Genomic DNA, 72,089 nt, shown 5'->3' with positions numbered 1-72,089 from the left:
GAGTCTGATTTACTAGAATTTATGCCTGATAGTGGCCTAGACTATAGCTCCAATACAAGTGTAGATATGAAGAAAAAGAGGGGGTATGTTTATCACAAGGCGTGCGTCATAAATTTGGAGCATCTTCAGCGCGGATCTATTTAAAACTGGTATACGGAATACAAAAATTTGTAAATTTCACCCATATCATAAACTTCCATGCATGAAATACTTGAATGGTCAAATAAACCTAGTGTTTGTAAGAAATATGGGCTTTATTGACTTTTACAACTTTTTTTTTTTTTTTTTTTTTAAACTTTCCTTGAACTTTTATTATTACGATTCTGAATCTGCTTTCACAAATTTCACCGGAGGCTTAAAAAGGTTTTTCATTGTTTCACCAGGAACAGATCTTCCATTGTCACCCTTACAACCTTTTAGGAACACAAAAGTAGACAATGTTAGAAGTGTGGTTATATTGAAAAAAAAGGTTTTAACATTATTAAATATATATTAAACATTAAAAATTGTGCTGACAATTTTACATTTTATTTCTGAAAGTAGGACAAAGTCTCAGAATTCTCAAGTAAATAAGTAAATATGGAAAGAAGGAGCATTCTTACTGATTTCTTTAGTATCTAAGGCAATTATATAAAACTAGATGGTGGCCTGATTCTAACGCATCGGGTATTCTAGAATATGTATGCGGCAGACCGGGCGCAATCAGCAGAGCAATGTTTAAATTTGGCGCCAAAATCGCTGATTGGTCGCGGCCGGCAACCGCAACCAATCAGCAAAGCGGTGTTGAAATTTGGCGACTATCGCTGATTGGTCACAGCCGGCGGTCGCGACCAATCAGCAGAGCGGGGTTTAAATTTTGCGCCAATAATGGTGATTGGTCACAGCCGCGACCATTCAGCAGAGCGGTGTTTAAATTTGGCGGCAATAATGCTGATTAGTCGCGGCCGGCAATTTGGCGCCAACAATGCTGATTAGTCACGGCCGGCAACTGCGACCAATCAGCAGAGCGGTGTTTAAATTTGGCGCCAATACTGCTGATTGGACGCGGACGGCGACCGCGATCAATCAGAGCGGTGTTTAAATTTGGCGCCAATAATGCTGATTAGTCACGGCCGGCATCCGCGACCAATTAGCAGAGCGGGGTTTAAATTTGGCGCCAAAATCGCTGATTTGACGTGTCTGGCCACTGCGACCAATCAGCAAAGCGGGGTTTAAATTTGGCGCCAAAATCGCTGATTGGTCACGACCGCCGGCCGCCACCAATCAGCAGAACGGGGTTTAAATTTGGCGCCAATAATGCTGATTGGTCGCAATCGCCGGCCGCGACCAATCAGCAGAGCGGTGTTTAAATTTGGCGCCAATACTGCTGATTGGTCGCGGACGCCAGACGCGACCAATCAGCACAGCAGTGTTTAAATGTGGCGCCCAAATCGGTGATTGGTCGTGGGCAGTGGCCGCGACCAATCAGCAGAGCGGTGTTTAACTTTAGCGCCAAGATCACTGATTGGTCGCGCTCTCCGCACGCGACCAATCAGCGAATCGTATTCGTGAGGACCGGGGAGCGCCGCTGCCTGTGCGGCTACTTCCGCTGCGAGAAGCCGGGAGATGAGCGACTGCTCGCAGCAGAAGTATCCCGACCCGCAGCGCCGCTCCCCGGTCCTCCCTTGACACCCTAGCCGCTGATGTCCCCACAGTATCCGCATGGTGTTACAAAGGTCCGGACATTTGTGTTAAAAATCGCTGATTGGTCGCCGACGCTGGGCGCGACCAATCACCGATTTTGGCGCCACATTTAAATATCGTCCGCGACCAATCATTACAGCCGTGTTTAAATGTGGAGCCAAGATCGGTGATTGGTCGCGGCCGATATTTAAATTTGGCGCCCAAATCGGTGATTGGTCGTAGGCAGCGTCCGCGACCAGTCAGCACAGTAGTGTTTAACTTTTGCGGCAAGATCAGTGATTGGTCGCGGGCCAAGACCGCGACCAATCACCGATTTGTGCGGCACATTTAAATAGCGGCCACGACCAATTGGATGTCAGCGCTGCTCTCCGGTCCTCCCTTCACACCCTAGCCGCATGGATGTCAGCGCCGCTGCCTGTGCGGATACTTCCGCTCCGAGAAGCCGGGAGATGAGCGACTGCTCGCAGCAGAAGTATCCCGACCCGCAGCGCCGCTCCCCGGTCCTCCCTTCACACCCTAGCCGCTGATGTCCCCACAGTATCCGCATGGTGTTACAAAGGTCCGGACATTTGTGTCCTTCTACTCGGGTACGCAACGAGTATTGCAGGGGCTTGAGCCCCCGACCCGCATGTTTCGTAAACATGTGGGGATTGCCAGCGATACTCGATGCAGGATCGAGTGGTGAGCACGCTCGCTCGTCACTAGTAGTCACCCTTTGTTATCTTTCCATTGACCTTTACACTAACCGGAGGGAGGCAATGCCATTGATCAAATAAACTTTCAGAAATGTAATAAATAATAGATTTTTCTTATCCAATCATTTTCCATCAAAAAGGGGATGCATCAATGTTTCCTAACCAATTATCGGATTGGCCAGCGGCTCTCCCGACTTGAATGTGATCGCATGTATTTCTAAGCAGCTGTCATGCTCGGGTGTGCTGGCATTGCATTGCGATCCCCATCTGAGTTATATGGCCGTCTGACTCTTCCCTAACTTTTATTATATTCATTGACATTCCATTGGGCGGTCGTACACAGTGCTTGACAGCCATCACTTACTAGAACCACCCATTAGACTCAAATGAATACAGATACCATTGATTTCATTCTGTTCAGATGTTGGGTGGTGTGCTGTTTCAGGACCTGCAGCATGGTTGATCCTATGCAGGGTCCATTTAGCTTTCCCTCCTGCCCTGCACGTATCAGATAGATCAATGTCGAGTCGGAAAAGAGAGAAAGAACTGTGCAGCTGCAGTGATCGGGAAGGACACTATGTGAGCGCTCCTCTCCATCCAAGAGCAAATTGCCTCCAACCTACACGATTCCCACATAATTTAGAAAACGTTTTTGTGACGATACAGCGTAAAATCTTAATTATGCCAGACATACTTTCTGATGGCAAGAGCAGTATACCTTTATTTTCATGTTGACTTTTTAACCTGTGTTCTTCTTTAGTTGATTAACACAGACCAGTATTTGTATAACCCTGAATGTTGAATTCTATTCGTTTGGAAACAATCATGTTTACTATGCTAATGACAAATTGTACTAAAAGTCAGCTAGATGTTTATTTACAATAGCCCCTGTGATACCAACTATGTAAATTGATTAGCTCAAACAATGAGACCTGGTGAGCCCTGCACCTTTAAGTCTTACCTGTGACTGATGACCTTACACAGATGTAAATATAAACAGGGACGTCTGTAGTGCTGTAATCAGAATCAAGGAGCATCAGAAAGACTTTACAAGAATGAAAGACATCCTTCAGGAAAGTAGATGGATAGAATGGCATTACCCAAAGAGACACAGATTTGGATTTTTACATGATTCTAGCCTAAGGGTATCTGTCCTGACTGGAAAGATTCGGATCTGCTCCATTGACCATCAGAGAAACATGGATATGTTGTTTGGGGTTGCCAGGAAGCAGGGCCGGCATCAGCACCCGGGCAAATGCCGGGGCCCTGAGCAGGCGGGGGCCCTCACCGTCGGGCACCCCGCGCGCTATGGGACCCATGAGCGGAGGAGAGCGGTGTCCGCGCCCGCCCCCCCACACACACACACTTGCTCAGGGCCCCGCCACCGGGCACAATACTTACCCCACCCCGTACCTCCGCAGCAGCTCCTGCATCATCCGCGGCTGCTGCACTGTGACATCTCAGGTCAGAGGGCGCGGTGAAGTCTTTACACCGCGTTCTCTCCTGAGCAGTCACAGCGCAGAGCAGGATGAGGCCAGCGACGCTGGAGTCCGGAGCAGCGGCAGCAGGTGAGACGTGAGGTGAGTATTTGATTTTTTTTTATTGTATGGAGGCCTGTGGCAGTATAAGGGAGGGGGGTGAGATGGGGGTGTGTGACATCCTGCATGGGGCATTATAAGGCAGGGAGGGGGGGTGTGACATCCTGCATGGGGCATTATAAAGGAGGGGGGGTGACATCCTGCATGGGGCATGATAAGGGAGGGGGGTGTGTGTGACATCCTGCATGGGGCATGATTAGGGAGGGGGGTGTGTGTGTGACATCCTGCATGGAGCATAATAAGGGAGGGGGTGTGTGTGTGTGACATCCTCCACGGGGCATTATAAGGGAGGGGGGGTGTGTGCGACATCCTGCACGGGGCATTATAAGGGAGGGTGTGTGTGTGCGACATCCTGCATGGGGCATTATAAGGGAGGGTGTGTGTGCGACATCCTGCACGGGGCATTATAAGGGAGGGTGTGTGTGTGCGACATCCTGCACGGGGCATTATAAGGGAGGGGGTGTGTGTGCGACATCCTGCACGGGGCATTATAAGGGAGGGTGTGTGTGTGTGCGACATCCTGCATGGGGCAATATAAGGGAGGGAGGGTGTGACATCCTGCATGGGGCATTATAAGGGAGGGGGTGTGTGACATCCTGCATGGGGCATTATAAGGGAGAGGGTGTGTGTGACATCCTGCATGGGGCATTATAAGGGAGGGGGTGTGTGACATCCTGCATGGGGCATTATAAGGGAGAGGGGGTGTGTGACATCCTGCATGGGGCATTATAAGGGAAAGGGGGTGTGTGACATCCTGCATGGGGCATTATAAAGGAGGGGGGGTGACATCCTGCATGGGGCATGATAAGGGAGGGGGGTGTGTGTGACATCCTGCATGGGGCATGATTAGGGAGGGGGGGGTGTGTGTGACATCCTGCATGGGGCATGATAAGGGAGGGGGTGTGTGTGTGTGACATCCTGCACGGGGCATTATAAGGGAGGGGGGGTGTGTGTGACATCCTGCACGGGGCATTATAAGGGAGGGTGTGTGTGTGCGACATCCTGCACGGGGCATTATAAGGGAGGGTGTGTGTGCGACATCCTGCACGGGGCATTATAAGGGAGGGGGTGTGTGTGCGACATCCTGCACGGGGCATTATAAGGGAGGGTGTATGTGTGTGACATCCTGCATGGGGCAATATAAGGGAGGGAGGGTGTGACATCCTGCATGGGGCATTATAAGGGAGGGGGTGTGTGACATCCTGCATGGGGCATTATAAGGGAGAGGGTGTGTGTGACATCCTGCATGGGGCATTATAAGGGAGGGGGTGTGTGACATCCTGCATGGGGCATTATAAGGGAGAGGGGGTGTGTGACATCCTGCATGGGGCATTATAAGGGAAAGGGGGGGTGTGACATCCTGCATGGGGCATTATAAGGGAGGGTGTGTGTGCGATATCCTGCATGGGGCATTATAAGGGAGGGGGGGTGACATCCTGCATGGGGCATTATAAGGGAGAGGGGGGGAGACATCCTGCATGGTGCATTATAAGGGAGAGGGGGGGAGACATCCTGCATGGTGCATTATAAGGGAGGGGGGGTGTCATCCTGCATGGGGCATTATAAGGGAGGGGGGGGGTGTCATCCTGCATGGGGCATTATAAGGGAGGGGGGTGTGTGTCATCCTGCATGGGGCATTATAAGGGGGGTGACATCCTATATGGGGGGGGGACAGCCTGCATGGGGCATTATGTGGGGGGAACAGCCTGCGTGGGGCATTATGTGGGGGAACAGCCTGTGTGGGGCATTATGTGTGGGGAACAGCCTCCATGGAGCGTTATATGGGGGCCAGTATCCTGCATGGAGCGTTATATGGGGGCCAGTATTCCGTATGGAGCGTTATATGAGGGCCAGTATCCTGTATGAAGTGTTATATGGGGGCCAGTATCCTGCATGGAGCGTTATATGGGGGCCAGTATCCTGCATGGAGCGTTATATGGGGGCCAGTATCCTGCATGGAGCGCTATATGGGGGCCAGTATCCTGTATGGAGCGTTATATGGGGGCCAGTATTCCGTATGGAGCGTTATATGGGGGCCAGTATCCTGTATGGAGCGTTATATGGGGACCAGTATCCTGTATGGAGCATTTTATGGGGGCCAGTATTCTGTATGGAGCATTTTATGGTGGCTAGTCTCCTGTATGGAGCATTTTATGGGGGCCAGTATCCTGTATGGAGCGTTATATGGGGACCAGTATCCTGTATGGAGCATTTTATGGGGGCCAGTATACTGTGTGGAGCGATTCGCTGGTTTCTGAGCTATTGTGGATTTTACAATAGATATCGCTCATGTAATGTAAGAAGTGAAATCTTTGCATTGTACTATATATATATTTCTCTTCGGTATCTGTGCATCATGAATCGTGGTATGTGTTAAAGGGGCACACTGAGACTCTTTCGCCCGGGGCCCAGAAAAACCTGGAGCCGGCCCTGCCAGGAAGGACCCACCGGTCGCCTAGAATCCATGAAGAAATTCAGAGAAGCCAGATTGTGACCTGCCGGTCATCTGGCCCCATGGAAACTCTCAGAGAGGCCAGGGTGAGACCCTCAAGTCTCCTGGCCTTGTACCTCGAAGGACTGCTAGCTTTCTAAGCTAGCCGCTACCTTCTCTCTGTGGGGGTCCAACAAAAGTGGGGGGCCACTGGTTGAGGTAGTTGGCCCTGGAAGTCTCCAAAGTCACAGCTGTTCTATCCCAGGCGGGCGGAGAAGCAAGGGTGAGACTGTGTAATGTTTCACCATCTCGGGTATTTGATGGGACTGTTCTATATGTTTATTGTCCGCTTTGTGGTTCAATAAAGTATAGCCATGCTGTTTTACCCTCACCCTGTCTTGTCTGAGTAGCTTTACACCCACGGAAGACCCCGTGTCTTCACAGTTTTGCTCAATAATAGATACGTTTTATCAAAAAATATGTAAATATTCCCTTTACGCTTACATGTAACTTTTATATGTTTCTGAGAACTTAGGATGTTTTGGCAATCTGGTATCTATTTCCCATTAATGTCATATTAACTCACTGTCACTATAGGAGGAAGGGAACAGCTTATTTGGTCATGGCACACTCTTTATGTGGATTTTAAAGCAGATTTGCTCCAAAGTGTGAACATACCCCTAGAAATATCCAGTGGTCTCACTCCCCTCAAGATCCTGCCGTTACAAGGCGCTGACTGGCAGATTCATTGCTAACTCATTATGCAATCTTTTATATACTGTGAAGAACAGACACTGCAAGAGTCAAAAGGTTCTACATTCTTAATAAAAACTCACTTTAAATTGTTTACATTATTTTGCTGATACTCAAGCATAGAAACACAGGTTAGTATTTACACCAAGTATGTCTGACGCGGCCCTTCTTGACTCAGATGCAGGCCTCATAAAATGAAGGGTTTTTGGGGTCTTATTTTCCTTATAAATTTTTCACCATTCAGATTTGCCAAGGACCTGCGGTGGCAAAACATAAAGCAACTCCATAAAGACCTCAAGCAATTCCTCTATAGGGGGATTTTGACCCAACAGAATTTTTCAAGAATTGTAATGAAAGTAAAAACACTTAAATGTGTTTCAAAGGTGCTCAAAAATCAACATTTGTACAAGGAAAAGCCCTCAAAAATATTCTGACACAATTTCTGCCAAGTATGGCAATACCCTGTATGGATTAGCGCACAGGGAAGAAGTGCCATTTGGCTTTCAGACGTGAAGATTTTGCGGCATTGGTTTTCAAAAGTATTAATTTGGGGAATAGGGGGGTTACAATATTTAAAGGAAACTGTTTGGCAGGTTTTTACACTCCAAAGCAATGCCATCTATGTACAGTCCCTGTAATGTTAATTAAATCCATACCTCATTTTGGAAATATTTGTCTCTGGGTTTTGGAGAGATCCATTGGCGATTTTTTTGCCGCAAGTACAATGTGGTTGGCAATGTACTTACAGCTGTCTCTCTGTATTTCCTGCCCGCAGCCCGATTCCTGGTAGGTCACTCGTTTTCCTTGACTGAGATCCCTGGGGCAGCGCAGGCACAGAGCGATAGTCCGGCTCTCGCATCATCTTCATTAATCTTATCATTCTTTTATTTATGATTTATGATTCAGACAATTTACAGACATTATGGGCTTACAATCTACATTCCCTATCAGTATGTCTTTGGAGTGTGGGAGGAAACTGGAGAACCCGGAGGAAACCCACACAAACACGGGGAGAACATACAAACTCCTTGCAGATGTTGTCCTTGGTGGGATTTGAACCCAGGACCCCAGCACTGCAAGGCTGCAGTGCTAACCACTGAGCCACCGTGCTGCCCATTTAACAGTGCTTGCGACACTCAGGGACTGATGGTGCTGCTCAAAGACAGATGGCGTGGCTCTGGAATTGATGGCGCTGCTCGAAGACTGGTGGTGACGCTCAGGGACTGATGGTGCTGTTGAAATACTGATGGCGCTTCTCAAAGACAAATGGTGCCACTCAGGGACTGATGGCACTGGTCAAAGACTAATAGTGCCGCTCAGGGACTGATGGCACTGGTCAAAGACTGATGGCGCTAGCCTCCCTCCCAACAGATGTGCTTGAATCCCTCTCTTATACCCCCCACCCCATAACGGATCCTGATATACACTCCACTTCTGATCCTGATATACACCCCACACCCCACTTCTGATCCTGATATACACCCCACACCCCACTTCTGATCCTGGTTTGCAAATATTAAAGCCTAAATTACAACCTTGTCCAACTAAAGGAATGTTCACGGCTGGCCTGCACATTGGGGATACTCTTTTTTTATCTTTCTTCTCCACAATAAAACACTTAAAGGGATTGTCTGCACAAAAGGTACAAGTTACCTGGGGATTGGGTTCTGTAAAAATAACGATACTGACAATTACTTTTACAGAAACCAGTTAGTTCCCAGATATCGAGCACAATTACTTGGAAGAATTCCTTGAATGGGGAACAGAATCCGCAAAAAAATAAAGGATTTTGCAATAATGATAATTAGAAACCAACACTGATACCAACAAAAATAACTCAGACAAGCAGGATTCTCTATAATGAGAATGGTGAAGAAGATTTACCTTTTCATGATCAGGGTCAGGATAGTTGCAGATATTCTCTGGGAACAGCGATCTGATCAAAGTCTTGAGATTTCCAGGGTACACATAGGTCGGGAAGGAAGCACATTCAAGTCCTATCCCAGCATCCCACTAAGAGAGGAAACATGAACAATTCATGAAATGTATAGTATCAAAAAATGGAAAAGAGATCAATACTCCTACAAGACGATGATGGATGCACTTGTAATAATTCTTCTAAACACTCAAAATTTTCCATTGGTCTTTAAAGCAATTCTATCATCGGATCTCAGAATACAAACTGCATAGTTCATGAAAAAAAATCTTAGACCTGATGAAGTTTGTATACTTACTATGAAAATTCATCTCACAAAGGTTGTTAATTCTATTCAAATATTTAAACTCACTCTCTGCCATCCTGATTGATAGCTGCTCAGTGTCCCTCCTCCCTGCTGCTGCAGAGGTCTCTCACTGCACAAGGCAAGTTGCAGCTGTTAGTCAGGCTTAAGGGGTGGGAGGTCGGCTGGAGAGACTGAATATACTTGATCCCCTGAGCTCTCTCATACTTAGCTGGACTTGTATTATGGTCATTTTAACCCCTTCGCAACCCTGGGATTTTCCATTTTTGCATTTTCGTTTTTTGCTCCCCTTGTTCCCAGAGCCATAGCGTTTTTATTTTTTAGTCAATATGGCCGTGTGAGGGCTCATTTTTTGCTGGACGAGTTGCACTTTTCAACGCCATTACTAGTTTTACCATATCATGTACGGGAAAACGGGAAAAAAATTCCAAGTGCGGTGAAATCCAAAAAAAGTGCAATACTACAGATGCTTTTTTTTTTTTTTTTAACCACGTTCACTGAATGCTAAAACTGACCTGCCATTCTTATTCTCCAGGTCATTACGAGTTCATAGACACCAAACATGTATAGGTTATTTTTTATTTAAGTAGTGAAAAAAAATTGCAAAGTTTGCTAAAAGAAAAAAAAATGGCGCCATTTTCCAAGACCCGTAGCGTCTCCATTTTTCGTGATCTGGGGCCGGGTGAGGGCTTATTTTTTGTGCGCTGAGCTGAAGTGTTTATTGATACCATTTTTGGGGTAGATCCGATGTTTTGATTGCTCGTTATTGCATTTTATTGCAATGCTGCGGCGACCAAAAAACGTAATTCTGGCGTTTAGAATTTTTTTCTCGTTACGCCGTTTACCGATCGGATTAATTCTTTTTTTACATTGATAGATCGGGCGATTCTGAACGCGGCGATACCAAATATGTGTATGTGTTTTTTTTTTTATTATTATTTTATTTTGAATGGGGTGAAAGGGGGGTGATTTTAACTTTTATATTTTTTTAAAAACATTTTTTTTTCACTTTCTGCTTGCTTCTATAATCTCCATAGGAGACTAGAAGCAGCACTTGTCTGATCGACTCTGCTACATAGAGGTGATCAGCAGATCACCTCTGTGTAAGCAGAAATGGTACTGTGCTATGAGCGCTGACCACTAGGTGGCGCTCATAGCGATCAGCTCATGACAACCACTGGAGTCGGCTGCAGACCCAGGGTTGTCATGCCCACCCATCAGTGACCCGCGATCACGTGACGGGGTCACTGATGGGCGGGGTAAGTGACGCACTTCCGGCGTGGCGATGTTAAATGCCCCTGTCAGAGATTGACAGCGGCATTTAACATGTTAACAGCCGCGGGTGGATCGCGATTCCACCCGCGGCTGTTGCGGGCACATGTCAGCGGTAAGAATCAGCTGACATGTGCCCGGTTCAGTGCGGGCTCACCGCCGGAGCCCTCACTGAACCGGGGGTTACAGCCTTGTGCGTACAAATACGGCACAGGCTGTAAAGGGGTTAATAGCAGGATTATACTGTCATTCATATTATGGTCATTTTAATAGCAGGATTATACGGTCATTCAGATGGGGATTTTCAAAGTAAGTACACCAATCTTATCAGGTCTAAGATTAAAATTAATGTATACAGTTTGTATTGTGAAATTTGGTGACAGATCTGCTTTATCATACTAATTTCCATATAATCCATAATCTTTTGGCTGGTTGATGCAACCATCATCTTCTAGCCATCAAACTGGTAGGACAAATGAACAAAAACCACACACATATCTGCAAGCAATATACAACAAGAAGGGTTACCGCCTGCCATGCAGAGGAGGAACATGCTGCTTGCAAAACACATTTTTGAACTCCGAGGTTTAGACTAACGCACTTTTTACAGATTGGAAGAAATTCCTGGATTAAACAGGAGTTGTCCATTAAAGGAAAACCCCCTTTAAGTAAACTGATTCCGGATCATTATTTTATATCGATTGTTCATGTCAGAAATCTGATCACAGTTTTGCTTTCCAGAAAGAAGGTTCCCTAAAGTGCAAATGTCACCCCACCATGGGCTTACAGAGGACCGACATGTTCTTATTGTAATAGATCATAAATGCAATAAAATGTTGTCTGCTTTTGTTTTTTTTTAATTCCTTGCTTGTCTTTTCTTGAAATCTACTTTTCTGGGAAACTATGAAGTGCCGGAGGCTATACAGATATATAATGTCGTCTATGTAACTGTTAGGGTGAACACTTTGATATGTTCACTAGTTGCCTGCTCCTGGCCTAATGAATATGATCAAGCTCTCCTTGATCAGCTATGGCACAGCTCCAAGTGTCTTTATTCAACCCGAACATAGACTTATATAAACTGTAAATAGGGGCTCGGTTAGCCCAGAATGTGAGTAACCAGATGTATTGATTGGTAAGTCCATGGGCAGATCCATGAGGTCATCAGGGTGGGTTTGGTCCATGACATCATCGGGGGGCGTGATCCATGAGGTCATCAGGGGGTGTGATCCATGAAGTCATCAGGTGGCGTAGTCCATGAGGTCATCAAGGTGGGTTGGTCCATGAGGTGATCAGGAAGCGTGATCCATGTGATGTGTCGCTCTGTGGTTGGTTAGTCCTTCTATAGAATGCAGCTTCCTCCCAGAACAGAGCATGGTGTGATGAAACAGGAAATGGCAGCCATCTTTTGATGTAAACAACCTTATGTAAGGTGAAATAATACACATTGTGGGTCTTTTCTCTCAATCTCCTATGTCTTGAGGTTAATTAAGTATTTGATCCTATGGCTCCTCACCCATCAGTGTTAAGTGTCACTATGACATCAGAGGCTTCATGGCAATATGGATGCTATGGACATCAGAGAATGTGTGACCAATTCTGAGTATTTCAGTATGTATATAGGAGCGCGCTACCCACGTCCTCGGGACTTTCCTACCTGCTTCACCTCAGTTCCCTACCTGGATACCCACAATTTTATCACAACACTAATGGACCTTCTTGTCTCTGGTCCATATTATACCACCAGGGATTCTTTGGTAACATTTCCCTTTATAGATGAACCTAATCACCTTGATAATAGCATAATGGTTTATGCATCGCTGGTCAACATTTCATGCCATATCAGAAGTATATCCAAAGGAAATTAACACAACAAACACAAACTCGCATACACCTACTCTGACTGCCTAGTTGGGGACCGTAAAAGACTGAAGGGGGCCTAGCTGTTCTATATCTGCAGAATAACTAACCTCTTGAGCTAGGAAGGTGGGCACTGATGTTTGTACTCCTTTCTCGATCATCTTCCTTACACAAGGAAGAACACAACAAACAATAATAGCTGCAATAATTAAGACGACAAGGATAACAACGTCTATCTGAGCTAGCCACCTCTGCCAACTATTCATCCACGAAAAGTATTGGTCCCAAGGATCTTCAACACCTGAATTCCTTTTTAATTCTTTTTCTAGAGAATTCAGCTTTTTTATGGCTACTGTAACCTTCCCGGTGGGACCTGTATTATCTGGAATATAGGTACAACATGCAGATTTCACCAGTTTGCAAACACCTCCTTTTTCTGCTAATATCATGTGAAGGGCCATTCTGTTCTGAAACGCCATTATCGATGTAGGGCCTAGTTGGTCTGCTAAACCTTGAAGAGCTTCTCTAGTGTAATTGACAAATCTCTGTTGATTATAATAGATGTAATTGATCCAGTCTACATTTTTATTTATGGTCACTAGGGGTAAGATAAATGATTCAAAACCTGCTTTGACTTGATCTCTGGCTTTAAATTCATCCGGTCCCCCCCCTTGGAACACCTATAGCATCGATATAAATGTGGGGGTCGAAACTGCCTTTTGGTTCCGAAATGGTTTCCCTTTTTGTTCTGTGGAGATCTTCTGAAGTTAGGGCTTCCCTACCTTCTGCTGCTATGTAGAAGGGCATTATGGCTTTGGCTAGTGTATATTCTCCTATCCATTCTCCTTCTAAATGAGTTCTGATCTTCCTGTCTCCACATATCCAGAAAACATCAGAAATAGACTGGGTTTGGTTGATCAGGTCTCCTCTGGTTGCATTACTATATCTGCTGCAATATCCCTTTGTCAAATTACCCAAAAATGTGTTCCCTTCGGTACTGGTATAACAGGTGTATTTTCCCGGGTATATGGTAATGCCTTGACCAGGGTTAGGTGTTTCTGTGACTATGGGGTAGTTCTTTTTCCAGTTTTCGCAATTCATTCCATCAAGGGATTTGTTAGTGAACAGACTCAGAAAACATTTTTCCACATCTGGGGGTAAGTCTAGAGGGAAAGATCCCAAGTGGGGTCTCGCTCCTGCACAGACAAAGCAATTGGATTTATTATATTGATTGGCTGTATATTTCATCCACTTCAACCATAAGTTGGTCTCAGTGTACCCCGCTTCAACGGGAAGAATATCTTTAAATGTGGGATTTGCAACAGCTATCATTTTATTAAATTTTTGGATACGGAACATTATGGAGTTTGAGTGTGTATTATTATCTTTCGTTGACATTTCTTTTATGTCCGCTAATTTGAACATACCCAGCTGGGCACAACTGGCACACACCATATACATGTGTACCCAGCAGATAGGTGCCCTTATCGCCAGGTTGAGGGTTCTCCAGGTTGAGGACTAAAGGATTACATTGGCCGATGGTATCACAAGGCTTAAGAACTTTTGTACGAGAAAGTGTCATCCTAGTGAGTAGGGATTTACCCTGTGGATCTTGTTTACTTAAGGCTGTGTTTGGTCTATACCCCCAATCTTCACCAGTGTTCCACACGACCGCCCTCCATGAACTACAAGTTTGTCCCCATCCATCTCCCGTAACACATATATATTGTTGCCCTGATCTCAGCTGTGCCGGTTGACTCATTGCGGAGGGTGAGGAAACCCATTGAGTATTACACTGTACTACATCACAATAATCAAATTTGAAAGAAGCAACGTGTGCTGTGGTGTTATACCAGAACGTGATCACCCCCCCTTGCTTGGGTGATTGCAACCTGTTGTGCTCCTACAAATGAGTATAGAATGGCACAACACACAAAGTAGAGGATATGCCACATTATGTAGAAGGTTCTGATGGAGGCACGAACTTCTTGCAGTGGGAGGCGTGTATCCACGTCAGTCTTCCTTCAAGTTTGACTGAAGTAGGAGTAGTCAGGAGCACTTGGTAGGGACCCTCAAATCTCAACTCCAGGGATGTCTTTCTGGTGAACTTCTTTACCAGCACGTAGTCACCAGGTTGGAAAGTGTGAGTACTTTCACTAAAATCTGGATCTGGAATGGATGATAAAACTCGTGCATGTGTTACTGACAATTCTTTAGTAAGGGCAATGACATAATTTACAAGAGTATCACTTCCTAAAGCTAGCTGTTGTGGAAAATATTGACCCAACCTTGGAGGCCCCCAAAAAGAATCTCATATGGTGTAAGTTTAGTGGGCCCCCTCGGAGTGTTTCTGACTGAATATAAGGCAATGGGCAAAATGTCTGTCCAAGGAAGTTTGACCTCCTGACTGGCTTTCAGTATTTTGTTTTTCAAGGTGCCATTTAGCCTTTCTACTTTACCACTGCTCTGGGGGTGATACGGAGTATGTAAACCCAAATCGGCCCCTACCAATGTCCATAGTTCCTTAGTCAGTGCCGCAATGAATGCGGGTCCTTGGTCACTCTCAATCACCTCTGGGATTCCATATCTGCACACTACCTCAGTCATCAGTCTCTTAACAGTCACTCTGGCAGTCATGTTGGTTACCGGATAGGCTTCAGGCCATCCCGAGAACATGTCAGTCACTACCAGTACATACTCGTACTTCCCTACTTTTGGCATTTGAATATGATCGATTTGAATTCTTTGAAAGGGATAGAGTGGTTTAGCCAAATGTTTCTGAGTAACTTTCTGAGGCGGTGCTGGATTGCATGTTGCGCACACAAAGCAGGACTAGCAATATTTTTGTGTGACAGTAGAAATTTCCAGGTGCCATATAAGTCTTCCAAATCAAGTCATTCATCTGATTCTAGCCTCTATGGGTGATACCGTGTGCCCATTCTGTCACCGAGGGGTACAGATTACGAGGTAGGGAGATCTTTTTGTTCTTCCTCCAGACTCCATCTTCATCCTTTTTAGCTCCTGCTTCTTGCCACGACTTCTTTTCATCATCCGGTGTCTTGTCTTGATGTAAATGGATAAACTTCATAAGAGGGCTTTGAGGCCCTCCTTCAGTGTCTTGAGACACGTACACCACTGCTTTCTCTTTCCTAAATGAATCCACAGCATAAGTTTTTGCTGTTTTGTCAGCAAAGAAGTTCCCTCTTGCTTCTAGAGAATCCAATCTCCCGTGAGCTTTGATCTTCATCACAGCAACTTCCGAAGGTAGATCTAGAGTGCCCACAAGTTCTTGTATGGCAGCAGCATGCTTTACAGAAGTTCCACTGGAAGTGAGGTATCCTCTGGCTGCCCAGATAATGCCGAAGTCATGAGCCACTCCGAAAACATATCTTGAATCCGTGTAGATGTTGACCACCTTCTCCGCCGCTTCCTGACAGGCCACTGTCAAAGCCTTAAGTTCCGCTTCTTGTGCAGACATGTGTGGTGGTAGAGATCCGGCTGAGACGACCTGGTCATGCGTAACCACGGCATATCCCGTATGGAATCTTCCTGTTTCATCTGCAAATCTGGAACCATCGGTGAAGAACGTCAGGTCAGCATATGGGAGTGGGTCTTACGACACATTTCTCTTGGAGGCAGCTCCTTCCTGCATCTGTTCGAGACAATCATGATCTTCTGAGTGTGTCAAGGCATCTTTACCAAGAGCATCAGTATCAGCATCCACGCCCCCCCTGGAAAGAGGAAGTAGCGTGGACGGGTTGAGGATGGTGCAGTGGACAAGAGTGACATTATCCGGAATCAAGAGGGAACATTGGAGTCTCATATGACGCTGCAGCGACAGATGTTTAGGTTGAGTTTGGTCAACAATAGCTTTTATGTCGTGTGGAGCCATTAAGAGAACCGGATGTCCTAAAATGATATCAGAAGTTTTGTCCAGAAGCACATGTGCAGCATGAATGGCTCTGAGGCAAGTCGGGGAAGCTTGAGACACAGAGTCCAGGCGGGCAGAGTAATAGCCGATGGGTCTTGTTCTTCCCCCATGTTTCTGTGCTAGGACTCCAGAAGCATGTCCTGCTACTTCACTGACAAACAGGTAAAAAGGTAGTTGATAATTTGGGATTCCAAGAGCTGGTGCAGACTGTATGGCCTATTTAAGAGCGTAGAAGGCTTCCACGGATTTGAGACGTAGTGGAAAAGCTGACGTCTTGAGGTCATCGTACAACGGTTGCATCAGCTTTGAGGCATCTGGAATCCATTGGCGACAATATGTGATAAGTCCTAAGAAAGCTTGTAATTGCTTAGGTCCTTTTGGTAGATGAACGGTCTCAATAGCAATTTTACTTTCACCCGTTAGGTGTTTCAGGTTTGGAGAGAGACAGTGGCCTAAAAACACAACTTTCGGCTGACACCACTGGATTTTGTTGAGGGACACCTTGCAGTTTTGTTGTGCAAGATGAAGGAGAAGACTGAGACTCAACTCTTCAGCTGTCTCCTGATCCGGACAACATAGTAGGAGATCATCCACATACTGAAGAAGGACAACTTGATGGTTAGGCTCTCTCCACGGCCGTAAACAAGAGGCAAGGGCCTGAGAGAAATCACTTGGTGAGTTCTGTGCTCCTTGTGGTAAGACCATCCAGGTGTATTGTGATCCTCTGTAAGTGAAGGCAAACAGAGACCAATCTTCTGGATGTAGTGGTACACTGAAGAAAGCATTGGCCAGATCGATGACAGTGAAACGTTTTGCATCTGATGGTATTTCTGACAATGTATGTGGATTGGGCACAATGGGATTTTCTAGTACAGTTGCCGCGTTAAAAGCTCGGAGATCTTGAACCATACGGTACTTCGAGGCTTCTCCCTTTAATGTTTTCTTCTTTACTGGGAACAAGGGCATGTTACAGCGAGAGTTACATTTGACTAGTGCCCCATTTTCCAGGTGAGCCTTTATTTGAGTGCCTCTCAAGACTAAAGACTCTTCCTGGGCAGATTTGAGTGGGTATTGGGGCACCCTAGGGAGTTGAGCTCCAGGTTTAAGAATGACCCGTACCGGACGTACAGCAAGACGTCCAATATCTTTAGGGCCAGTAGACCATAGAGTAGATGGGACCTGTGACATCACTTCTGGCGGAACACGTGAGGTGGTGTTAGTGGCTTCGTCCATCATCATGAGCAGAGGTGTGGCTTGAAGTTGACACTTCACTCGGATTGAGCAGGTCAGTGATGGTGATGGTGAGACCATCTGATGAATAGGCGATGGTCGCTCTTAGCTTTTGAAGAAGGTCTGCTCCCAGAAGGTTAGTAGGACAAGTGGAGGACACCAGAAGACACATAAACACATCTTCGTATGGTCCAACCTGTATTTTGCGGATGAGCTTGTTAGAAGTAGGCTTGCCATCTACTCCCACGCATGTCACGGCTTCAGAGGATATCAAATCGGGAAAAGGCAGGTCCTGTAATCTGATAAAACTTCTGGCAACACAGGTGTCCACAAGGAACGGTAAGGGTTTGCCTTAAACGTTGATAGTTACTTTGGCTATTGGACCAGATATAGAAGCCAAAGTAGTGGACACGGGCTTGCCCTTGTCCTATCAGATATTTAGATCCATCAGAGCAGCGGTGAGATTGGTATCTGGATGTACCCGAGCTTGTGGTGGTCGTTCGTAGTATTGGTCATTGCGTCGAGGATAGTTGAATATGCGATTATCCTCATTGTGGTTTCTGAATCTGCGTCCTTGAAGAGGGGCCCTACAATCCTGTCTTTGGTGACCCGGATTACCACAATTGAAACAGACATCTTTGGTACGAGATAATGGAGGTTTCTGGGTTTGGTGTTGCACATCAGTCTATAGAATATGGGTCTTTTTGTTTGAGGTTGTCATAGATTTCTCAGGGAGTGTTTTTTGGAATCCCTTAGCTATGGTTAAGACATCCTTAGGATCCAATGTAGCATATTCAGGTCTAATTGCTTGAAATTGCTTCCTCAGAGCTTCCCAAAGGCCCTCAACAAAAGAGGAAACGAGCGGTGTCCATTGAACTTTTATTTGGTTACTGAAGCCAAGGTCATTAAACATTTGAGTTAGACGAGCATGATATCTCTCCACCAATTCCCCTGGTTCTTGCGTGACGTCCTTGAAAGATGTTGACTGATCAGCCAATTTATCCGAGGCCCATGTCTTATGTTGTTGGCAGAACTGAACACCAGAGTCCCATGTGGTGTCACTGACAAGTGAGGCATCTGTAATAGTGGGGAAGGACGTAGCCTTCCCTTGGCACTGAGGTAGTTAAAAGAAGTGTTCCCGTAGTTAGACTTCTCTGAACTGTTGGTAGGCCAAGCTAAAGGGTTAGCTTCAGTGGTCCAGACAGTAGAGTAGAGGGGGAACTTAGTGCCCTGATCAAGCCTTGAGTGATATAGAGCTTGTTCCTGGCATAATTCCTTGTGGGCTGCAGTACCTGTAAGCAGCCGCAAGATGCCACTGTCCTGGGTGCAGATGTCAGGTTGAGTCTGCCAGCAGTGTTACAGACAGTGATGGGTTAATACTGAGTGATGACAGCTCACAGAGGGTGGGCACTTTAAGAAAATCCCTGCTTAGTTTCCAGAAGCAGGAGGAGATATTCAGTAAGAGATAGGACAGCGAACTGTGCTGGCAGCCTGACTATATAGTGGCTGCTAGGGTAGACGGGCGCTCCATACCCTCAGACAGTGGGATCACCAGTGTGAAAGTCTCCCTACGCAAGAGCAAGAGTCCTGTTAGCCGGCCAGAGAAACTCATCAGAGGTAGTGAGGACCTGGGGCACTTCTAGTCTGCAGGAAGTAGAGGAAGATAAATAGGACTCCAGGCTAAGACGTGGGGGAGAGATATCGGATCCAGATCACTGTTGGTATTGCAGAAGAGTCTCTTGGGCTAGAGATTAGAGTCACAGAGATGCTTCGCTCAAAGAGGGAACCAGGGCTGAAGATGTTGCCAGCGCCTGTGAGAGAGATAATAACCTGTCGGGCCTTATCCATTATATCTGCCTGTAAATACTGTACATATTCCTCTTCCCCAAGTAAAGTCCAAGTTCTGGTTAAGAACCTCGTGTCCTCTGAATTTATTGCTGCCTTGGTCCCAGAAGAGAAATGCCTGGAGACAGCCGCGATCGGATGGTTTGAAGTAAATGGAGAGCACCACATACACAGCCACACTTCAGAGGGAGGACAAGAATTGTCTGTAGGGTGCCAGAGCGAGAGGGGGCTACAGCTCACCCACGACTACCTCGCTGGGGCACCTTACACATCATTAAATGCAATGTCCATAACAGGCCAATATGCATCGCCTGCCTTAAGATTTGCCAGGCAAATGAGATCTTACCATGTGGCTGAGTAATTCCTTTGGATTTGAAGCATGCTTCTATAGAAAGGCATCGGCTGTTTTCCTGTATCTGGGAGTTGGTTCAGCAGAGTAGCAACTTGCTGGGGTGTAAACTTGACATAAAGGGTGGACTCCTCAGACGTGGGCGTTGGAACGGTTGGTGGTGGCACCTGAGGCGGGAGTAGAGATGGAGCGGAAGTACAGGTGTAATTACTTGTGTATGAGGAGCAGGAGGAGGTAACAGTCCTGGAATGAGGGGCTCTATTTGGGCAGCTTCTATATCATGGGGTGGAGTCCAGGTGATGCAGGCAGTCTAAAAAGCTTTTACAGTCCTGTCCTCATTACTAATTAAACCTGATTTTGGAGAGGCAGCAAATGCTTGGGGGGCTACACTTGTTCATTATAATTCCAACAATCTCCCTTGCACACGCATGAACTGGGAACCCGAAGATGCCAACACCAATGGCAGGAATTGTCAAGGTCTCAATTTGCTCACTAATATTTGCATACTCTAAGATACAAGTTATTGCAGCGCGTAGTTGTCGAGCACTGACATCTGGATGAATAGGGTTAAAATTAGGGATTACAGCATGTATGATCATTCTACAAGGAAGATTACCAGATTTAGTCACCGCTATGTCCCCAACAGCTATCTGACCACGCGACTCAACAATGATTCGACTGTCAGTTTGAATAGTCGCCCCTCCTGCTTCCACTATAGCTCTAGCCACACCTCCGTTGTGCTCTAACCGAGGGTTGGCAGCATTAACAATAGCATCCGTTTCCACTGTCGTTATGTCACCCTTACCCACCACTAAGGGTCCCCTCAGGAAGTTCTTTTTCAAAAATGGGTTGCCAACATTCACTCCCCTTTGTGCTTCCTGTTATGTTGCTCCACCCCCCCCAGATTGAGCCCCTCCTTGATTCAGTGGCCACCGTTCCATACAGATGTGCGCTCGGCTTCGAGATGGGCTGTGAGGTACTGGGAATACAGTTAAGTAGACCGTGAGAGTGCTGTTGTAGCAGAAGTGTTGGGAGGAGAGGTCGCTGCTTGAAGTAGCTCATGTGGACGTGCGGCTGAGTTGCCAGTGGAAGTGACAGTGGAAAGGGTCGGTGCTGGGGATGATCCAGGTGGGAGAATAGCTGGGCTCACGATGGGAGTGTTAGGTGAAAGGGTCTGTGGCCCACTGGACACCGTTGTGACAGGGAACATGGGTAAAGCCTGTTCACTTCCCGAAGGAGTAAGGGGGAGTGGAGACCCCTAGGCAGATCTAATCACCCTATCCTACCGTCCCTATATGGGTTTCGCACCTATCGCCGAACAGGAAACCTAATCTCCACTATAAACTAATCCCCATTATGTCAGTCCCCACTATAAACTAAAGACAACAAGGGAGACAAACAAAGGGGAGCTGAACAAATCTGGAATCAGAGGAAGAGGGTATGGATCACGAATGATAATTTGATTTCATTCCCGGAAATCTAAACAGGGACGTAGATCGCCATCTTTTTTCTTCACAAAGAAGAACCTTGCCACCACGGGCAAAGATGAGGGTCAGATATGTCCCTTCTCCAGACTTTCCACAATGAAATCCTTCATTGCTTGTCCTTCAGGGCCAGAAAGATTATACAGTCTGGACTTTGGTAGTTTAGCTCTGGGGGTCAGGTTAATAGGACAGTCATATGTACGATGAGGAGGCAAATCCTGACAACCCCTCTCAGAAAAAACGTCTTCAAAACCAGACAAAAATGCGGGTAAGGTCTCTAGAGACTGTAGAAAGGGAAAATGAGAATATCACTGGCAACTCCCTGAAGCAGACTGTGAGTTTATAAACACCCCAGACCAGGGTGTGTCAATCAGAGCAGGAGTAAGGTTGCCACTGGATCCAAAAGTAAGAAGGATTAAGAACCTGTCTGCAATGCCAAACATAATGACCTTCTGCAGTCAGATCCAGAGCGACTGTCTGTTACATCTGACACACCCATGACACATGAACACAGATCACCAATGCAAGACATACAGGTGCATCTCACTAAATTAGAATATCATCAAAAAGTTAATTTATTTCAGTTCTTCAATACAAAAAGAGAAACTCATATATTATATAGAGTCATTACAAACAGAGTGATCTATTTCAAGTGTTTATTTCTGTTAATGTTGATGATTATGGCTTACAGCCAATGAAAACACAAAAGTCATTATCTCAGTAAATTAGAATACTTCATAACAACAGCTTGAAAAAGGTTTTTAAAATCCCAAATGTTGGCCTACTGAAATGTATATTCAGTAAATGCACTCAATACTTGGTCGGGGCTCCTTTTGCATCAATTACTGCATAAATGCGGCGTGACATGGAGGCGATCAGCCTGTGGCACTGCTGAGGTGTTATGGGAGGTTGCTTTGATAGCAGCTTTCAGCTCGTCTGCATTGTTGGGTCTGGGGTCTCATCTTCCTCTTGACAATACCCCACAGATTCTCTATGGGGTTATGGTCAGGCGAGTTTGCTGGCCAATCAAGCACAGTGATACTGTTGTGTGTAAACCAGGTATTGGTACTTTTGGCCGTGTGGACAGGAGCCAAGTCCTGCTGGAGAATGACATTTCCATCTCCAAAAAGCTTGTCGGCAGAGGGAAGCATGAAGTGCTCTAAAATTTCCTGGTAGACAGCTGCGCTGACTTTGGTCTTGCTAAAACACAGTGGACCTACACCAGCAGATGACATGGCTCCCCAAACCATCACTGATTGTGGCAACTTCACACTAGACCTCAAGCAGCTTGGATTGTGTGCCTCTCCACTCTTCCTCCAGACTCTGGGACCTTGATTTCCAAATAAAAATTGGGACTCTGGGACCTTGTGGGGTGTGACAATGACTGCCTTCTGGACATCTGTCAAGTCAGCAGTCATCCCCAAGATAGTGGAGCCTACTGAAACAGACTAAGAGACCTTTTTAAATGCTTAGGAAGCCTATTGCAGGCATTTTTTGTTAACTATTTTAATTTACTGAGATAATGACTTTTGTCATTATCATTGCCAAAATTAAAGCAAATTGGACATAATTTCACATAAAACCCCCAAAATTGGCCAGACAAAATTGTTGGCATCCTCAACTTAATATTTGGTTGCACACCCTTTAGAATAAATAACTGCAATTAATCGCTTCCTATAACCGTCAACAAGCTTCTTACACCTCTCAGCTGAGGTCTCTCATATGTGAAGGCGTCTTCTCCCAACAGCAATTTTAAGATCTCTCCACAGGCGATCAATGGGATTTAGATCTGGACTCATTGCTGCCACTTTAGAACTCTCCAGTGCTTTGTTTCCATCCATTTCTCGGTCTTTCTTGAAGTATGTTTGGGGTCATTGTCCTGCTGGAAGACCCATGACCTAGAATGCAAACCCAGCTTTCTGACACTGGGCACTACATTGCCACCCAAAATTCTTTGGTTATTTTCAGATTTCACCATGCCTTGCACACAGTCAAGGTATACCGTGCCAGAGGTAGCAAAACAACCCCAATCATTTTTGACCCTCCACCTTATTTAACTGTAGGTACTGAGTTCTTTTCTTTGTAGACCTCATTCCGTTTCGGTAAACAGTAGAATAGTCACGACTCTTTTGTTGGATATCCCGGGGCCAAGGGCTCCTTTCTTGTCTCTAGCGCTAGGGGGCGCTCTAGTTATCCCTGCTCCCTGGATTACTTCTAATGATAAAGATGCCGGAGCCACATACCTTGCTGAGCTCCTGAATCCGCCCATAGTCTGTTCTCTCCCCCCAAACAGGGAAGAGGGGAGTAGTAGTGTATGAAAATACACCAACCAGACTAACAAGGGAATACATACAGGGATAAAGGAAAAAAACAATCACGCAAATATACAGTACACTCACAAACAACAGAGTGGAACACCAGGGAGTGAAGGAATGGAAAAACAAAAACAGGAGGAGGATTTGCACATAACCAAAACCAAGCAACAGTCTCTAGATAAATACACCAAATACCTTCTCAAACAACAAAACTCTACTAACTCCTGAACCATGCAGCATGAAGCTAACTCTGGCAATGCCTGGTTGCCAGAGTCCAGTATATATATCTATAGATAGCTATAAATATAGATATCTATAGATATATATATCTATATAAATATATATAAAAGAGGGGAGTGGTTAACACTAAACAGCTGAGAGCATTAAAGCAGGAAAGCTTACAGGAGCTCTCAACTGAACAGATTAACCCTTGCACTTCTAGCAGATACATGCACTTTTTAATATGAAGGTGAAGTGCTTCTAAACAGTGCAGGAGTACGAGAAATCAGACAGTGCGATCTACTGGCTCCACTCTGTTGCAGTAAACCTATGACAAGAATGATGTGCTTTACCAAAAAGCTCTATCTTGATTTCATCTATCCACAAGACACTTTCCCAGAAGGATTTGGCTTACTCATGTACATTTTGGCAAACTGCAGTCTTGCTTTTTTTATGGATCTGTGTCAGCAGTGGGGTCCTCCTGGGTCTCTTGCCGTAGCGATTCATTTCATTCAAATGTCGACGGATAGTTCACGCTGAGACTGATGCACCCTGAGCCTGCAGGACAGCTTGAATTTATTTGGAACTTGATTGTGGCTGCTTATCCACCATCCGAACTATCATGCGTTGCAAACTTTCAGCAATTTTTCTCTGCCGCCCATGTCCAAGGAGATTACCTAGAATGCCATGGGTTCTTGATTATGTTGTGCACCGTGGACAAAGAAACATCAAGATCTCTGGAGATGGACTTGTAACCTTGATTGTTGATATTTTTCAACAATTTTATGTTAGAACCCTCCTGTTTGTTTTTTCCATCTTGTGTTTTGCGGTCACGTGACCATCTGCCTTTATATTCCAGCTCCGCCCTTTTGGCTGTGCTGGACTTCAGTGTTTGACTGTTCCTCTAGCCATGTGCTTCTGTGCCTTTCTCTGTCAGTTCGTTTGGTCCTTCTTGGACCTCTAGTACTTTTTTGTCTGTTTGTCTTTTTGTGTTCTGCAACAACTTTTCTGTTTAGGAGGTGTCCCATTTTTGTCCCAGTCCTTAGTTCTTTTAGGTACCCCTCCCCTTATGCTATAGGTCTTTGTTCAGACTAGCCGAGGACTAAGGCACGTCTGTTCGCTAGGAACAGGCAGCCCGCTACATCGTAGGGATTCAGCTTAGTTTTACTGTAGGGACAATTTTCCCTTATCTTTCCATAGTACATGTTGCAGATCATAACAGTAAATCCAGCCCAAATAAAAAAAAAAACTAAAAGGAAAGAAATTCGGGGATCAGTATGGTTTCCGTCCAGGATTTGGCTCAAAGCCTGCAGGGATTGTCTCTGGTGGTGGCCGAGCTCCAGCAACAGATGAGTAGCTGTTCTGAAGCGCATTCTGTGGAACCCAAGGTAGGACTGCCTGCTGTTTTTCATGGTAAACAGCAAGATTTTTTTTTTTCTTTAAAAATGCTCGTTGAGACCAAGGTCCTCTGGGAATGAATCACAGCGCATTGGATTTATTATGTCACTTTTGCGCAAAGAACCACAGGGGTGGGCCTTTTCTCTCCAACCTAATGATCCATGTTTAAGGTCTGTAGAAGAATTTTTTTCTGCTATGGTGCTATTATATGATGATCCTGATCGAATCTCATCGGCTCAGGCAGAACTCAGGCGTTTGAATCAGGGGTCAGGTGATGTTGACAATTATTGCACACACTTCAGAAGACGGGCCTCAGAGGTTAAATGGAATGATCCTGCTCTGAAATGTCTATTTCTTGCTGGTCTGAGTGAAAGGGTTAAGGATTTTCTAATTGCATTCCCCGCACCTGAGACTCTGCAGGATGCCATGCAATTAGCTGTTCGTGTGGATAGGAGACTGAGATTTAGACAGAATGAGGTAAAGACTCTTGTAATGCCAGGTCCTAGTTCCCAGATAATCTGCTCTGACGGCGGAGAACCGATGGAGGTTTGGGGGAAGTCGCTCCTCTCTCAGGAAAGAGATCGGAGGTTCGCCGAGGGATTGTGTCTTTATTGTTGTAAAGCTGACCATTTGATTAAGTATTGTGAGCTTCGTTTAAGTAACGGAAAAAAAAAGGTCAGTTACGCCCGTATAGCTTGTTTACGCTCTGCAGGAGTATTTCTTTCTGGGAGTACTACTTTGCAGGAAAATTTGATTTAATTTCAGGTATTTGTGGATTGTGGTTCAACACTTAATGTGATTGATAAAGGGTTTTTGGAAAACCTTAAATTGAAATCCAAACCTTTGTCATCACCTATTTCTGTGATTGCTATTGATAACACTCGCTTGAAATGTATTAATCACAAGACTGCTGCATTTCCCCTCACTATCAATGGAGTTCACCAAGAAATTTCGGACTTGGTTGTATTAGATAATTCACCCTCTCCGGTTGTTCTAGGATTGCCTTGGTTAAAACTGCACAATCCTTTATTGGACTGGTCTACTAATGTGATTAAGTCTTGAAGTCCGAAGTGCTATTATAAATGTTGTAATGGTCGCATTGTGGCTGTGGAAAAAGGGGAATTACCTGTACCTATTCAAGATTTTTGGAGGGTTTTTTCAGAAGAGGAGTCGCAAGTTTTACCTCCTCATAGGGATTATGATTGCGCCATTGAGTTTGTTCCGGGAGCTACTCTTCCCAAGAGTCGCTTGTTTAGTCTGACTATCCCTGAAAGAAAGGCCTTGGAGGAATACATACAGACTTGCCTGGCTGCTGGTCACATTAGACCTTCTAAGTCGCCTGTGGCAGTTGGATTTTTCTTTGTTAAAAAAAAGGACGGCGGTTTACGTCCATGTCTGGATTTTCGTGAAATTAATAAGATTACCGTACGCAATTCCTACCCATTGCCGTTAATTCCTGACTTGTTTAACCAGTTGGTGGGGACCAAGTGGTTCTCTAAAATTGATCTCCGGGGGGCATACAATTTGTTACGAGTGAAGGAGGGTGATGAATGGAAAACTGCTTTTAACACTCCGATAGGTCATTTTGAGAATCTGGTGATGCCTTTTGGTCTTACCAATGCACCTGCATTTTTTCAGAACCTTATTAATGACATCCTGAGACCTTTGATTGGTAAGAATGTGGTTGTGTATTTGGATGACATTTTGATTTATTCACCAGATCTGGAGTCCCATTGGCAGAGTGTACGTGAAGTTTTGCAGTTATTGAGTGATAATTCACTCTTTGCTAAGTTGGAGAAATGTGAGTTCACTGTGCAGAAAATTAGCTTTTTGGGCTACATTGTCTCCAGCGAGGGCTTTGAGATGGACCCTGTGAAGGTTCAGGCTGTGCAGCAATGGCCTAGGCCTATTGGTTTGAAATCTATACAGAGATTTTTGGGTTTTGCCAATTATTACAGGAAATTCATTAAGAATTTTTCTGTAATTGTTAAGCCTCTGACCGATCTCACCAGGAAAGGTGCAAATACGGTCCAGTGGACTACTGAGGCCATTGAAGCGTTGGAGTATCTCAAAGAGAGGTTCAGTTCTGCCCCTATCCTTATGCAGCCTGATGAGACCAAGCCTTTTTTGATCGAGGTCGATGCTTCATCGGTGGGAGTCGGAGCAGTTTTGTCTCAGGAGAACAAGGGTGGAGTACATCCTTGTGCCTTCTTTTCGAAAAAAAATTCAGAAACCGAACTGAATTATGATGTTGGAAATCGTGAGTTGCTGGCTATTAAACTCGCGTTTGAACATTGGCGTCATTTTTTGGAAGGCGCTAGATTTCCTATTCAGGTTTTCACAGATCATAAGAATTTGATCTATCTGGATGCTGCCAAGCGCTTGAATGCCCGTCAAGCTAGGTGGGCACTTTTTTTTTGTCGGTTTCATTTTTTTGTTACCTATATCCCTGGTACTAAGAATGTTAAAGCCGATGCTTTATCTCGCAGCTTCTCTCCTACGGTCGGTGCCGAGGAGGAGAGCATTTTACAGAAAGGAGTTGTGGTGGCGGCATTGCACTCCGTTTTGGAGAATGGGATTCTGAAAGCTCAAGAAGATGCTCCATCTAACACTCCCCATGGGAGGTTGTTCATGCCTAGAGCCTTTAGGAGAGATTTGTTTGTGGAGTGTCATATGAGTCTCGGTTGGCAGGTCATACAGGAATTTCGGAGACTAAGAGACTTATCAGTCGCAGTTTTTTGGGGCCTGGATGGCAGAAGGAAGTCATCAAGTGGGTGCGTCAATGTACTGTGTGTGCTACAGTAGGTCAAAGGCTTCACATACTCCTGCTGCGGGGTTGCTTTGCCCTCTGGAGGTTCCTAGTGCACCTTGGACGCATCTCACAATGGATTTTATTACTGATCTTCCTGTGTCCGAGGGTTTTACTGTCATCTGGGTGGTGGTGGACCGTTTTAGTAAGATGTGTCATTTGGTTCCATTCATTAAGTTGACCTGCACCAAGACACTGCTAAGGCGTTTGTTAAGGAGATTGTCAAGCTCCATGGCGTTCCCACGGATATTGTTTCTGATAGAGGACCTCAGTTTGTGGCTCACTTTTGGCGTGCTTTTTGTGACAGGTAAAGAGGTTTTGCTTACTGTGGGTGACATGGTTTGGTTGTCCTCAAAGAACCTGCGGTTGAGGATTCCCTCTAAAAAACTGGGTCCTAAGTTTGTGGGTCCATTTAAAGTGCTTCAGGTTGTTAACCCGTCTGCTGTTTGGTTGGATGTCCCTACTTCCTGGAAGATTAATCCTGTGTTTCATGTTTCCTTGTTGAAAAAGGCTGATGTATCTGATAGGGACGCCACTGTCACAGTTCCTCCTGTGGTGGAAGACGGCGAATATGAAATTTCTCGTATCTTTAATTCTAGATGGCATAGAGGGAGATTACAGTATCTTGTCTCCTGGAAGGGTTTCGGTCCCGAAGACAACTTCTGGGTAAGGACGGATGATGTCTCTGCTCCTAGGCTTGTTAAAGCTTTCCACAAGAGGTTTCTGGATAGGCCTGGGCCTGGGGGATCCAGAGGATCCTCATAAAAGAGGGGGTACTGTTAGAACCATCCTGTTTGTTTTTTCCATCTTGTGTTTTGCGGTCACGTGACCATCTGCCTTTATATTCCAGCTCCGCCCTTTTGGCTGTGTTGGACTTCAGTGTTTGACTGTTTCTCTAGCCAGGTGCTTCTATGCCTTTCTCTGTCAGTTCGTTTGGTCCTTCTGGGACCTCTAGTACTTTTTTGTCTTTTTGTGTTCTGCAACAACTTCTCTGTTTAGGAGGTGTCCCATTTTTGTCCCAGTCCTTAGTTCTTTTAGGGACCCCTCCCCTTATGCTATAGGTCTTCGTTCCGACTAGCCGAGGACTAAGGCGGGTCTGTTTGCTAGGAACAGGCAGCCCGCTACATCGTAGGGATTCAGCTTAGTTTTACTGTAGGGACAGTTTTCCCTTATCTTTCCTTAGTACATGTTGCAGATCATAACATTTTAGATCTCAAGTCAGACAGTTCTCTTCTCTTTCTGTTCTCAATGCTTAGTGTGGCACACACAGACACACATTGCAAAGACTTAGTCAACTTCTCTTTTTATCTGGTTTCAGGTGTGATCTTCATATTGTTACTTGCCACAGGTGAGTTTGAATGAGCATCACATGCTTGAAACAAAGTTGTTTACCCACAATTTTGGACAGGTGCCAAGAATTTTGTACGGCTCATTTTTGGGGTTTTGTGTGAAATGATGTCAAATTTGCCTTTTTTTCTGTTTTTTTGTAACAAAAAGGTAATGTGTATAACAAATCTTGCGTAATTGCAATACATTTCTGTGAGAAATACTTTATTTTCTGGAACAATTTCAAGGGTGCCAACACTTTCGGCCATGACTGTACATCTGCGTGAATTTTACCATCCATAAGAAATGTGATGTGTACCATTCACAAAGTGTAGGGCAGTTCTGTAGTGACTAGACACACCTGCCCACACTGTAACACCACCACCACCAAAGGCTCATCTGGTGACAACAGTGGCTGATGCATAGCGCTCTCCTTGACGTCTACAACATCGTTGACGGCCATCACTTCTGCTCAGCGTTCATCATTATTTGCTCTCCCCCCCGCCACCTTCAAGTCATCATTTGCTCTACCCACCTCGCACTTTCAATTCATCATTTGCTGCCCCCCACCCTCAATTCAACATTTGCTGGTCCAACCCTCCACCCTCAATTCATCATTCGCTGACCCCCCACCCTCATTTCATCATTTGCTGTCCCCTGCCCCCCATGCTCAATTCATCATTTGCTGTCCCCCCTCCGCACCAACCTCAATTCTTCATTTGCTGCTCTACCCAACCCTCAATTCATCATTTGCTGTCTCCTACCCTCTATTCATCATTTGCTGCCCCCCAGTCACTCACCCCCAATTCATCATTATTTGCGCTTCCCTACCTTAATACATCATCATTCCTTGTCCCCCGTCCCTCAATTCATCATCATTTGCTCCCCTCCAAGCCCATTTAATTAATTTTATTAAAAAAAAAAAGTTTTCATACTTACCTCTTATACGATCCCCTGGAGCTCCACTTCTGGAATGGTGTCCTGGCGTGTGGCACGTGTACATGCCAGCGTATATGCAATGATGTCATCATGTACGCGCCGTCACCAGCGCGTCACAGTAGAGGAGGAGTGACTTCCTTGGAGCTGCACGGCTGTGGAGCTCCAGGAAGGCTCCCTGCGACGAGATGTGCGCAGCAGATGGCGGGCAGAGAGGATGGAGCCTCACGTACGGTATTATATAGTGGATTTGGTTATCTTCCAGCTCGACATGTTCTGTCTAATTCCCTGAATCTTATGTTCCTCATAGTTCAACATGTAAATAACCTTGTAGGGTGCAACCTTTACTGGAAAAAGTATTTTTGTAAACTGATGAACTGAACTATACCTTGGAGATAAGCTTTCAAGAATATAAACAGGTGGCGGCGTTTCCAAGTATATCTAGTGAAAGCGTGCAAAAGGAGGCGTTCTTCTAGGCGATAGTGATGTGTATATATATTTAGTAACTTAGGATCAAAGAACGTCCAAACGTCGCTCAGATGAGGATTTGTGAGTATATAGTAGCGTTTACTTATGAATTATATTATTTTTCTAACATTGTCGTGACATATTGTGGTATTTAGACATTTATATGTCATTTATACACAAATATAAATATGTTTCAAAGTATGTACAAGTTGTCCTTTTATTAGTAAATGAATATACATTTCATATTATAGTGTCAGATTTATATGTAATAATATGTACAGGATGATTTGAGGGTGCCATGTCACATTGGCAGAGCCCCTGAGGTGCCAGAACAGCAGACCCCCCATTAGTGACCTCATTTTATTAACTACACCTCTCAATGAATTCATCTAGGGGTGCAGAGATCGTATTTACACCACAGATGTGTCACAGAACCTTATACCATTGGGCAGTGACAAAAAAATAATTACATTTTTACCACAAAAATGTTGTTTTAGCCCCAGATTTTACAGTTTCACACTGGGAAATGGGTAAAAAATGGTACCACAATTGGTCACACAATTCCTGCTGAATGTGGTAATACCCCATAGGTGACTGTACAGCACTGCTTAGCCATATGGTGAGACTTGGGAGGCTTTTTGCCTCCTTGAGAACAAATTTTCGTAGAATAGATTGCAGACTCCATATCCAAAGCCCTTAAGTGCCAGAAAAGCAGAATCTCCCTTCGAGCGACCCCATTTTAGGAATTTCACCCCTCTTGGAATTTATCTACAGGTGTAGTGACGATTTGACTCCATGGGTGTTTTCCAGAAGCAAGCAGCAGTGGATGTTGCAGAGTGAAAATTGCAAATCTGCTGTTGTAGTGCCCAGTATGTTGTAGTGACCATATATTGTGTCCAGCTCATGCTTCTGAAGAAACGCACCCGTAAATTCGGCTGGGTTCTCATTGCTACAGAAATGCCAAACATGTGGATTCTAACTGCGGTTTAGGCACACTGGAGCTCAGAAGGGAGAGGGGCATTTGGATTTGGGAGCGCAGAATTCTCTGGATTTCTTTGGGGGGGGTGAGGAGCCATAGCGCTTTTCCAGAGCCTTTGGACTACCAGTAACATGGAAGCCCCTATATTTACACTGACAGATGACGGACCTGAGTGGGAGCTTTTTTGTGGATTGAGTTGAAACTTTTATTGGGAACATTTTACATAATATTTCAGATCAATTTATCCTACGCTCTACGCTGAGCACTTATATCGGGGTTTCCATCTATATCTCCAAATGACGTGACAGATGAAACCCCCAAGGGATCCATTCACTATAATGAGGCTGGACTCCGTCTGGCCTCTGTTCAGCAGTGTCCATCTTTTCAGAAGTACATGAAACTGTGGCAGACCGCTCTTTTATGCACGCTTAAAAAGACGGACACCGCCTGATCACAGGCCAGATGGCGTCCACGGTGTCTCTATATGCCTCATTATAGGGAATCGTCCACCGAGTATTATCCATCCGAATCACGTATTTCAGAAATTTACACGGAAACACCGATCAGCACAGAGCGCTGGATAAATGTGCGCAGAGCCTTACTGCGATCTTTGGGAGGCAGAATGAACAAATCAGCAGCAGGTGAAGAATTATTATTTTTTATGCCGTTCCTCGTGTGGTATAAGTGATTAGGTGACTTTATTCTTCGTGTCGGTGTGATTACAGCGATACCAGATTTATATTCGGTTTTTATGTTTGGCTGCAGCCACACACTAAAAGACGCTTTTCTTTTTTTGCAAAAATGAGTTTTTGCATCGCCATATTTTGAGAGCTATAAATTTTCCACATTTTGGCTGACAGAGTCATGTAAGGGCTTGTTTTTTGCGGGACGAATTGATGTTTTTATTGTTACCATTTTTGGGCACATGACAGTTTTTGATCGCTTTCTATTACTTTTTTTATTTTTCAGCTGATGGAGCTGTATGGTGGCTTATTTTTTGCGGGACAAGATGGTGTTTTCAGCTATACCATTTTTATTTCCATTCGACATTTTGATAGCGTTTTATTCCACTTTTTGTTCGGCAGTATGATGAAAAACATAATTTTTGCCACTTTTTTTTTTTGTACTGTGTTTACTGAAGTGGTTAACTAGTGTGACAGTTTTATAGGTCGGGTCGTTCCAGACATGACAATACCAAACATGTGTATATTTTTTGGGGTTATTTTTGTTTTTACACAAATACACTGTGTGCAGAATTATTAGGCAAATCAGTATTTTGCTCACATGATACTTTTTCTACATGTTGTCCTCCTCCAAGCTGCATAGGCTTGAGAGCCAACTACCAATTAAGTAAATCTGGTGATGTGCATCTCTGTAATGAGGAGGGGTGTTGACTAATTACATCAACACCCTATATAAGGTGTGCTTAATTATTAGGCAACTTCCTTTCCTTTGGCAAAATTGGTCAGAAGAGAGATTTGACGGGCTCTGAAAAGTCCAAAATTGTGAGATGTCTTGCAGAGGGATGCAGCAGTCTTGAAATTTCCAAACTTTTGAAGCGTGATCACCGAACAATCAAGCGTTTCATGGCAAATAGACAACAGGGTCGCAAGAAGCGTGCTGGCCAAAAAAGGTGCAAAATAACTGCCCATTAATTGAGGAAAATCAAGCGTGAAGCTGCCAAGATGCCATTCACCACCAGTTTTGCCATATTTCAGAGCTGCAACGTTACTGGAGTATCAAAAAGCACAAGGTGAGCGATACTCAGGGACATGGCCAAGGTAAGGACGGCTGAAAAACGACCACCTTTGAACAAGAAACATAAGATAAAACGTCAAGAATGGGCCAAGAAATATCTTCAGACTGATTTTTCAAAGGTTTTATGGACTGATGAAATGAGAGTGACTCTTGATGGGCCAGATGGATGGACCAGAGGCTGGATCAGTAAAGGGCAGAGAGCTCCACTCCGACTCAGACGCCAGCAAGGTGGAGGTGGGGTACTGGTATGGGCTGGTATCATCAAAGATAAACTTGTGGGACCTTTTCGGGTTGAGGATGGAGTGAAGCTCAACTCCCAGACCTACTGCCAGTTTCTAGAAGACAACTTCTTCAAGCAGTGGTACAGGAAGAAGTCGGTATCGATCAAGAAAAACATGATTTTCATGCAGGACAATGCTCCATCACATGCATCCAACTACTCCACAGCGTGGCTGGCCAGTAAAGGTCTAAAAGAAGAAAAAATAATGATATGGCCCCCTTGTTCACCTGATCTGAACCCCATAGAGAACCTGTGGTCCATCATAAAATGTGAGATCTACAGGGAGGGAAAACAGTACACCTCTCGGAACAGTGTCTGGGAGGCTGTGGTGGCTGCTGCACGCAATGTTGATCGAAAACAGATCAAGCAACTGACAGAATCAATGGATGGAAGGCTGTTGAGTGTCACCATAAAGAAAGGTGGCTATATTGATCACTAATTTTTTTTGGCTTTTGTTTTTGCATGTCAGAAATGTTTATTTCTAAATTTTGTGCACTGATATTGGTTTACCTGGTGAAAATAAACAAGTGAGATGGGATTATATTTGGTTTTTATTAAGTTGCCTAATAATTCTGCACAAACAGATATCCTCCTAAGATAGCCAAATCTAAAAAAAAAACACTCCAACTTCCAAAAATATTAAGTTTGGATAATTATGAGTCTTTTGGGTTGATTGAGAACATAGTTGTTGATCAATAATAAAAATAATCCTCTAAAATACAACTTGCCTAATAATTCTGCACACAGTGTATACCTATTTATTGGTACGAAAATCGTCTGACAGAAAAAGGACAAAAATTCAGAAAACAGCACAGAAAAAGAAAAAGCCTCACCAACAAGTCAGATTACAAATGCACTAGCAGGATGGAGCAGACCCCCATGATAAAGGCGGGGTCAGCACAAGTGCAAAATACTGATGCAAACAGTCAATCACAAACCTACCAATTCATCACGTAAGCAGAGTTCCCAGTGTCGATTGCGCAGGTACATCTCCTGTGGAACCCCTACCCGACCAGGACGTATGGTTGCATCAAAAGTCGTGAAGGGGTTAAAGAGGGCCTAATCAAGTCAAAAGTGATCAGTTTTTGCTATTATTTTAATCCTGCTGATCCCCTGAGCGCTCCACTTTTTTTTTTTTTTTAAATCCGCCATACTTCTCCAGAGATATGGGCCTTTTTATTTTGTGCTAGTTTTTAATGGTCGGGGTGTGGCTGACAGGGTAATTATATAGCACAGCCTGAAGACACGCCCCAGAGGATCTTGGAAACACGCCCCTTTGTAAAGACCATGACACTAAATAAAAATCATATCTCTGGGACTGTGAGACAGATTAAAAAAAAAAAGTGAATATACAGGCAAGCAGCGGGAATAAACTAAGAGCAATTTTGCTTTTCCTCGTTACAGCGTTTTACAGATCGGGTTAATTAATTTTATATTTTGATAGATCGCACTAGTACAGATGCAGAGATGCTAAAGATGTCATTTTTTTTAGCATTTCTTAATTTTTATCTGGGAACGTCAAAGAAAAAAAAACAAAAGGGGATGTGTGGGAGTAACAAAAATAATTTCAGCAAATATTCTGCAACACAAAAAGCAGCATGTAGAGGAGATTAAAGAGGACGTAATCGAGTCAAAAGTAACCAATTTTTGCTCTTAGGTTATGTTCACACATCATATTTTTTTCAGCGTTTTTTTTCTGCAGCAAAACCTGATCTCTTGCCAGGAGGTTGTTCAGGGTTTTTCTTGCTTTTTTGCTTGATTTTTGGTGTGTTTTTTCAGCGTTTTTTTCACTGTCCTTTTGTCTCTTTTATCCATGTACATGAAGTTCAGTGAAAAAAAACAACTCATTCTGTTTTTTGGCATAACAGTGGGGTAGGTGAATTGTTCAGGAATAGTTTACCTAAGAGACTGGCAAAGCATTGACACTATTTACTTTCACACTATGGTCCGCCATTTAGTTGCACAGGAATTGTTCAATTTCACACCTCCCTAGGCCACATGTATTGTTCAATCTCACACCTAGCTCAGCCAATGTTTACATTGTGCACATCACTAATTTAATTAAACTCTCCTAAACAAACTACCATCTCAGTGACCAAGACAAGATGCTAAAATCACAAAAATAATGAGTTTTAGAAACTGTTGTACTTGTTTATTTTCACTTAAAAAAGCAGCAAAACCTGATAGCTATGTTTACACTAGGCGTTTTTTCACCACCCATTACTTCCAATGGGTGAAAAGCGCTGAAAAAACGCTGAAAGAAGTGACATGCTCTGGGGCGTGTCTTTAGGCTGTGCTATATAATTACCCTGTGAGCCACACCCCCTTGTAGAGACCATGACCATAAAAACCTAGCACAAAATAAAAAGGCCCATATCTCTGGAACCGTATTTTAGATTTTAAAAAAAGCGGAACGCTCAGGGGAAGAGCAGGACTAAAACAAGAGGAAAAACTGTTCACTTTTAACCTAGTGACAGGTCCTCTTTGAGTGAAAACTTGTAAAGCTTTCTGAGTTTTCTATATGTAAAATCAGCAACATGTGAACCTAGACTTAACGTGAACATGTTAGGTGATTCACCTGAACCACGTGGCAGGGACGAGCTTCATCATTACAAACACCCATGTTTTGATTAGTAATGATGGAGCTGGGCTCTGATGTATGCTTCCCATAGTCCGGATTGCATAAATCACCTGATAATTTTAACCGGTTCAGGACCGCCCACTGTAGATAAACGTCGGCGCTTGCCGGGCTCTGTGCAGCGCCGACGTTTAAAAACGGTGGGTGGTCTCGCAGTGCTCAGGACCCCCAGGGTCCTGCAAGCACTGCGATTCCGGTGCAGAGCGTTAGCTCTGACAGGGTACATCATCGGGACCTGATTAGATCAGGTCCCAGTGATGTTAACCCTTTGCTGTCTTCTATATGCTGTGATCTATAGTGATCGCGGCATATAGGAGACAGCAGGAAGAGAGGGGGTCGTCTTACTTACCTCCGAAGACCTCCGTTTCGTTTGAGGACCTGGGGTTGCTATGGCAGCTGGAGGTCACATGACCGCCTCCAGCTCTGCCATATATGGTGTCCTTCCTGTCTGGCTTCAGCCTGTATGTAGCTGATACCAGACAGGAGACTGACTGAAACAGTCAGGGAAGATCTCATGTAATGTAATATATGTCTATTACATTACATGAGATCAGTGATCAGAAAAATAAAAATTAATGTCCCATACAGGGACTAAGTAAAAATGTAAAAAAAAGTAAAAAAAAAGTTTTTAAACTATTAAAAAAAAAAATCACAAAATAAATAAAAATAAATAAATAAAATATTAAACCAATAAATCCGTAAATTATTACAACACCAAAAAAAGTACACATATTTGGTATCGCCGCGTCCGAAACAACCCGAGCTATAAAACTGTCACACTAATTAACTCCTTCTGTGCACACCGTAATAAAAATAAATAAAAAACGGAGCAAAAAAATATGCTTTTTCATCATATCGCCAAACAAAAAGTGGAAAAAAATGCGATCAAAAAGCAGAATAGAAATAAAAATGGTACCGCTGAAAACGTCATCTTGTTCCGCAAAAAAAAAGCCGCCATACAGCTCCATCAGCCGAAAAATAAAAAAGTTATAGCGCTCAGAATAAAGCAATGCAAAAAAAATATTTTTTTTTCTATAAAATTGTTTTATTGTGTAAAAGCGCCAAAACATAAAAAAATACAGTAAGTGTAGTATCGCTGTAAACGTACTGACCCGAAGAATAACGCTGCCTGATCACTTTTACCACACGCAGAACGGCATAAAAAAAAACTCAAAAAACAATTCCTGAAGTGTTTGTTTTTGTTAACTTCCCAAAAAACGGAATAGAAAGCGATCAAAAAATGTCACGTGCCCAAAAATGGTTCCAATAAAATTGTCAACTCGTCCCGCAAAAAACAAGCCGTCACATGACTCTATCGGCCGAAATATGGAAAAATTATAGCTCTCAAAATATGGTGATGCAAAAACTAGATTTTGCAAAAAAAGCGTATTTTAGTGTGTGACAGCTGTCAGTCATAAAAACCCGATATAAATCTGGTATCTCTGTAATCGCACCGACCCGAAGAATAAAGTAATCTAATCAGTTATATCACACGAGGAACGGCATAAAAAATAAATAAAACAAATATTATTCACCTGCTACTGATTTGTTTATTATGTCTCCCAAAGATCCCAGTAAGGCTCTGCTCACATTTATCCTGTGCTCTGCGCTGAGCACTTACACCAGAGTTTCCGTGTAAATCTCTGAAATACGTGATTCAGCCAGAACCCATGATGGAAGATTCCCTGTAATGAGGCAGATATAGGCCACTGTGGATGCCGTCTAGCCTGGGATCCCACGGTGTCATTTGTTTTAGGCGTGCATAAAAGTGCGGTTGGCCACAGTTTTGTGCACTTCTGAAAAAAAGGACACCGCTAAACAGAGGCCAGACGGAGTCCAGAGTAACTCTGCTGCCTCATTATAGTGAATGGATCCTGCAGGGGTTTCATCTGAATTACATCACTTGGAAAATTAGATGGAAACCCCCATGTAAGTGCTCAGCCTAGAGCGCCGGATAAATGTTACGTAAAATGTTCCCAATAAAAGCTTCAACTCAGTCCTCAAAAAAAGCTAGTCCCCACTCAGGTCCATCATCTGTTAAAAATATAAGGGACTTCCAAGTTACTGGTAGCAGAAAGGCTCTGGAAAAGCAAAATGGTCCTTGCCCCCCAAAAGAAATTCAGAAAATTTTGTGCTCCCAAATCCAAATGCCTATTCTACAATAATTTGTTCTCCAATTGTCAAATAGCGCTCCTTCCCCCTCAAATCTCACCGTATGGCTAAGTGGTACGATACAGCCACATATGGGGTATTAACACTTTTAGAAGAAATTGTGTGACACATTTCGGCACCATTTTTACCCATTGCCCTGTGTGAAAATGTAAAATCTGAGGGTAAAACATTTTTTTGTGGTAAAAATATAATTATGCTTTTTTCACTGCCCAATGGTATAAATTTAAAAATTAAAAAATGCTCACTACTTCCCTAGATGAATTCCTTGAGAGGTGTAGTTTACAAAATGGGGTCACTTGTGGGGGTTTCTGCTGTTTTGGCATGTCAGGGGCTCTCAAATGTGACATGGTGTCTGCTGCCTATCCCAGCCAACATAGCGCTTCTTTCTCTTCCGAACCCTGCCGTACACCAAAGCAGTGGTTTTCCCCCACATATGGGGTATCGGCGTACTCAGGAGAAATTGTACAACAAATTTCATCGTGCAATTTATCCTGTTACCCTTATGATAATGCAAAATTAGGGAATGAAAAACATTTTTTATGGGAAAAATGTGAAAATTTTATTTTTACGGCTCAATATTATAAGCTTCTGTGAAGCAGCTGGGGGTGCAAAGTGCTCACCACACATCTAGATAAGTTCCCTAAGGGGTCTAGTTTCCAAAATGGTGGCACTTGTGGGGGGTTTCCGCTGTTTAGGCACATTAGGGGCTCCCCAAATGTGACATGGCGTCCGCTAATTATTCAAACAAATTTTACATTCAAAAAGTCAAATGGCGCTCCTTCCCTTTCAAACCCTGCCATGTGCCCAAACAGTAATTTGCCTTCACATATGGGGTATCAGCGAGTTCAGGAGAAATTGCATAACAAATTTCATGGTGCAATTTATCCTATTACCCTTATGATAATGCAAAATTAAGGGATGAAAAACGGTTTTGTGGGAAAAATGTGAAAATTTTATTTTTACAGCTCAATATTATAAACTTCTGTGAAGCACCTTGGGGTTCAAGGTGCTCACCACACATCTAGATAAGTTCCCTAAGGGGTCTAGTTTCCAAAATGGTGGCACTTGTGGGGGGTTTCCACTGTTTAGGCACATCAGGGGCTCTCCAAACGCAACATGGCGTCCGCTAATTATTCAGACAAATTTTACATTCAAAAAGTCAAATGGCGTTCCTTCCCTTCCGAACCCTGCCGTGCGCCCAAACAGTGGTTTTCCCTCACATATGGGGTATCAGCACGCTCAAGAGAAATTGCACAAAAAAATTTGGGGTCCATTTTTTCATGTTACCCCTGTGAAAATAAAAAAATTGGGTCTAAAGTAACATTTTTGTGAAAAAAGTTAAATGTTAATTTTTTTCTTCCACATTCCAAAAATTCCTGTGAAGCACCTGAAGGGTTAATAAAGTTCTTGAATGTGGTTTTGAGCACCTTGAGGGGTGCAGTTTTTAGAATGGTGTCACTTTTGGGTATTTTCTGTCATAAAGACCCCTCAAAGTGACTTCAAATATGATGTGGTCCCTAAAAAAATGTTTTTGTAAATTTTGTTGGAAAAATGAGAAATCGCTGGTCAACTTTTAACCCTTATAGCTCCCTAACAAAAAAAAATTTGGGTTCCAAAATTGTGCTGATGTAAAGTAGACATGTGGGAAATGTTATTTATTAACTATTTTGTGTGACATGTCTCTCTGATTTAAGGGCATGAAAATTCAAAGTTTGAAAATTGCAAAATTTTCAAAATTTTTGCCAAATTTCCGATTTTTTCACAAATAAACGCAAGTGATATCGAAGAAATTTTACCACTATCATGAAGTACAATATGTCACGAAAAAAACAATCTCAGAATCAGGGGAATACGTTGAAGCGTTCCAGGGTAATTACTTCATAAACTGGCAGTGGTCAGAATTGAAAAAATTGTCCCGGTCACGAAGGCAAAAACAGGCTCTGGCGCGAAGTGGTTAAAAGAACCTAACAGGAGGGTAGTCATAAAATTGAGTCTGACGTCATTCTCATGTAACATACCAATTGTCTCCGCAGCATTCTGTATGCCTTCCTCCTACGTAGTTTGTCATCCTTCATCTTAGCTGACACATTCAGAATGGATTTTACCCACTGGGGTACCCTAATGATGAACAAGAAGAATAATCAGCCTTGAAATGCATTGGAAGGCAAATTGGACATAATTTCACACAAAACCCCAAAAATGGGCCGGACAAAATTGTTGGCACCCTCAACTTAATATTTGTTTGCACACCCTTCAGAATAAATAACTGCAATCAATTCTTTCCTATAACCATCAACAAGCTTCTTACACCTCTCAACTGGAATCTTGGACTCTTCTTTTACAAACTGCTCCCGGTCTCTCATATGTGAAGGCGTCTTCTCCCAACAACAATTTTAAGATCTCTCCACAGATGTCCAATGGGATTTAGATCCGGACTCACTGCTGCCACTTCAGAACTCTCCAGCGCTTTGTTTCCATCCATTTCTGGGGGTTTCTTGAAGTATGCTTGGGGTCATTGTCCTGCTGGAAGACCCATGACGCAAACCCAGGACGCAAACTAAGCTTTCTGACCCTGGGCACTACATTGCGACCCAAAATCCTTAGCTAATCTTCAGATTTCATGATGCCTTGCACACAGTCAAGGCACCCAGTGCCAGAGGCAGCAAAGCAACACCAAAACATCTTTGAGCCTCCACCATATTTGACTGCAGGTACTGTGTTCTTTTCTTTGTAGGCCTTATTCTGTTTTCAGTAAACAGTAGAATGATGTGCTTCACCAAAAAGCTGTATCTTGGTTTCATCTGTCCACAAGATGCTTTCCCAGAAGGATTTTGGCTTACTCATGTACATTTTAGCAAACTGCAGTCTAACTTTTTTTGTCTCTATGTCAGCAATGGGGTCCCCCAGGGTCTCCTGTCATAGCGTTTAATTTAATTCAAATGTCAATGGATAATTTGCGCTGATACCGATGCACCCTGAGACTGCAGGACAGCTTGAATTTCTCTGGAACTTGATTGGGGCGGCTTATCCACCATCCGGACTAACATGCGTTGCAACCTTTCATCAATTTTTCTCTGCTGTCTACATCCAGGGAGATTAGATACAGTGCCATGGGTTATAAACTTCTTGATTATGATGTGCATCGTAGACAACGGAACATCAACATCTCAGGAGATGGACTTGTAACCTTGAGATTGTTAATATTGTTCAACAAGTTTGGTTCTCAAGTCCTCAGACAGTTCTCTTCTCCTCTTTCTGTTCTCTATGCTTAGCGTGGAACACACAGACACACAATGCAAAGATTGAATCAACTTCTCCCCTTTTAATCTGGGTTTCAGGTGTGATTTTCATATTGCCCACACCTGTTACTTGCCACAAGTGAGTTTGAATGAGCAACACAAGCTTGCAACACATTTGTTTACCCACAATCTTGGAAAGGTGCCAACAACTTTGTCCATCCCATGACTGTATGGTCCAATGTCTGTTATGGACAGTGGCATTTAACCCCTTTACGACCTATGACATACTGTACAGACCAAAAGTTTGGACACACCTCATTTAAAGATTTTTCTGTATTTTCATGACTTTGAAAATTGTATATTCACACTGAAGGCATCAAAACTATGAATTAAAACATGTGGAATTATATACTTAACAAAAAAGTGTGAAACAACTGAAAATATGTCTTATATTCTAGGTTCTTCAAAGTAGCCACCTTTTGCTTTGACGACTGCTTTGCACACTCTTGGCATTCTCTTGATGAGCTTCAAGAGGTAGTCACCGGAAATGGTTTTCACTTCGCAGGTGTGCCCTGTCAGGTTTAATAAGTGGGATTTCTTGCCTTATAAATGGGGTTGGGACCATCAGTTGTGTTGTGCAGAAGTCAGGTGGATACACAGCTGATAGTCCTACTGAATAGACTGTTAGAATTTGTATTATGGCAAGAAAAAAGCAGCTAAGTAAAGAAAAACGAGTGGCCATCATTACTTTAAGAAATTAAGGTCAGTCAGTCCGAAAAATTGGGCAAACTTTGAATGTGTCCCCAAGTGCAGTTGCAAAAAACATCAAGCACTACAAAGAAACTGGCTCACATTAGGACCGCCCCAGGAAAGGAAGACCAAGAGTCACCTCTGCTTCTGAGGATAAGTTTATCCGCGTCACCAGCCTCAGAAATCGCAGGTTAACAGCAGCTCAGATTAGAGACCAGGTCAATGCCACACAGAGTTCTAGCAGCAGACACATCTCTACAACAACTGTTAAGAGGAGACTTTGTGCAACAGGTCTTCATGGTAAAATAGCAGCTAGGAAACCACTGCTAAGGACAGGCAACAAGCAGAAGAGACTTGTTTGGGCTAAAGAACACAAGGAATGGACATTAGACCAGTGGAAATCTGTGCTTTGCCTGATGAGTCCAAATTTGAGATCTTTAGCTCCAACCACCGTGTCTTTGTGCGACGCAGAAAAGGTGAACGGATGGACTCTACATGCCTGGTTCCCACCGTGAAGCATGGAGGAGGAGGTGTGATGGTGTGGGGTGGCTTTGCTGGTGACACTGTTGGGGATTTATTCAAAATTGCAGGCATACTGAACCAGCATGGCTACCACAGCATCTTGCAGCGGCATGCTATTCCATCCGGTTTGCGTTTAGTTGGACCATCATTTATTTTTCAACAGGACAATAACCCCAAACACACCTCCAGGCTGTGTAAGGGCTATTTGACCAAGAAGGAGAGTGATGGGGTGCTACGCCAGATGACCTGGCCTCCACAGTCACCTGACCTGAACCCAATCGAGATGGTTTGGGGTGAGCTGGACCGCAGAGTGAAGGCAAAAGGGCCAACAAGTGCTAAGCATCTCTGGGAACTCCTTCAAGATTGTTGGAAGACCATTTCCGGTGACTACCTCTTGAAGCTCATCAAGAGAATGCCAAGAGTGTGCAAAGCAGTCATCAAAGCAAAAGGTGGCTACTTTGAAGAACCTAGAATATAAGACATATTTTCAGTTGTTTCACACTTTTTTGTTAAGTATATAATTCCACATGTGTTAATTCATAGTTTTGATGCCTTCAGTGTGAATGTACAATTTTCATAGTCATGAAAATACAGAAAAATCTTTAAATGAGGTGTGTCCAAACTTTTGGTCTGTACTGTACATGCGGCATAAACCAGTGCGAAGTAAAAATAAACATGGCCCTTCGGGCAAAACATGGAAATAAAACATGACATATAGCACAGTCCGTGTTGTTGCTCGATCCGCCTGTTCAGGAATAAACAAACATTCGCCGCTTCAGCTTTCCTTATCAGGACGCACAGCACTGGAATTCCTCCCTCCAGGCCTACCGAACACTGAATGCTTCAGAGTGCCAAACTTTTGGTCTGTACTGTATAGGTACTTAATAGGTCGCCTTCCCCTCTCTGATACAGGCTCCGGTGCTGAGCCCGCATCTTTTCAGGCACATGACAGCTGATCTGATCAGCTGTCATGTGCCCCTAACAGCCGTGGGTGGAATCGCGATCCACCCGCAGCTGTTAACATGTTAAATGCCATTGTCAGTCTCTGATAGTAGAATTTAACATGTGAGACGGAAACGAGTCACATGATCGAGGGGTGCCGATGGGTTGGCATGACAACTGGGGGTCTGCAGAAGAACATCCCGTGGTTGTCATTGCCGATCTGCTATGAGCAATGCCCAGTGGCCGGCGTTCATAGCAGATGATCATTTCTGCTACATATAGCAGGGTTGAAGCCCTGCTATGTGTAGCACAAGCGATCAGATGATCGCAGCTTCTAGTCCCTCATGGAGCAAATGAAAACTAAAAAAAAAATATTTAAAAAAAATAAATAAATTATATATATATATATAGTTTAAATCACCCCCTTTTTCCCCATTCAATAAAAATAAAAATACACATTCGGTATTGCTGCATTCAGAATAACCCAACCTATCAAAATCTAAAAATGTAAAAATAATCCAATTGGTAAACAGCATAATGAGACAAGGGATAAAAACGCCAGAATTAATTACGCTTTTTTGGTCACCGTAACATTGCAATAAAATGTAATAACGGGCGATCAAAACACTTTATCTAGGCCAAATGAATAAAAACATTAGCTCGGCCCGCAAAAGATAAGACCTTACCCAGCCACACATCCCGAAAAATGGAGACACTACGGGTCTCAGAAAATGGCGCCATTTCTTTAATTATTTTTTTACAAACTTTGGATTTTTTTTCACCACTTAAATAAAAAAAGAACCTATATATGTTTGATATCTGCAAAGTCGTAATGACCTGGAGAATAATAATGGCAGGTCAGTTTTAGTATTTAGTGAATATAGTGAAAAAAAAAAAAAACAATTGTGAAATTGCACTTCTTTTGCAATTTCACCGCACTTGGAATTTGTTTCCTGTTTTCCAGTATATGATATGGTAAAGCCAGTGATGTCATTCAAAAGTACAACTCGTCCCGCAAAAAAACAAGCCCTAACATAGCCATATTGACCGAAAAATAAAAGAGTAATGGCTCTGGGAAGAAGGGGAGCAGAAAAAAAAACGGAAAATCCCAAGGTGGTGAATGGGTTAATAGTTTAACAGGCGCTATGCTATGATCTATATTACATGCATATTACGTGTATTATCTATATGACATGGTATATAATTACACGGTATTATCTATATTACAGCTATGTCACTATACATTACATGCAGATTCCTATATTACTCAACAGTACAACTTTCCTACTGCACCAAACTCACCCAAACTCCTGACAAGTTTGTGCAATTCTCTCCTCCATGTTTCCTCCTGCTGACTGCACAGGAGGGACCTGACCTCTATGTCAACTCCTATATTGCAACATTTTGGCAGCATTTTAACCCTGCAACTTCTAATAACTCTGAGCCATCTCTATGAGAGACACAGTAGCCTCTTGCAGGACACACAGGCAAATATCTCCCTAACTTGCATGTACTTGGAGGAGCAGCATCAGTGTAAACTGTCACAGAAGTACAGAGGAGCCACTCACAGTGACATGGTTTTCCTTGCTTGTAGCCACCACTAGGGGGAGCTCCTTGCACACAGTTGTACAGCAAGCATTCAGTTTTTGGCAATGAGCGCCCCCTTGTGGCAACTATAGTTTTAATAGTGATTAGAGATCTATGAGTCCATTTTTAGGATTTGGAAAGCACCCTCTGGCATTCTTCCAGAAATGCATGTAAATGAGTTATTAGATGATGAATAATAAAATATATGATTTTAAAATCCATAGAAGGTTCATTATTGGTGCAGACTGTTCACAAATCCGCATTGGCTTAGACTAATCTGCGTGATGATCCACTGGCCAAGCTGCGCAAAAGATATGAATCTCCGCTGTGGATTTTTACCAGTTTATATGTGAAAAATGCATTGCAGATTTGCCTGGGGCCCATAGAAAATCTGCCATGTTTATCTTAGGCCTCATTCAGACGTGCGTTTTTCACGGACACGGAATCATTATAGTCTATGGAGCTGTTCACATGTCCGTGTTATTTTTCAGGCCTAGTGTCCATAAAACAAAAACAGAGACGTGTCCGTTTTTCAATCCGAGCCAAAGATTAAATTCGTCCATCCAAAATAATGGGTCTCGGAAAAAAAAATAAATGGACATCACACAGATGCCAGATGCCACCATCCAAGTGCTGTCTGTTTTTCTTACTGTTTAAAGGGGGTGTCCACTACTGGATAACCCATTATTAGTTCTTACTTGCTGGATAAAGTGAAAAAAAAAAAAAATTCTTACCTCCTGGACTGGAGTCAATACTGATATAAACAATGTTATAAGACCGCTGCAGCCAATCAGATGCCACAGATCTGCTGCAGCATTCACATTTTTGTCCAAGCAGAGAAAACAAAGTTTTTTCGCTTTGATTGGATAGTAAAAGCTGCAGCAGATGGTTGGCCATTGAGCTTAGAGGAATGGCGCTGGTGCGGACGTATAAGTATATAACTATTAGTATATAGTTTATTTGTTATGCTGCATAATGGACAATACACAGAAGTGCAAAGCCCACCCTAAGGGGTGAGTGGTGGCTGAGTGTGGCATACAGGGATATCTTCATGGGGCAACTAATGGGTACAGTCATGGCTGAAGATGTTGGCACCCTTGAATTTGTTCAAGAAAATGAAGTATTTCTCCCAGAAAGTTATTACAATTACACACGTTTTGTTATACACATGTTTATTTCCTTTGAGCGCATTCGAATAACACTAAGAAAAAGAGAAAAAGGCAAATTGGACATAATTTCACACATAAACCCCCAAAATGGGCCGGACAAAATTGTTGGCACTCTCAACCTAATATTTGGTTGTACACCGTTTGGAATAAATAACTGCAATTAATCGTTTCCTATAATAATCAACAAGCTTCTTACACCTCTCAACTGGAATGTTTGACCACTCTTCTTACAAACTGCTCCAGGTCTCTCATATGTGAAGGCGTCTTCTCCCAACAGGAATTGTAAGATCTCTCCACAGGTGATCAATGGGACTTAGATCCAGACTCATTGCTGCCACTTCAGAACTCTCCAGAGCTTTGTTTCCATCCATTTCTAGGGGCTTCTTGAAGTATATTTGGGGTCATTGTCCTGCTGGAAGACCCATAACCTAGGACGCAAACCCAGCTTTCTGACACTGGGCGCTACATTGTAACCCAAAATCCTTTGCTAATCTTCAGATTTCATGGTGCTTTGAACACAGTCAAGGCATACAGTGCCAGAGGCAGCAAAACAACCTAAAAAAATCTTTGAACCTCCACCATATTTGATTGTAGGTACTTTGCTTTTTTCTTTGTATGCCTCATTCCATTTTCAGTAAACAGTAGAATGATGTGCTTTACTAAAAAGCTCTTGGTCTCATCTGTCCACAAGATGCTTTCCCAGAAGGATTTTGGCTTACTCACGTACATTTCTAGAAAACTGCAGTCTAGATTTTTTTATGTCTCTGTGTCAGCAGTGGGGTCCTCCTGGGTCTCCTGCCATAGCTTTTCATTTCTTTCAAATGTCGACAGATAGTTTGTGCTGACACTGATGCACTCTGAGCCTGCAGGACAGCTTGAATTTCTTTGGAAAGTGATTGGGGCTGCTGATCCACCATCCAGACTATCCTGCATTGCAACCTTTCATCAATTTTTCTCTGCCATCCACGTTTAGGGAGATTAGCTACAGTGCCATGGGTTGCAAACTTCTTGATTATGTTGTGCACCGTGGACAAAAGAACATTCAGATCTCTGGAGATGGATTTAACCTTGATTGTTGATATTGTTCAACAATTTTTATTCTGAAGTCCTCAGACAGTTCTCTTCTCCTCTTTCTGTTCTCCATGCTTAGTGTGGCACACAGACACACAATGCAAAGATTGAGGCAATTTCTCCCCTTTATATCTGGTTTCAGGTGTGATTTTCATATTGCCCACACCTGTTACTTGCCACAGGTGAGTTTGAACAAGCATCACACGCTTGAAACTATTTTGTCTGAACCATTTTTGGGGTTTTGTGAGAAACTATGTCCAATTTGCCTTTTTTCTCTGTTTTATGTGTGGCTCTAATACACACAAAGCAATAAACATGTGTATAACAAAACGTGTAATTTTCTGGGAGAAATACCTCATTTTCTGGAACAATTTAAAGCGTGCGAAAAACGTTTGGCCATGACTGTATATTCTTAATTACATGTAACATTAATTATAAAATTGCTTTGCAAATATGAGTTAATTGTAAGTGTCTGTCACTATTATTTTTTTTACTCAATTTATGCAAAAAATCCTGTGACTTTTACTATTTTTTTTTACCCATAATGTACTAGCATATAGAGATATACAGTATCTGTAGAGGATACTCTTGAGGTTTAAAGGGGTTGTCCTCTACTTGGACAACTCCTTGTCATACCACACGCTTGGCCCCGATAAAATAATAGCCTATACTCACCTCCCGTGCTGGCGCGCCCTTCCCCAGGTGTCGGCACTCGCAGTCCCGGGGCTCTCTGTGCAGTGTTGTGACATGTGACGCCGGCACCCAATCAGCGCTGCCATCACTGTCGCCGCTTTCGGACAAATCGAACATGAAGAGGACGTCCGGGCTGCAGCTGATCTCTGACTTCCTCTTCATGTTCAATTCGACGGGAGGCGGATTCAGTGACGCCGGCGCTGATTGGGTGCCGGTGTCACGTATCACAACAACAGCAAGGCAGCCCTGGGGAAAGTGAATGCCGACACCGCGGGAAAAGCGCCAGCATGGGAGGCGAGTATAAGCTTTTTTTATTTTATTGGGCACAAGCAGTGGGTATGAGAAGGGATTGTTCTGGTAGTGGACAGCCCCTTTAAGCAGAGAAAACTCTCTAATGCACAGCTGTGCAGCCTGTGGTTCACTCTTAGAGTTTCCGCCTTCTGTGTTTGATTCCTTACAAAGACAGGAACAACTAATGAAAATTAAATTTGATATATTGGAGTATCTAGTAAGCACAATTAGTCATATTTTCTAACTAGATATAATGGGGGGAAAGTGGGGTTGTACTGTGGATCAGCTTCACAAATTAAACCTTGACTTTTTATTGCAGATGTATCGAAGATAAGATTTTGAAAATGCTCAGATTTGTGTGTGTTGGGGTGCTGTACCTTGTCCTGGGGTGCAATGCATCAGGTAGACCACTATGAAATATATTTACATTCATCTATTACTCATTATCTACTTGAAAATATTAAAAATATAATGATAATATAATATCATGATAAATGATGCCTTTCTGAAAAATTATCTGACAAACAAGAAGAGATCTTCATCATTCTCTTCCGATCCTCCTGTTAAATGGGTATTCTCAAGTTTGGAAGTTATTCCCCATCCACAGGTTAAGAGAAAACTTTCTGATCGCTGGAGGTCTGACAGCTGGGACGTCAACCAATCTCAAGAACCGGGGCTCTAAAGCGGCCCATCTGAATGGAGCAGAGATTGGTCATGTGCACAATGCCGCTCCACTCATTCCTATGACAGTGCCAAAGACCTCGCGAGTGCAGCCCTCAACTATCTCTGGAGGTCCTATTGAGAATTAATGGAATGGCAGTGCGTATGATTGACCACCAGTTCATTCACACCCAGCTCCTGGGATCAGTAGGGGTCCCAGTTGTTGAACTCCCACAGCAGTTGGGAAGTTATCCCCTATCCCATAGAAAAGAGATGGTTCCAAACTTGAGCATACCCCTTTTAAGTCAATGGCCACAAGGGAGAAATGGTTTATAAAATTTTTCCTTTTTAGACCAAAAAATTAAATTATTATTACAGAATGGTTCTACTACGTCTGAGTATCTTCCTCCAGTAGGTGTAAGCGCCTGAAAATGATGCACGTCAGGGCACGTTGGCTCTTCCACCACCATTATAGTCAGCGCATATGTCCAAATCCCATTTTGCGGGGGGGATGTTCGGACGCAAGCCCCAACGGGACCCATGAGCATGCAGAAAAGCCCAATGTGAAAGCACCCTGAGGGTCTTCTAACCCTAATTCTACTGCTTTATAGGCGTAAACGAGGGTGTTGAGTTCGGTCCAGAAAACCCATCGCTAGCCCGGTCATTATTTGGACCGAGAAACTCAGTTTTGAGAAAGCAGTCTAACCCCTACGGTTTTTAGAGTTGGTAAAAAAAAAATCTTATTGCATTACTATTATTAGGACATTCGTTTTAGAAATATTAGATTAGAATTCTACATTGATAATAGAAATAAGTTATTGGTATTACCTTTTTTTTTTTTTTACAGGAAACTGGTGCTATGAACATGAAGAATGTGGTACGTGGATTATGTTGTAAATTCTGTCAGATGACAGTCATATGTTGGTACATCACAATGTCTCATGCTTTAGTGACTACATAATTTACAGGGAGGCAGCACTGTCTGTGCCTGCAACATTTCTAGGAAGGCAACACTATCTGTGCCTATATAGTCTACAGGAAGGCATCGCTGTTTGTGCTGTGACAAAGTCACTGGTAAAGTAGCTTCAGTGATCTGAAATCTAGAAGTTTGCTCCAGCACACTATGTTCTGAGAGGGGTTAATCAGCCATGTTTAAGGGCTGTTGTTTTTTTTTGTGGACAGCCAACGTGTGGGTGGGAGGCTCTCCACCATATATCCACCCCAGGGTGTGGCCTAGAATATAAATAGTTGGCACTCTGAAGCATTCAGTGTTCGGTAGGCCTGGAGGGAGGAATTCCAGTGCTGTGCGTCCTGATAAGGAAAGCTGAAGCGGCGAATGTTTGTTTATTCCTGAACAGGCGGATCCAGCAACAACACGGACTGGGCTATATGTCATGTTTTATTTCCATGTTTTGCCCGAAGGGCCATGTTTATTTTTACTTCGCACTGGTTTATGCCGCATGTACAGTACAGACCAAAAGTTTGGACACACCTTCTCATTTAAATATTTTTCTGTATTTTCATGACTATGAAAATTGTGCATTCACACTGAAGGCATCAAAACTATGAATTAACACATGTGGAATTATATACTTAACAAAAAAGTGTGAAACAACTGAAAATATGTCTTATATTCTAGGTTCTTCAAAGTAGCCACCTTTTTGCTTTGATGACTGCTTTGCACACTTGGCATTCTATTGATGAGCTTCAAGAGGTAGTCACCGGAAATAGTTTTCACTTCACAATAAGTGGGATTTCTGGCCTTATAAATGGGGTTGGGACCATCGGTTGTGTTGCGAAGAAGTCTGGTGGATACACAGCTGATAGTCCTACTGAATAGACTGTTAGAATTTGTATTATGGCAAGAAAAAAGCAGCTAAGTAAAGAAAAACGAGTGGCCATCATTACTTTAAGAAATGAAGGTCAGTCAGTCCAAAAAATTGGGAAAACTTTGAAAGTGTCCCCAAGTGCAGTTGCAAAAACCATCAAGCGCTACAAAGAAACTGGATCACATGAGGACCGCCCCAGGAAAGGAAGACCAAGAGTCACCTTTGCTTCTGAGGATAAGTTTATCCGAGTCACCAGCCTCAGAAATCGCAGGTTAACAGCAGCTCAGATTAGAGACCAGGTCAATGCAACACAGAGTTCTAGCAGCAGACACATCTCTACAACAACTGTTAAGAGGAGACTTTGTGCAGCAGGCCTTCATGGTAAAATAGCTGCTAGGAAACCACTGCTAAGGACAGGCAACAAGCAGAAGAGACAAGTTTGGGCTAAAGAACACAAGAAATGGACATTAGACCAGTGAAAATCTGTGCTTTGGTCTGATGAGTCCAAATTTGAGATCTTCAGTTCCAACCACCGTGTCTTTGTGCGACGCAGAAAAGGTGAACGGATGGACTCTACATGCCTGGTTCCCACCGTGAAGCATGGAGGAGGAGGCGTGATGGTGTGGGAGTGCTTTGCTGGTGACACTGTTGGGGATTTATTCAAAATTGAAGGCATACTGAACCAGCATGGCTACCACAGCTTCTTGCAGCGGCATGCTATTCCATCCGGTTTGCGTTTAGTTGGACCATCATTTATTTTTCAACAGGACAATGACCCCAAACACACCTCCAGGCTGTGTAAGGGCTATGTGACCAAGATGGGGAGTGATGGGGTGCTACGCCAGATGACCTGACCTCCACAGTCACCAGACCTGAACCCAATCGAGATGGTTTGGGGTGAGCTGGACCGCAGAGTGAAGGCAAAAGGGCCAACAAGTGCTAAGCATCTCTGGGAACTCCTTCAAGATTGTTGGAAGACCATTTCCAGTGACTACCTCTTGAAGCTCATCAAGAGAATGCCAAGAGTGTGCAAAGCAGTCATCCAAGAAAAAGGTGGCTACTTTGAAGAACCTAGAATATAAGACATATTTTCAGTTGTTTCACACTTTTTTGTTAAGTATATAATTCCACATGTGTTAATTCATAGTTTTGATGCCTTCAGTGTGAATGTACAATTTTTATAGTCATGAAAATACAGAAAAATCTTTAAATGAGAAGGTGTGTCCAAACTATTAGTCTGTACTGTATATAAAAAAACAGTGGAAGAGTTAAAAGAAGTGTTCCTGTGTCTACCTCCGTGTGCAGCCGAGTGTGCCAATCTACCACAGTGAGCACATCATTTACAGGGAGGCGGCACTATCTGGGCCTACATCATATAAAGTGAAAGGGCACTGTATGTGTCTACATCATTTACAGGGAGGCAGCACTATCTGTGCCTACATTAAATAGAGGGAGGGGACACTATCTCTGCATAAATCATTTACAACCCTTATCCACACACACGTCACTTGACAAATGGTAAGGTTTTAAATATTAGAGTTAGGAACGTCCCGATTAGGGTCACTGTGAAGTGGTGGGATGGCTTTTGCATTTTTTTTAATCAAAATTATGTTAACTAAGTATCCTATATTATTTTCATGCACTATTGCTGTTTATTTACTTACTGGAGGGTATTTGCTTATTATGTTTCTGTCTTTGTTTTTTTTTTCTGTTTAGTGGCCAGTGTGAACATGCACTTACATGCTGCATATACTGTACACCGATTTATATCTCAGTTCATCTCTTTAGGTTTTTATCATTTACAAGGAGGCGACACTATCTGGGCCTACATCATATAAAGTGAAGGGGTGCTGCCTGTGCCTACATCATTTACAGGGACGCAGCACCGTCTGTAACTACTTCAGTTACAGGAAGCTTCCTAACAAGATAACTACTACATAACCCCTCAGGCCAATCTCAGTTCCACCATAAAAGTTGTACTTGGTCAGATCCTTACTGACCACAGCTGGAGGTCTCCCTCTCCCATGTTCCCCTTTAGATCAAGTTTACGTCCAACGCAGGTTGGTTTTGGATGCCAATAGAGGCATGGCAACAATTGAGTCCTATTGTTAAAAAAAGGATTTTGCACAGTATACATTTTTTTGCAGTGGCCTTTTATTTAGGAAAAAACAGTCTACTGCGCTTTCCTATAAAGGTGAAGGGATGCTAGATGCATACTAGACAGTCGGAGATTCTTCTAGCCTTCAAATGGTGACTAGGGACCTAATGAAAATAGTACACAAACATCGTGTGCACTTACCCTGACACAATCACATACAAATAGAGAGAGTAGTGTTTATTAAAATAGTGCCGATATGAATTTAAAGGGGTTTTCGGGGAATGTAATATTGATAAATTATCCTAACAATAGGACATCAATATCAAATCAGTGGTGGACCAACATCTGGGAGCTGTCATTAGCTCCATGGCAGCTGGATGTAAATGTTAAACAGAGTTGAACAGCATTGGTCCATTAAAAAGAGTACAAGGAAGCCAGGATGCCTTTCCTTAAAAATATAATATTACAGGTCCTGGGCACTAGATTCTGTGATGGGACGTTTATCCAGGGAACTAATATGGTTGCTGTATGTGGAGTCAGGAAAGATTTTTTTTTAACCCTAATAAGGGGCAATTAGCATCTGCCCCGTGTTGCCTTCTTCTGGATCAACATGTTAGGGTATAGGCTGACCTCAATAAACTTATGTCCACCTTTAACCTTAAAGACTATGAAACTGCGAAATGTGTAGCATCCTTCATCAGTCACTATAGATCAGCTCCTATTTAATAAAACTAGAGCTGAACTGCAGTTCTTGGCAGCAGCTGCTACACTTTGTGAAAAGTTGTGCTGTTCAGCATCTTTTGATGTTTACATCCGTCCACCGCAAGTTCTGATGACAGCTAATCAATAGGGATACCAGGGGTTGGATTTTTCTCGAATGTCTTATGCCTTCATTTTAAAAGATGTGTTTTATAATTATTATAATTACTATTGTTGCTCCTTATTAAAGGGGACCTTTCACTGGATTTTTTATTTTAAACCGAGTACCTTCTCCAACTGGCACTGATCCACTGATTCAGGAACAGTTTCTCCTTTTCTTCTATGCCCCTCCATTCCAAAGTTATACCCCCTGGAAATAAAGATGATAATTTTCCCTTCAACCAATGGGGCGCATATCACAGAACTTCTCTGTGGGTGTGGCCATGTTCTGATTGGCCAGCATCAGAGGAGACAACGCAAACGCCCACAGAAAAGTTCTGTGGAACATTCTCAGTTAGTTGAAGGAAAATTTGCATCTATATTTCAGGGGGTTATAACTATAGAACGAAGGGGCACAAAAGAAAAAGAAAAACTGTTTCAGAATCAGTAAAGCAGCAACAATAGGAAGAGGTACTCGGATTATATTAAAGAAATCAAGTGCATGGACCCCTTTTAATTGCCAAAATTATATATTTTACATTTAAGGAGCAATGTAACTGACTGTCTACATCTTATGTTTATTAGGACCCTCTACATGGGCAGAGCATTTCCCATCATGTGGGCTAAATTCCCAGTCACCCATTAATATTGTAACCTGGCAAGTCCAAAGAAATCTTAAGTTGGGGCCTATTCACATTTCTAGTTCTTCATTGCCTTCTTCATTTGTTATAACGAACAACGGACACACAGGTAAAGTCATCATTACATGTTTTCTTAAAAAATATATATATATATATTCATAAATCCATTTCTCATGGTCCATATTTGGACCACATAGTACGGACCAGCCTAAGTCAGTGAAACAGAGGACCCCCTTCATTAATATCTTTATGCCTTAATGAGATATATGCATAGGAATTGTCTTCATAAAAAAGGCTGTGTTCACATGTTGCAGCTGGGGTGCATTTTTTGCCACAATCATGGTAACCCTGCAGCATTTTTACTACAATTTTAAAAAAATTGTGTCACATCGGTTTAACCGCAACGTGTGAATGCAGCCTTAGATCACTTACATTTACAGTTGATCAATATGGATCCAAACAGAGGGATATATTGTGATCAGCTCATGGTGGGATGGGGATCCTACTAACCAAGAAGACTGGAAATAAAATTATTTCAAATATTTTCTATACATAAAGTAGACATCTAGCCTGATTTTAATATAACTGCTGCTATTACAACTTTCTAAATATACATATTTGCAAAATGAGTTAAAGGGAATTCATCAGCAGGTTTCTACTATGTAATCTGATAGCAGCATGATGTAGGGGCTGAGACCCTGATTCCAGCGATGTGTCACTTCCTGGGCCACTTGGTGCAGTTTTGATAGGATCCCTGCTTTCTCTGCTGTAGATGTAGCAGTGCTCAAATGCCGAGCTCTGTATAAACCCCGCCCACACCACTGATTGGCAGCTTGCTGTGTACACTGTGCATAGGTAGAAATCTGCCAATCAGTGGTGGAGGCGGGGTTACACAGATTAGCTGGACTGTCTGGCACATGACACCTAGTCCTGCAGTGATAATCTCCTGCTGATAAGCCACTGATTGTATTGAAACTACAGCAATCTGCTGAGCAAGTGACACATCCCTGGAATCAGGATCTCTGCCCCTACATCATGCTGCTCTCAGACTATATACAGCAAAAACATGCTGACAAATTTTCTTTAAAGGGGTTTTCTACTACTATACATGTTCATCTTAATGGGCCCAGGGTAGTGTAATAAAACAAAACAACTTATAATTTATCTTCCATACAGGCACCATTCCCCTGCACTGTGAGCTCCGCCGGTCTCCTAACATCAATATCTGTTGGATGGGCATCACTTACAATCCATCCAAGCTGTTTTTTTCTGCATGGATGGAATGTGAAGGCTGCAGCCGATCAGCGACCGCTGATTGCAGCAGTCACATGATGCTTCCACCAATTGTTAATGACAGGGGACACAGTATGGCGTGCGGAGGGATTGAGCCAGACTGGAAGGTTGATTATAGCTTTTTTTTTGCTATACTACCCTGCGCCCATTAAGACTAATTTGTATAGTATTGGGGAACCCCTTTAAATTCCACGGTTTTTGTTTTCCTGTAGTTGAGGTGGTCCTGAGTTCACAGCATATTCTGAGTGGTGCTGGACTTAAAAACAACTATCGCCTGGCCGCATTTCACCTTCATTTTGGCAGCTCACCATTTGCTGGTGAAGGGTCAGAGCATACGATCAACGGCAAAGCCTTCCCGCTGGAGGTGAGTGATTCTTCAGAAGATAATATATGCCTTATTATATTTCCAGTACTCTCAAAAGTAACAGAAAATTCTGTTCTTCAGTTAATCTTTTATATTTAAACAAAAGTTCTATATTTCCAACACAACCCATTTATAGTAGACCCCCATGGATGCATCCTTGCATCTATTCAAATCTTAAAGAGAACCCATCATCAGATTTTTCTGTGTAATCTGAGAGTAGCATAATTTAGGGACAGAAACCCTGATTCCAGTGATGTATCACTTAGCTTCCTGGGTGCAGCAGTTGTGATACAATCACAGTTTTCTCTGCTACTGATCTAGCAGAGCTCTGAATGCTGAGCTGTGTATAACCCCGTCCACACAATTGATTGGCTGCTTAGTGCTCACTGTATATTGACAGAAAGCTGCCAATCAGTGGTGGCGATGGGGTCGGACTAGGAGGCATGAGACACCTAGGTCCTGATTCATCAGAGCAATTTCACCAGAATTGGTTTGAAAAGTTGCAAATTAGAAATAGTAATAAATAATGGTGCGACCTTTGGTGTTTTCACGACAGTCTTTCCCAGTTATGACAAAATGTGTGGAGGTGGGGCGTGACGGGTGCACAGTGAGAGCGTGATGTTCATCTAATTAATGACAATTCAGAGGCTCCTGTAAGTTTCCTGGCGTGGTGCACAGAGGCGCATGCCGCTCATCAGACGTTCACCTCTTCATGAATCAAGAGCATCTGACTCCACCGCGCAGGTCTTGATGAATTGTGACCCTACTCCTCTAGAGATAATCTCCTGCTCATAAAACACTGATTGTATTGAAACAGCAACACACAGCCTGGTAAGTGACACATCGCAGGAATCAAGGTCTCATCCCCTATATAATTCTGTTCTCAGATTACATAGCAAAAAACTGCGGTCAGATTCCCTCTAACTTTTAGAGTTGTGCAACCAACATAAAAAAAAGTTGTAAAATGTAGAACTTGGCTCTCGGCATTTTTCTTTTGCTTTAAGTTTTCTTCCTGAACATTATCTAGTACCTATTTTGTGCCATGCTGCATTACTGTCCCTGTATATATGGATATGCGTTTTTTTTTTTTTCTAGATTCATTTTGTCTTTTACAATACAAAATATGAAGATCTAACAGAAGCAAAGGCAAATCCAGATGGCCTGGCTGTGGTCGGAGTACTTTTTGAAGTAAGGTTTAGTGAACATTATTCATGTAACTTTCTGATTGCTGGGAGTCTGATCGCTAGGATCCTCAGTGATCTCAGGGCTCTTCATAGCCCCTTTTTGAATGGAGCAGACCTCCACCATCGCTCCATTCATTGTCTATGAGACTGCTGGAAATAGTCAGACACCAGCCATCAGACTTCAATTGTGGGGAATACCCCTTTAAGCAAAAAAAAATGTTTTTCATTGATAGGTTTCAGTATTCTCCTTAACGATTTAGCATGACAAACATGTTTATAACACCGTTACATTTCTTTTTCATATCTTATTGATTAACTTTAGATTGGTCACGAAAATTACGCTCTTAACAATTTAATCAACGCCCTTCCTCAAGTTGCCCACAAAGGTAAGTTAGATTAAATTCACAATCAATTATGATTTAAAAGGAATATGCAATAAAAAAAATAAAAAAAATTAAAGAAGAATTGTGCCGGGTCTACATCCCACCGTGCAGAAATAATGGTCTGCAGTGATCATATATAGAAGAAATGTATGCCCCTTATTGCTAAACAACAGGGGCATACAGCTGTCCAGCTAAAACAAGTTATCACCTAGCCAACTTGCTGATCTCTGGGGGTCTCACCCTTGTCACCCGCATCAATCAGCAGATTGGGGATCTTTTATCCCTGTTACAAGATGACACAGCAGGTTGGATGCCCAAAACTTCACTCCATTCATTCCCTATGGAGCTTTTGGAAAAGCTGAGTGGCCCCATAGGAAATGGATGGAGCACAGGTCGCACATGTCCCCCGCTGCTCCATTCTTATGGGAATTAAAGTCCCCCGCTCTGTCCTAGCGGTCGGACCCCACTGATCATCATGTTATCACCTATTCTGCAGATCGATGATAACTTCTTTTAGCTGGCCAACCCCTTTAATTGTTAAGTAATAGGAGCCCAGGACTCATGAAGAAAATCCCTGCCCATATTACATCATTTAGGCAACACAGGGGAGAAGAGCATCTCCCAAGGAGGTTAGACTCTATAATCTTCTCTATAATCTTGAATGGAGGGCAAATCTACTTTACATTTCTCCCATCCTGTTGGATACGACAGTCTATATAATGAATAGCTAATAGCTCTGATATAGCTGCTCTGATATACATACAGTGGCGTAAGTTGAAGATTCTGGGCCCCAATGCAAAATTTCCAATGGGGCCCCCAACTAGCACAGGTCTTTAATAGGAATAGTCTTTTCATATGGGACAAAGAGACCGCCCTAGTCTTCAGGGTCCGTGTGCGATTGTAACCCCTGCACCTATTGAAGTTACACCCCTGTATATATATATGCCATTTTCCCAACACCCTCATAGGACTGGGGTCTGTGAGTGATGGAAATGTGAGAAGGGTGAAAGATATAATAATAAACATATTTTGATAGAGAGAAGTGAATACACATTACATATTACTGGGTTTGAGGGGATTTATCACAATAATTTGCCATGGGCAATTCCCATAAGCTCCCTTTAAAGGAAACCTGTCATGCTGCACGTGAAGTCCTATCTGCCGGCAGTATGTTGTAGGGCAGGAGGAACTGGGAAGATTAATATATAGTTTAATAGAAAAAGATTCAGTATATTTGAATTTTATTCACTTTGATCCCTGATCTTTCTAGGCTTAGGAGTCCAGTGGGCGGTTCTCCAGTAGGAGTCCGATCCATCACTAAGTAATACCACCGACTGGACTTCTGAACATAGAAAAACAGGGATCTAAATTAAATACATGTTATAATTCTTTTTTTTTCCAATAATCTATATATCTGTGACACAGTCACTTCTTGTGGACAAATCGTGAGTTAGGGTACTCAAGGAGTCTGAGGTCAAAACCCAGGAGTGTACGATATAAACAGAGGGAAGAGACAAAGGCGTAGTCAGGTAATGGTCCGAGGTCAGAATACCAGGAGGATAACAGATCAGAGCAAAGGGGCCAGGCAAAATGGATGGTCAGAAAGAGGTCCAAGGTCAGGCAGCAAAAATATCCACAAGCAGAACACAAGGCAACAAACAGAGGCAGAGAAACAAACCACACAGAGCTGAATGTACATTTGGCAGAAATCTAGGACTGACCGCCCAGCTAAGTAACTGGGTAATCACCTGGGACAGGGAACACCTGAAGGTAGCCCAGCACCTCCCAGTCTCAGATTGGACGGCCGAGCTGTCAATCAAAACACCGACAGCTCAGCACGCCCCTGCACCAGACTGGATGGCTGAGCTGTCAATCAAAGTACTGACAGCTTCAGCAAGCCCCTGCACCAGATTGGATGGCTGAGCTGTCAGTAACCGAATCACAAACACATTGAGGGGTGGAATCGTGACAATATCAATCTGCTCAGCTCCTCCTGCTCTATTCCATGTGGCCTGTATACAGGAATGCATCTATGGCGTGACTGGTTCCCCTTTAAAGGGAATCTGCCAGTAGGTTTTTGCTACCTCATCTGAGAGCATGATGTCAGCAAAGAGACCCTAAATCTGCAGATGTATCACTTAGTTTACTGGGTGAAGTAGTTATGACACAATCAGAGTTCTTAGATATTGGATGAAGCAGAGCTGAGAACGCTAACTCCGCCCACACCAGGCTCTGTGTACATTTTCTATTGACAGTGAGCTGCTTATCACAGGAGGGGGGCGGAGTCGGACCAGTGCTCATGTTGCAGCTAGTCACAGCAATGCTAATGTCCCAGTGATAAAACCTCCATTGTTTTGAAACAACAGCACACAGCCTGATAAGTGACACATCGTTGAAATCTGTGTTTTAACCTCTACATCATGCTGTCCTCGGATTACATAGCAAAAACCTGCAGACAGATTCCCTTTAAGTATTCAATTGAATTATTCTAATGAAATATTATATTATTGCTTTGAATTTTCTTCTTTCCTAGGAGAGTCGGCAACAGTAGCCATCGATTTACAGCAAATGATACCTCGCAGTGTGGTGAATTATTATAAGTACCAGGGGTCCCTCACCACCCCTCCATGTTCGGAGAATGTAGCCTGGCATGTGATAAGCTCACCAGCGCAGCTCAGCCAGGCTCAGGTAATGTTGCATGTACTGCTAGATTCCTCCTCTCTCCAGATGTCATGGTTTAGAATGCTTTCAACTGCGCAAGCGCCGAGCGATGGCATTCTGGCTCCATTGTACCCTGCCAGCAGAAATGACCGGAACGACATCGCTGGGCGCTTGCACAGTAATGTATTATCCTCTGCCTGCAATAAGGCAGAGCAGAGTGCGCCTGCGTAGGCCTGCACAGGTGCGAAATCTCGATTCGCTATGTGGATGATGCAGGATACGTCAATACGTTAATCAAAGCCAGAGGACGGCGATTAGGAGCAGAGAGGACGCCCATCGGACCGGACCATCCTCATCCGCAGGAGCAATTAAAATGTTATTTTTGGGGATATTCAGGGGGGAGTCAGGAGATGATAGACACGTTTGTGGGATGCAGCACAGGAGCAGGTAAAGGTGCTGGCATTTGTTCAGAGACACAAAATCTGCTGACAGGTTCAATATTTATTAATGCTATGTCCCCTTTAAGATGCTGTGCTTGGTTTGAACAGTCACATGGTGCTGACAGATTTCATTTATTTGCTTTAGCTTTAGCTGCTTGATTATTTAAAGTAAAGCTCATCATAATAATAAAGATAACCTGTCAGTAGATTCATACTGCCCGAGCCGCCTGGATGTGCAATTGCAGCCAGTTATGTTTTACTCTGAAAAATTGTGGCTTTTCAGAATAAAGATAGTTTAGAAAAACGGCCAAGGACTATGAGGAAAGAGCTTACTGGTCCAGCGCGGCCCTGGCTAGCTTCACTCTCACCATGAATGACAGATCTTTTCCTACGTACAGGCGTTAATCAACTGAAGAGGGGAGAAGCAGGCCTGGGGACCGCACTGGACTCGTCGGTCCTTTTGGTCCCTGGCCGGCTTTTTACACTATGTTTTCTCGTAAACGTCATGGCGTTTCTGCAGCCAGGCTCTGATTCATGATGCCTATGTTTCGGGCAGCATGACTCTAATGACAAGTTCCCTTTAAATGCCATCATTAAAGGAAATTATAGAGAATGTAAAAAACTGGCAGAGGATGGGGGCTAACATTTTTCCTAATGGCATTTTATTCTGGCATGTCATAAAATACCATGCCTGAATGAATGGGTCCTAGCTTCTGCTCTCGGTGCTGGGTCAGTTCAGTCACTAATTTATTTATCGCAAGATCTAAAAAAAAATAAAAGTCTTGAAAACTCCTCTTAGAAGAAATGGCACTATCATCGGATTATATATAGAAGCAGGTGTATGATTTAGCATAATCCTGTAAAACAAGTAGCATAATCATCCAATATTCTACTTTCTTCCCATAGTATGAAACTATTGCGTCTTCGCTGTACTTTACATCGAGGGACTCCGAAGAGCAAAGCCAGATGAGTAACAACTTCAGGCCCGTCCAGCCACGTAACGGAAGGACAGTGTACAAATTCTGGTGATAATGATACACGTTTTTGTACCATATATAAACCGGCTGGAATAAAAAATAATAATTCTGTAGACTTTTTTGGGATTTGTACAAATTGTTTTGCAGAATGAGTATCACAGCCCTTTCAATCAGCTGATCAGACGGTCCCAACAGTCCCTGTCGGCCTAATACTAATGACCTATCCTTAGGAGAGCCATCACTTTTAACCCCTTCCCGCAGCATGACATATATACAGTATACGTCATGGTGCTGGGACGGATGCATGGAGCCGGCACCTGCCTCTAACAGCAGCCATGCTAGCAAACGCCTTGTGCTGTTTAATCACTTACACGCCATGTCAATCTTTGACAGCACCATATACCGTTAATGGCGGGGCGTCCACTTACACCACTCAAGGTGCTGATGGATTACCAAGACAGCCAGGGTCCTGCTGAAGCCTCCTCGTTGCAGCCATCTTGATGCTTCAGTGAAGCCCATGCACAAGACAACACAAGACTACAGTGCCTTGAAAAAGTTTTCATACCCCGTGAACTCTTCCACATTTTTTCACGTTACACCCACAAACTTAAATGTATTTTATTTGGATTTTATGCGATATACCAACAAAGTAGCAAGTATTTGTGAAGTGTGAAGGAAATCAAACATGGTTTTCTAATTGTTGTAAAAATATAAGTATGAAAATTGTGACTTGCATTTGCATTCAACCCTCCTAAGTCAGTACTTTGCAGGACCACCTTTCGCTGTAATTACTGCTGCAGTCTTTTGGGGTCTGTCTCTCCAGCTTTATACACCTAGTGGTGACATTGTCCATTCTTCTTTGCACACTCGCTCTCGCCCGGTGAGATTAGATGGAGGCGTCTGTGAACAGCAATTCTTGCCACAGATTCTCAATGGGATTTCGGCCTGGACTGTGACTGGGCCATTCACACACATGAATATGCTTTGATCTAAACCATCCGCAGCTCTGTCAGTATGTTCAGGGTTGTTGTCCTGCTGGAAGGTGAACTTACTCTCCAGTCTCAAGTCTTTTGCAGCCTCTAACAGGTTTTCCTCCAGGATTGTCCTGTATTTAGCTCCATCCATCTTCTCATCACTTCTGACCAGCTTCCTTGTCTCTGCTGAAGAAAAGCCTCCCCACAGCATGATGCTGCCACCACCATGTTTGACGGTGGGGATGGTGTTTTCAGGGTGATGTGTAGTGTTAGTTTCCCCCCACACATAGAATTTTGCATTTAGCCCAAAAAGTTCTTCTTTGGCTTCATCTAACCAGAGCCCCTTCTTCCACGTGCTAGTTGTGTCCCCTACTTTTTGTAAACTGAAAACGGGACTTCTTTTGGCATGCTTTCAAAAATGGCTTTCTTCTTGCGACTCTTCCATAAAGCCAGATTTGTGGAGTATAAAACTAATGGCTTGCTCACACGAGCGTATAACATGGCTGAGTGCTATCTGCTGATAGCACTTGGCCCGATGTTATACTATGGAGCAGTGCAGATATGGCATGAGTAAACAATCATAGCATGCTGCAGGTGCATCCAATGATCAGATCATGCACAGCCATACAAGTCCATGGGTGCATGTGAAACGCACCCATGGACACAGAAATGAGAAGATGGAGAAATTAAGTTCTGTGTCTTCTCCACAACTGTGCTCCGATTCTCTCAGACTAAGGTGACGCTCGGCTTAAACACTGACAGTGTTTGATCAGAGTGACACTGGCATAATTGGCCGGATTCCCTCGCATGAGAGAAATCGATGGTCATGTCACCCCAGCCTTATAGTTGTCCTGTGGACAGATTCTCCCATCTGAGCTGTTAATCTCTGTAGCACCTCCCCGAGACCATGGGCCTCTTGGCTTCTTCTCTAATTAGTGCTCTCCTTGCTTGAAATGTCAGTTTAGCTGGTGGCCATGTATTGGTAGGTTTGCAGTTGTGCCATACTCCTTACATTTTTGGATGATGGATTGAACATTGCTTCGTGACATGTTCAGAGCTTGGGCTGGTTTTTTTTTTTATAACCTAACCCTGCTTGGTTTTCATGATGCTATTTGATCCCTAATGTTCTCACACAAACCTCTGAGGCCTTCACATAACACCCTAGCCACCCTAAAGCGCTGTGTATGTATAGCAGCAAGCCTTTTTATGTGAGCATGTTCAGGGAGGCAGCAGTGATGATAGTCTCGGCCAGCCACAGAAGATCTCTACATTTACCTACAGAAAATGTAAGGCTGGTCTTAAAGCCCCCATACTGTATGCCACCAATGAAACGCACAAACCACCTATGATTACTATATTTACATTGACATTTTTGGCTGCTAAATGTGAATCTCCTCCGAGGCTGTCCGAGTCCAGCATCACCCCTGCTGTACACCCGGCTTCATCGCGCATTCCCAGTGAGGAAGAACATCATGGGCATACGTGATATTTGCAAATAGCTGTCGTTGACATCTCTCTTGCAAATCGTGTCGCTCACGCCCACCGGGGCGTGCTTACATCATTAGAAGGAGGAATCCGGGGTAATCCCTCCTGACTAGTCAGCCACTAAGTTGCATAGTGCGAACACAGCTGATAATTTTACATAAATTCAGCAATCGCTAAGCCACAAAAAGGGGCTTGTTAGAATACAGGGAAAGGTTGTTGTGCCCATGGGCAGACACATGGTGCTGCTGCACAGTGTCTCAAAGATAAGGGGGCCCACTAACACCTCCAAAGCAGCAAGGAGGGTCCATATACTGTTCTTGCATAGGGGCCCTTTTCTGACTGTGAGCGCCACTGGCGGTTTAGGGGCTAGAGCAGCTGTCATGTTCCCATTAGGAACTTTTTTGGGGGATACTACTTTACGAGGGTAATAATGATATTCATGAATATCTCACTATGATCACTTTAGCATTGCATACTTATGTGGCGGTGCCTGATGTTATACCTTCATTGCTCTCGGATGGGTGGCTATCCAGCGATGCACTTTTGAACTATTGCATTTTTTTCTTTTCACTGTACACTTGATACTTTGTAATCACTTCTTCTACACCGGGCATTTAACAGCGCAAATATGTAAATATATATTTTTTTTTTCATTACAAATGTTTATCCTGCGTCCCAGAAAGCCAAAATGCAAACTTTGTCCATCTTCAAAATTTCCTCCAGATGCTCGTTTCTGCTTAAAACATGTAGAGAATTTCTGCGCCATCACAATGCAAAATGTTGCTTTTAGAGCGAGCATTATCAGGAGGAATTCTTCTCTTTGGCAATAAAATGGGATAATCGTTTTATTATACTGACATCTAGTGGGCATCTAATGGACAAATGTACACTATAAAAGAAATCTTCATTGCAAAATGTGGCATGCCGGATATAAATCACCGGAGTTCATTTATTTCACGGGGCCTGGTATTTCCCCTCTAAGCTGGGCTACCATTATGATTCAAAGCTGATACAGAGCATTATACCATAGTCTTTTAGCACCATACAAACTTTCTGCAGAAAATGTTAATATTTTATGTCATGGGATAACTGCATGAATCTTGGTGAAGGATACACTAATCAGCATGTTTTACCATGGCTCTAATGCAAAAAAAAAGTCCAGATCTGACAATCCCTTTAAATATATGGTAATTTCTACTTTTTCTATTGTATGGCACAAGGTCCAACTTTAAATTTATTTTACAAATTAAAGGGAACCTGTCACCTTAGAAAATGCTATTTACCTGCAGATCTAGAGTTAGAAGCCCCCATGACTTACACCAGGGCCGGCTCCAGGTTTTTCTGGGCCCCGGGCGAAAGAGTCTCAGTGGGCCCCTTTAACACATACCACGATTCATGATGCAGAGATACCACAGAGAAATATATATATATAGTACAATGCAAAGATTTCACTTCTTACATTACATGAGTGATATCTATTGTAAATTCCACAATAGCTCAGAAACCGACGAATCGCTCCATACAGTATACTGGCCCCCATATAAGGCTCCATACGGAATACTGGCCCCCATATAAGGCTCCATACGGAATACTGGCCTCCATATAAGGCTCCATACGGAATACTGGCCCCCATATAAGGCTCCATACGGAATACTGGCCCCCATATAAGGCTCCATACGGAATACTGGCCCCCATATAACGCTCCATACAGGATACTGGTCCCCTTATAAAGCTCCATACAGGATACTGGCCCCCATATAATGCTCCATACAGGATACTGGCCCCCATATAACGCTCCATACAGGATACTGGTCCCCTTATAAAGCTCCATACAGGATACTGGCCCCCATATAACGCTCCATACAGGATACTGGCCCCCATATAACGCTCCATACAGGATACCGGTCCCCTTATAACGCTCCATACAGGATACTGGCCCCCATATAATGCTGCATGCAGGCTGTTACCCCCCACATAATGCCCCATACAGGCTGTCCCCCCTTTATAATGCTCCATGCAGGCTGTTACCCCCCACATAATGCCCCATACAGGCCCCCCCCTTTTAATGCTCCATGCAGGCTGTTACCCCCCACATAATGCCCCATACAGGCTGCCCCCCCCTTATAATGCCCCATGCAGGCTGTCCCCCCCACATAATGCCCCATACAGCCCCCCCCCTTTTAATGCTCCATGCAGGCTGTTACCCCCCACATAATGCCCCATACAGGCAGCCCCCCCTTTATAATGCCCCATGCAGGCTGTTCCCCACCTTATAATGCCCCATGCAGGCTGTCACCCCTCCTCTTTATAATGACCCATGCAGGATGTCCCCCCCCCTCTTTATAATGCCCCATGCAGGCTGTTCCCCACCTTATAATGCCCCATGCAGGCTGTCACCCCTCTTTATAATGCCCCATGCAGGATGTCCCCCCCTCTCTTTATAATGCCCCAAGCAGGATGCCCCCCCCTTCTCTTTATACTGCCCCATGCCTCCATACATTAAAAAAAAAAAAAATCAAATACTCACCTCCCTTCTCCTCACCTGCTACCTGCTGCCCGCTGTCCGCTGCCCGCTGCTCGGGTCCGAACTCCAGCGTTGTCGGCGTCTTCCCACTTAGCGCTCCCTGTGATGGCTCAGGGGAGGGCGCGGTGTAAAGGCGTCACTGCGCCCTCTGACCTGAGACGTCACAGGGAGCGCAGAGCAGGAAGACAGCTGATCTGCGGAGGCACGGGGAGAGGTAAGTATCCAGCTGCCGGGGCCCTGAGCAAGCGGCGGAGAAGGGCGGGCGCAGACACCGCTCTCCTCCGCCCATAGCCCAGCGGGGTGCGCGACCGCCAGTGGGCCCCTCTGCCTGCTCAGGGCCCCGGCATTTGCCCGGGTGCGCCGGGTGCTGACGCCGGCCCTGACTTACACTTTCAGAAAGGTAGCCGGGCAGGATTAACACTATTTTCCTGCAGAGAAACCCTATATCTAAAGTTCAAGAGTGTTTTCTAAGGTGACAGGTTCCCTTTAAAGTTTCATATTAAAGTGAACCTGTCATCAGGATTGTGCTCAGTGAACTACAGGTAGTGTCAGGTTGGCGCTGTTACACTGATTAAAATGATACCTTGGTTGATGAAATCTGTCCTGTGGTTTGTTATGCACACGCCCGGACTGACTGGCGTGTGCGTGATTAGTGATTCCACTGTACCATGAACCGAGGAGTGCCTGGAGGGGCGTAACTAAGTATCAACCTGATCCGACCAAGGTCGCACGGCGGCTAACGAATCCGTGCACCAAGGAGGAACTGGGCAGAGGGACCAGGTGCTACTCCAGGTCAGACCCCGGACACGGCTGTTGACCCACACCGGGGAATACGGGAACAGGCAGGTTAGGCTGGCACACAGACAGGTGGGTATTGGCAGGCACGGCTGGAGTGCAGACAGGAGGATACTGGCAAGCACGGGCGGCACGGTGGAGCAGTGGTTAGCACTGCAGCCTTGCAGCGCTGGGGTCCTGGGTTCATATCCCACCAAGGACAACATCTGCAAGGAGTTTGTATGTTATCCCCGTGTTTGCATGGGTTTCCTCCGGGTTCTCCGGTTTCCTCCCACACTCTAAAGACATACTGATAGGAAATCTAGATTGTGAGCCCTGATGTGGACAGCGACGATAATGTATGTAAAGCGCTGCGGAATATGTTAGCGCTATATAAAAATAAAGATTATTATTAATATTATTATTATTAAGCACGGCTGGTATGTAGACAGGGGGGTACTGGCAAGCACGGCAGGAGTGCCGACAGGGAGGCACTAGCAGGTAGGAGCGCAGGCTGGATAGGGTCCAGTACAGATTGGGATTCAGGAACAGAACCGCAGATGCAGTAGACAAGCAGAGATGAGAGGAACCGCCGGAGCGGTAGGTAAAGCAGAGCAGAGAGATAGCGCCGGAGCAGTGAGCAAGGCAGAGCAGGGCGAAACTGCCGGAGCGGTGAGCAAGGCAGAGCAGAGAGGAACCACCGGAGCGGTGAGCAAGGCAGAGCAGGAAGGAACCGCCGGAGCAGTGAGCAAGGCAGAGCAGGAAGGAACCGCCGGAGCGGTGAGCAAGGCAGAGCAGGACGGAACCGCCGGAGCGGTGAGCAAGGCAGAGCAGGAAGGAACCGCCGGAGCGATGAGCAAGGCAGAGCAGGAAGGAACCGCCAGAGCGGTGAGCAAGGCAGAGCAGGAAGGAACCGCCGGAGCGGTGAGCAAGGCAGAGCAGAAAGGAACCGCCAGGGCGGTGAGCAAGGCTGAGCAGAGAGGAACCGCCGAAGCAAAGAGCAAGGCAGAGCAGGAAGGAACCGCCGGAGCGGTGAGCAAGGCAGAGCGGGAAGGAACCGCCGGAGCGGTGAGCAAGGCAGAGCAGGAAGGAACCGCCGGAGCGGTGAGCAAGGCAGAGTAGAGCGAAACCGCCAGAGCGGTGAACAAGGCAGAGCAGAGAGGACAGGGCTCTGTTCTCACTGAACAGACAGGAAGGGACAAGCAGAACCAGATACACACAAGGTACTTGCAATGAAGTAGCGAGTGGACTCTAAACTCACAACAGAAGTACAGAGACATAGAGTAGGAGTTAGGTGCAGGTTCAGAGACTGCAGGAAAAGGGACGGTATGAACACAGAGACAAACAGGCTAGGAGAGTGTTCAGACAGGAACTGACACTGCAAAAAGATACAGGAGTGAGTCTGGGTATACGGCCCCCAGAGAGGCGGACAAACAAGAAACAGAACGGGACGGGACCTGGCACAACAGAGGCAAGGAGCCCTCTGAAGGTAAGAGTATCTCAGGCACCTCCTACTGGGTGGAAGGGGTTTAAATATCCAGTGACTCACAGCAATAGGCTGGAGACTCATTAGGGGTGCGCCCACAGCAGCTATAAGAATCAGGAAGTAACCGGGCCGCCGCCCTAAGCAGACAGTCAAGGAACATGCACACAGCATGCACTGGAGCAGGAATAGCAGACTGGATAGACAGGTAAGATTGCGGTCTTGCATAGTGGGAGGTGGTGCACTATGCAAGCACGCCGCCAGGGATGTTACAGTACCCCCCCCCCCTCTTCTTCAAGCCTGCAAGAGTCATCTGTAGAGAATTTGGAGGCCAATCCTTCTCTTCAAGAGGATTACCTCTTCTGTCCATTAGAGGAAACAAAACTGGTCTCATCATCTTGGTAACTAGGATGCTTCCTCCCATCGAGCCATCCTCAGCAACAGATGAAGTGGGTGAAGTACCAGGGACAGCACACAGAAAAGTCTCTCTCCATTTGTTATCAGGTAGCACCCTGGTGGATTCAGGAGACAACTGGAGGTCCTCCGCCTGGTTGGAGGGGTGCAGAGATTCAGGGGTAACCACCGCCTTGACGTTCACTTTGCCAAGCTTACTGGATGCAGTGGGCGGCGTACCAGGTACCGGGTGTAGGAAAGTCTCTCTTCGTTTATCAGGTAGCACCCCGGGAAATTCAGGAGACAACTGGAGGTCCTCCGCCTGGTTGGAGGGATGCAGAGACTCGGGGGTAATCACTGCTTCGGAGTCCACTTTGTCAAGCTCACTGGATGAAGTGGGCGAGGTATCAGGTACAGGGTGTAGGGAAGTCTCTCTCCATTTGTTATCAGGTAGCACCCCGGAGGATTCAGGAGGCAACTGAAGATCCTCTGCCTGGTTGGAGGGGTGCAGAGACTTGGAGGTATCCACCGCCTTGATGGACGTAAGGCCAGATTTATTAGAGATGGATGGTCCTTGCTTTGGGACCATCTTAAGTCTGGTTTCAGAGATGACATGTCTGTGAGGCGGGACAGTACCTGAAGCCAGATCATTGGTACAATCGTCGAGACTGTGTGGGGACATTGCCTCCGCTTCTCTTCCTTCGGAGACTTCAGCGCACAGTGAGTCAGCGACTGGCAGATCTGGTGAAGAAGAAGAAGAAACTGCTGACTGTCCTGAAGATATGGGGACTGGACACCCCTTGTACCTTAGAAGTCCCCCAGGATACACCATACAGGGTCTCCAGACCTGAGCGGGCACTAGATCTCTCGGCTCTGGACGACTTGTGTGTAAACCAGTCAGCACCTGGAATGTAAGCTTCTTCATGTGCAATGCTGCAATCTGGAGCTTAATTTGTACAGACATATTTTGACTGTTTCTGAGTAGGGCTCGTCCTTCCGCTGACAATGCCCAAACCGGCTTCTGAAGTTTTCGGACGGGAATCAAACACTGACTCTTCAAGGTTTTAAGCCCGAAACTTCCGGTTAATCCGAGGCTTTTACTTGCCATGGAGACAGTCATGGTCATCTGTGGAGAGGAAACACTAAGGCCAAGGGCAGCCTCTCCTACAGGCCTAATGTCTTGGGATTCTCCAACCTTCTCTGGACAAAGACCGTCAGGGGGTCCCAAACAACCGCAGAGGGACCGCAATCCGATTTTGTGACTGAGTTCCGGCATCTGCTTCGCCTGACGAACAAGGTCAACCTTCATGGATTCATTGCAGATAGCTGCCTTTACAGGCTGGGGAGGAGGAGGTCTTTGGGAGGACAGAACCTGGCGTGATGGTTTGCCTCTACGCCTTGCATGTCTGGACTGCCTCTTGAGGTTGGGAAGAGAAGTATTATGCGGAGCGTAGTCACCTTGTGTGGATTCTGGGTGGGCAGCAGTCTCTTCGGGCAGGAGAACTGGTGAGCTACCTACACACATCACCCATCGGGGCTGCTCCTGGATATTGGGAAGGGAAGCTTTAGCAGAGGCTTCAGGATTAGGGTCATCGAAGACCATTAGAAAGGCCACCAGGAAGGCCTGCAGGTCAGAGACGATAGGATCCCTTGCTTCCCATAGGGGGGTGATCCATTCCAAGGCATCACCCTCCAAGTAGGACATCATAAATCCCACTTTAACCCGATCGGTAGGAAAATAGTGAGCATAGAACAGGAACTGCAGCAGGCATTGCCATACAAAAGCACGGCTTTGTTTTGGATCCCCATAGTACCGTGGCGGATCCGCAGGAATGGGTGCTGATAGCTCCATTGGGGCTGGTGCGTAAATCGCCTGGACCTCAGCTTGCGAAAAAAAAATTCTTGATGCACATAATTGCTGGACACGGATTCAAAAGTCTCTGAGGGTGAAGGACCGTGGGGCTCAACGGGAACCATGGCCTGAGCAAACTGTTACGCTCGCGCCCGGACTGACTGGCGTGAGCATGATTAGTGATTCCACTGTACCATGAACCGAGGAGTGCCTGGAGGGGCGTAACTAAGTATCAACCTGATCCGACCAAGGTCGCACAGTGGCTAACGACTCCGTGCACCAA

At 44.2% G+C, this 72,089-nt stretch overlaps 1 protein-coding gene across 1 annotated transcript; it reads left to right on the top strand.

Annotated features, from left to right (window-relative positions):
- The first annotated feature begins 30,829 nt into the window (after window positions 1-30,829).
- On the top strand, window positions 30,830-62,434 carry LOC141153086 (carbonic anhydrase-like). The gene is made up of 9 exons (XM_073637758.1): window positions 30,830-30,923; window positions 49,253-49,335; window positions 50,441-50,470; window positions 54,964-55,128; window positions 56,525-56,676; window positions 57,772-57,864; window positions 58,183-58,246; window positions 60,777-60,931; window positions 62,251-62,434. Exons 2-9 carry the CDS (start codon window positions 49,278-49,280, stop codon window positions 62,371-62,373), a joined length of 840 nt encoding a protein of 279 aa, XP_073493859.1. The 5' UTR covers window positions 30,830-30,923; window positions 49,253-49,277; the 3' UTR covers window positions 62,374-62,434.
- The last annotated feature ends 9,655 nt before the right edge of the window (window positions 62,435-72,089 follow it).

Source organism: Phyllobates terribilis, unplaced genomic scaffold, assembly GCF_046119375.1.
Source record: "Phyllobates terribilis strain yellow unplaced genomic scaffold, ASM4611937v1 Scaffold_7__3_contigs__length_470593459, whole genome shotgun sequence".
NCBI lineage: Eukaryota > Metazoa > Chordata > Amphibia > Anura > Dendrobatidae > Phyllobates > Phyllobates terribilis.
This window is presented reverse-complemented; position numbering and strand designations above follow the sequence as displayed.

Excerpts from the sequence above, each read along its gene's own strand:
- LOC141153086 (XM_073637758.1), top strand. The coding sequence starts at position 49,278 with ATGCTCAGATTTGTGTGTGTTGGGGTGCTGTACCTTGTCCTGGGGTGC. Across the intron at positions 56,677-57,771 it reads GCAAAGCCTTCCCGCTGGAG|ATTCATTTTGTCTTTTACAA; the intron begins GTGAGTGATTCT and ends TTTTTTTTCTAG. Across the intron at positions 60,932-62,250 it reads CGCAGCTCAGCCAGGCTCAG|TATGAAACTATTGCGTCTTC; the intron begins GTAATGTTGCAT and ends TTCTTCCCATAG.